Source organism: Solenopsis invicta, chromosome 3 (assembly GCF_016802725.1).
Source record: "Solenopsis invicta isolate M01_SB chromosome 3, UNIL_Sinv_3.0, whole genome shotgun sequence".
NCBI classification, from domain to species: domain Eukaryota; kingdom Metazoa; phylum Arthropoda; class Insecta; order Hymenoptera; family Formicidae; genus Solenopsis; species Solenopsis invicta.
In genome coordinates, this window is record NC_052666.1 from 9,869,908 (window position 1) to 9,941,996 (window position 72,089).

General features: G+C 39.5%; 4 protein-coding genes across 4 annotated transcripts; 2 read left to right on the forward strand and 2 right to left on the reverse strand.

The window, feature by feature from the left end:
- Positions 1-8,963: 8,963 nt before the first annotated feature.
- Positions 8,964-10,242, reverse strand: LOC105204407 (ATP-dependent RNA helicase vasa). The gene is made up of 3 exons (XM_026140487.2): positions 9,575-10,242; positions 9,342-9,470; positions 8,964-9,246 (listed from the first exon to the last, which is right to left on the reverse strand). Exons 2-3 carry the CDS (start codon positions 9,449-9,451, stop codon positions 8,973-8,975), a joined length of 384 nt encoding a protein of 127 aa, XP_025996272.2. The 5' UTR covers positions 9,452-9,470; positions 9,575-10,242; the 3' UTR covers positions 8,964-8,972.
- A 3,942-nt stretch (positions 10,243-14,184) lies between these two features.
- Positions 14,185-15,327, reverse strand: LOC120357260. Its single transcript, XM_039447369.1, has 2 exons — positions 14,865-15,327; positions 14,185-14,782 (listed from the first exon to the last, which is right to left on the reverse strand). The coding sequence occupies exons 1-2, from the start codon at positions 14,909-14,911 to the stop codon at positions 14,203-14,205; spliced, it is 627 nt and encodes a 208-aa protein (XP_039303303.1). The 5' UTR covers positions 14,912-15,327; the 3' UTR covers positions 14,185-14,202.
- Positions 15,328-31,273: 15,946 nt separating this feature from the next.
- LOC120357357 (lysine-rich arabinogalactan protein 19-like) lies at positions 31,274-32,254 on the forward strand. Its single transcript, XM_039447536.1, has one exon. It carries the CDS (start codon positions 31,274-31,276, stop codon positions 32,252-32,254), a length of 981 nt encoding a protein of 326 aa, XP_039303470.1.
- Positions 32,255-55,589: 23,335 nt separating this feature from the next.
- On the forward strand, positions 55,590-56,789 carry LOC120357358. Its single transcript, XM_039447537.1, has one exon. It carries the CDS (start codon positions 55,590-55,592, stop codon positions 56,787-56,789), a length of 1,200 nt encoding a protein of 399 aa, XP_039303471.1.
- The last annotated feature ends 15,300 nt before the right edge of the window (positions 56,790-72,089 follow it).

Consider the following 72,089-nt stretch of genomic DNA (forward strand, 5'->3'; position numbering starts at 1 on the left):
TTGAAAAAAATGAAGCGTCTATATATGTATAGACAGGAATATATAGATAGAACAGAAATTGTAAAATAAAAAATTGAAGTGTCTGTATTTAAATGAAAGTAATAAAATAAAAAAAGCATTTACATAAACGGAAGTAAAGTAAAATAAAAATTTAAATTGTCAGTTTAAACGGTATTTGTACAGTTGTAAATAATTATTTATCATAAAAGATGTAATAATACATTTTTTTTTATTATTATAATATAAATGTTTTTTTCAGGCGAGAGTTACAAAGGCAACAGCAAGACAATACAAAGAATACTGACAACAAATCTTGTCGAAGGTTGGTAAAATGTGTGACCATCCCGGACGTCATTCGGAATGTAGTATTTCTGGACAATGCGTAAGTACAATTAAAAAAGATACTTGCGAAAGCGTAATTGACGATGTAGTCGACGATACGCTTTTTATTGGTAATACAGGCAAATTGAATATAGATCGTATCTTAGAGAATTTGCCTAAAGATTGCTTCATTATAGACCTATCTTTCTTTCTGACAGAATTCTATAGGACGTATATAGGTAGATCATAAGCAAGGAATTGATTGCCAATTGAACGATTACCCATAAAATTCCTTTACCGTAGATTAAAGATGCAATTGTTTTTTAAGTGCCAAAGGTGCAATTATGAAACAAGTATTTGGTCAGAACCACCAGAATCTGATCAATTAGATATAAACACAGTAGCCGTAGCTACAACAATTACAGCCGAAATTGATTATTCCACGCTAAAAGAGGTGTGCTCGGGAATGAATATACATTGCATGACCGAGGTGACCTATATAAATAAGCGCAAAAAATTAGTTGAAAATTTTGAAAAAACTGCCATGGAACAAATGATAAAGGCAGGCGAGCTAGAAAGACAACTCGCATTAGGAAGAAATGATGTAATTAATGGAATTGTGTGTATACCAGTTGTAACAGATGGCAGCTGGTTAAAGAAATCGTATGGGAGAAATTTCGATTGCCGGTATTGGCGCAATTATTGGTTTCCAAACAAAACAAGTTCTTTTTGTTGGAATCCGGAACAAATATTGTACGATATGCAATGTAGCTGAGCGAAGAAATTGTGAAGCAAGAGCTCATAAAAGCTACAAAAATTTTGATAATAATGCAAGCTCTACAATGATGGAAAGTGACGCTATTACAGAAGGCCTCAAAAGTAGCCTCGACATGCATCAATTGATGTACAATAAACTTATCGCCGATGGCGATTGTAGTGTTTTTAACTCTATTAAGAACAATAATCCATATCGCAAACTGCAGATAATGGTGAAAAAAGTAGAATGCACCAATTATATGCATCATAATCTGTGTAAAAAGCTGACAGCTGTAGCTGAAACGACTCAGCCAAAAACGCAGAGAAAACGTGGTTTTATTGAAGCACGAAATATTGTAAAAAAAAAAAAAAAAACATTAAGACAGTTATGAAAGAGATAAAAAATGCAGCGTCAATACGACGAGAAGAAAAACAACCAAAGCATTACAAGGCTAGAGAATTACGAAAAGATATACTGAATATTCCTAGCCACGTTTTTGGTGAACATAAACGGTGTAAAGAACACGGTCGTAATTGCGAAGATAACGGTGAAATAAAGAAAAATTACATACCATATCTGAAACTGTACGGTTTCTATGAAAAAATAGAGAGTGCTATTGCGTACATAGCCGCTCACTCTGAAAACTTGCTAGAAAATGTAACAAATAATGCTACAGAAGTTTTTTATTCGGTAGTAAGCAAATTTATATTCGGAAAGCGTGTAGATTTGTGCAAACAAGACTCTTACAATGCTAGAGTTGCAAGAACAGTTGTACAATATAATACACAGCAAGTCCATAAATTACGGAAATCCACAAAAGCATGAGTAAAACTGTTCCTCCTATTGTCGAAAATCTAGAGAAGCGACGGCAAATAAAAATTGCTAGAGCTGCAGAATATCGGCACATACACGGAAGATGAAAGAAATTCAAGAAAGATCGAGGAACATCTTCATTATGGTCCGCAATCGCAACAACCAGATATTCCAAATCATATACTCAAACAACTAAAGCAAAATCACATAGAGAAGTTGTTAGAAAATGGAAAAAAATTGGAAGCAAATTGAACGAGATACGAGAGAGCAAAATGAATCCGGGCTATGGTTGGCACTTAAAAAAGAAATGTTGACAGCGTCCAATTTTGTTTGGATACGTATGTCGTCTAAGACCGACAACGTCTTGTGCAACGACAGTCAAAAATATTTTGTATCCTCTACCTGTCAATACCGTAGCCATGTAGTATGGTCTCGATCAAGAAGAAATAGCGAGACAAGACTTAGCCGCAAAACTCAATAAAAATATAAAACGTTGCGGATTATTTATAAAGAAAACACATGCCTAGGTGCTTCCCTTGACGGACTTGTAGACGATGATGATCTGGTCGAGATTAAATGTCCTCTATCCGCTGAAAATTTAACAGCGGAAGAGGCCATACAAAAATTGCCCGCCTTAAAGGGTATTTTTGATAAAAGCAATCCAGATAAAATAAATAAAAATCATAGTTTCTTTTATCAAATTCAGGGTTAATTAAATATAACGCAACGACAATATTGTAAATTTGTTCTATAGACACCAAAAAGCATGAAAGTAGTCAATGTAGATACAGACGATGCCTTTTGGAAAAATAAAATGCTGTCTAAACTAATACGCTTCTATTATGAATTCTGGACAGTTATCATAATAGACATATGCCAATGAGGAATCTGACATATATTATAGAAGCAAAGAAAGAGGCAGCTAAAAAAATTAGTATTTCGAAAAACAGTCGACGAAAATAAAAAGACAGCAAAAATGTGAGCGAAGAAAATAAACGAATAAAATTAGACGATTCGCAAAAAGATACAATTATGTCTGTCGTGAGTGGTGTAGATATGGATCAAGACGTTGATTGTGTCATAGTAAGTTACACAAACAATCCAGATAAAAATGAAGAGAACAGGGCAAGATGGAAAGTCTTTCTTGAAGAAAATATTCCTGATACTTTTCAAGTGAAAGATAATGTCTTGCCTACAAGCAGCAGATTAAACGACAAATCATTAGATCGATTTTTACGCGTTGTAAGAGAAACTTCTTCTTTTGAAACGCAAAATATGCTGTATATAGCGTTTCCTCATATGATCGAAGCTAGTTGTAGCGACAAAAGCCTCCAAATAATTGGAGGAAATTATACCAATCACTGGCGATGTTTATTTTTTGATAGCAGTAAACTTCGCATATATGATAGTTTACCTGGTTGTGCATACGATAATTTAGCAGCCAAAGAAAAAAATTACATAAAATACCGATATCCAAAAATAAGTCAAAATAATATAATTTATGAACAAGTGGATGCTCAACCTGATGGGACAAGTGGTGGAATTTATGCTGCAGCTTTTGCCACAACTGTTGCCTTAGGAGGTAATCCTTGCAACGGAAGATATTCAAAAAATGTAAAATACATGAGACAAAACTTTATAAAAATTATAGAAGGCAATAAGCCGCTACCTTTTCCAAGCAGATAGAAGCAATGTAAAATACTGTGTAAAAAATGTAATACAATTTAAAATAATATTATTTAAAAAATATTAGAAAATATATGTTCAACATTAACCTTCAAATAAAATGCACGACAAAATAATAATTAAAATTGTCAATTGATATTAGAATAATAAAAAACATGCGTCTATTATAATTATAAAGGTAATAATAAAATCATAAGCGTTCGTTTTAGAGATACTTAAAAAATAGATGGCATAAAAGTATATTTTGAATCTGATACTGATTGTAATAAAAATCCGAAACGTTTGTTCTAACGCTATAAGTTATTACAAATAAAATTAAACGTAAATTATAATTAAAAAGACAAAAAAAATTGATTGCGTTCTCAGCGGAATGGGCAATAAAGAGGCCCATTTTATATCTTATTATGTACGAATTACAACATTTTATGTATATAGTTTTAGTACGCTTGTGAAAAAAAATGTACTGTAAATAACTTTGTATAAAATTACAAATATATAACAGTATAGAAGGTGTATTTGTATTACATTTGTGCATTATTGATTCTTGATGAAATTATTTCATATAAAGACAGGTAATAATACGAAAGAATATCGCAAGCAGCATCACATCCTATTATGCTTCCTATGTTTATTGTGCGTTTCGCGGTAACAATAAAATGGGATTATTTTCCACTACTTTTTCCGTTCACTTCTCGATCTCCTTCGCGCTTTTAAACTCACGGATGTGCTTCGTGTGTACGTTTAGCACCGTGCTAAAAGATATCATTCTTGTAGGTAAATGCAAGAACGATAGTAGAGCAAAATAAAAAGAACTCTTATACACACGTCAGATTAATGATTCGCAAATTTGTTAATTTTACGGTAAACAGTTGTAAAAAACCGCCTTCGCGCGACCTCCCCCCAACGGACCAGTCATCGTCCGCCAAACGTCGGCCGAACATCCGCCGAGCGGCGAACAAGGCGCTACGCGCCGATAAACAATTCCAAACGCGCCAATGCGTGCAGCGAGGCATCCGCACGTCGCGGTGATCGCGCCGCGCACGCGCACCGGCCCAAACCGGCACGCGCTAACGACGTGCTCGCTCGCCTCCGTCCGCCCACCACGCAACCGATCTCGAGCGGCGGGGACGCTGGCTCCGACGCGAACCGAACCGCCACCGAGCGTTCCCGACGTCTCGAGATGTGGGTATAAAAGCGCCGGAGCAGCGAGATGCTGGGCTTCTCCGCCGACCGGTCTCCGAAGAAGTCTCCCGAGGTAGTCCTGGGGTCAAGTGTCTTGGCCTCTGCCGAGCGTTCTCGGCGGCTACCGCTCTCACACCCGTCTCTCTTCGCCGAAGCTGGGCTCAAGCGTCTTGGGCTCAGGCAAGCGTACTTGCCCGACCGGCTTTTCTCGAAACCGATCCGATCCTACCGCGGCGGCTACAGAAAAACGGGGTAAAGCGTCTTTGCTTCCGTCGAGCGTACTCGACGTAGCCGTCGCATCCTGCCTACGAGCAATACCGCGGTATACCAGCAGCGGATTTAAAAGGACGCTCAGCCGAGCGCCGCCCCGCGCTCCGCTACCGCTCAGACGACCGCGAAAGCCGTGCACGCGACCTTGCAAGGCCGATAAACACGAGGCCGCTCGGCGCGCCGAAAAGAACGCCGACAACGTAAACAACGCACCTGTCGTGCGAATAACGGCAACCGCGCCGACGATGTTCCACGCGCCGAAGCCGGTACCCACCGGTATTCGCGATTGCCGCGACCGAGATAACCGTCACCCCCCGCGCGATACGGCCGACAACGTATCAGCGGTGACGCTCGCGTAACCTCTGTAAATAATAGCGACATTTGTATTTCGTCCGTGTACTTTACTAAATAAAACCTGTGTATATTTTACACATCAAAACCACGAGTCTAATTCTCTCTTAACCCGGATCGTGCCCTGGAATTCCCGACGAGCTACGTCCGTGCGCGATATCTAATCAAGAAACACGGGTTGTTACACAGTTTATGTTAAAATGAAAATTTAAAGCATCTGTGTGTGTGTGTGTGTGTGTGTGTGTGTGTGTGTGTGTGTGCGCGCGCGCGCGCGCGCGCGTATAAATAAACGGAACTAGTAAAATAAAAGCTTGAAATGTCTATTTAGACAGAACTGGTATACAAATAATTTGATGCATCTATATTTAGACGGGACTAGAGTATATATTTATAATTTTTTAAATAAAAATTAGAAGCGTCTGCAGATGAAACTGAAAAAATAAATTTAATTAAAATAGAAATTGTAATTTATTTTAATTTATTTGAACTCACTCTTTTGTTCCTGCTATTAAAATTAATTAAAATAAATTGATATCTGAGAGTATGAAATAGTTTCTGTTCATAAACTTAAACAGAAAATTTCTGTAAATAGTTATTTCATTTATTAAAATTTTTATTCTTTTTTTATTTTAATAAAATGATAAATTATGATTTCTTTTTTATAAATTGAATAGAGAAAAAGAATTTTATAATGGATTTTTTATTTACTTTAATCAAAACAGGAATATTTTATTCAATATTATATTCGTCCAAGGAGTACAAAGTTATGAAAAAGTTTACAACTCCGTGAAATGTTAATACGTTTTACATACTGGAAAATATGACTAAAAGATTAATATTGATTATATAACTATTATTATATAACTATTTGCATTATTTATAACATCTATACGGCTCTGTACAAATTAGTCGTTACATGATATATTTGTTTCAAAATTTTTTCACTGCTGTACATCATTAAATGTCAGTTTTGCGATATAAATGCTTTTGTTTACAATGTTTTGAAACATATTTATATGATTCCGTATACATTAATCTCTCTAAATTCTACGCTGCAATTTTAGATGTGCTGAGTGATGATGAATGATCTTTTACCGTTTCTCGCAAGTGCTTAATTTATAAGACCGGCTATCAGAACCACACAAAATGCTTCTGCGATAGATATACGTGCGATTAGTATATATGAAAACAATAATAGCAATAAAAATATGCATGAAAGGCGAAATGCCTATAAAATATTAGTTTTTAAGGCTCCTGAGTAGTCACCGCGGCCATATTGAAATCGTGACGTCAGAAGCGAGAAATTGCGTGAAACGACACGTAATTTTGTCCGACGTGCCATTTCTAAATAAAGCCAATTTCGATAAAACAAAGTAAACAGATGGCTTTAAAACATTTCTAAATATCGGTCAAGACTATCCTTTTTCCGCCTAACAGTCAGTAAATAGTCGAGAAAGGCCCGTAAAGTGAAGCCTATTTAGGCAGAAAAGCATGCAGTTTGACAGCTATTGAAAAGAAGGAGAAATATGCTTTTACGTACAAAATTCGAAGATATCTTTAGTCTTGACCGAAACTTACGAACTTCATGAGTACGAGATAAGTCACATTTTCACAATAAAGCACTTAATAACAAAATGGCACGTCGGACAAAATTTTGTCAACAACACATCGCTTTTCACGCCTATTAGTTCAGCCTTTTTCCGTGGCGAGGATGGCGAGGATGGCGAGGAGCTGCAATAGAATTTCTGCCGGTATGTCGTTTACATGTCGGTAAGATCAATATCTGACACACATGTTACCGTCGACATACAACTACTTCAATCAAATTAAATTGAAACACCAGTTTCAGAAAAAAAATTGTTACGATATTTCTAATTATAAAATACTTTGGAAAGTCATCAGGAAATATATATGTTTGAGACGTAGAAAATATGCGAAAAAAAATTCGGTAATTTGTGTATGTTTGTTGTGCGAAAGATAGATTTTTTTATATAAAACTAAAGATATTAATTTTGTGAAAAAAATCGAAATATCTACAAAATGAGATGTAGAATGTCAAGATCCGTTAATTAGAAAAATAAATATCAGAGAAAAAAACCTTTTTTTCATACGTTTTTTATTTATGGAAATTTGAACGCAAGGCTTTAAAATTATCATAAAATGCAGTCTTTGTTTTAACAAAAAAGCTAACTGAATTTTAGTCTGAAATGTTTTTTAGTTTTTGCACAAAGTTATTTTTTCACTAAAAAATTATCAACAAAAAATTAATTTTTTTATATCTTCGAATAATCTCACCTCAAGTTACAAGTGAATTTTTTTCTTCAAAAGTTGCGCTATTACGTACATTTTGTCATTTGTTTATTTATAAAGTAAAATAGATATTCACTTTTTAAACTGTTTTATAATAGTGTAATAGCAAAAATTTATTTAATTACGAAGTGTATATATGCATGGGATAGTGCAACTCTTAAAGAATAAAAATCACACCTGTAGCTTACTGTGCTACTGCTAAAACATTAAATAAATTAACTTTTCCGCAGTATCTTAATGAACAAAGTTTTCTGCAAAAATTAATAAATATTTTAGGCTAAAATTTTTTAGGAGATTTTTCGTTATAATGAAAACTACATTTTACGAAAATTTTAAAGCCTACATTTAACTATCAATGAATAGAGAACGTGGGAATTAAAAGAAAGTCGATCAAATTCGAACCGAATTTCATCGCGCTGCAATTTAGCGCTCTAATTGATAAGCCATGCTGGCTTGTCTCTGCATAATAATAGTAAATATTGTCAGGAATTTATAATTAATTTATGATAATTTACTTTATGAAGTTCATGGAATGAATAGTTTTACAAATATTTATTTTTAGAGCCTTTTCTTACATTGCTGCAAATTTCATCAAAATCGATGATAGACAAAATCGATATGTTATCAAATCCATCGAAAAAACATTAGTATAAGTCTCGGTAGAATGAGAGTTGAATAACTAAATGATTAAAGCAAAAAGGGATTGTCTCTCGTTCTACGCGTCAAAGAATCTGTGAAAAATGGAGATATTTTCTATTTCACTTGATACAATCACATAGCCGAATGTGCGTGTTTGCACGGATACATGCAATTCTCGTACGTCTATATGTGTACAATCGGCGCTGGTACTCGACTGCCGCACACACGCGAAGCCGCGCACATATGTACGTGTCTCGTGGTAGCGCAGAAATCGGGAAGCAGACAGAAAGTAATTCGGCACGCTATGATCGTGCATCCTCCTCGCTTTTGACACGCGATCGAGAGAGAAACATGACACGGCGTGATATTATGGAGAAATGCGGTGTTCTATGCTCTGCGCTATGCAAGTGGGATACTACGGGATTTCGTTGCAAGCTGATTTAATTTTTAATTGCATAGAATTACGATTCTCAGTAATACATTAAAATTATATCATCACAGCAACATAGCTTTAATTCACTATGGGACTATTACTTTATAATTAATTTATGATAATTAATTAATGTTGAGACATAATTTTAATTTATTAATAAAACTCGTAAATCTTTTTAAATAATTACTTTTTCAAACAATATATTAGAAATTAATTTTTATTTTTTATATTTTGACCTTTAATTGTAAAGAAATTAAATACTGGGCCATTATGTGGGGCTCTTCGTCCGCCTTCACCTCTTCCCCATCCGCCCGCACCTCCTCTCCATCCACCCGCACCTCCTCTCCATCCGTCCGCACCTCCTCTCCATCCGCCCGCACCTCCTCTCCATCCGCCCGCATCTCCTCTCCATCCGACCGCACCTCCTCTCCACTCTCTCTGTCTCATCCACTTTCCTCTCGCCCTTGCTCTTGATGAATAATATCTATACAAAGAACGCAAAAAAAAAAACAAATCATTAGTCTATAAGATAAATATAATGTAGGATCTTTATAATTATTATTTACAATTTCAACTTACCTCTGGTTTCTTTCTTTTAAATTTCTTCCTCCTCTTTTCTTTTTTATCATTTCTTCCTCCTTCTCTTCCTCCTCCTCCTCTTCTGTATCCTCAACCTCGCTAGTTATCATACTCTCTGCATTTTGCGATCTATAAAGTTATTCGTACCATATGTTATGATATATTTTGTTACAGTAGATTTAAAACATCTAACGCTATTTTTCATACTTTAAGATATTAAAGTATGTACAAACCTTTTCTTTTTCTTGTCTCTTTCTTCCTCTTTTTTTTCATCTTTTCATTTTCTTTCTCCTTTTCTTCAAACCTTTGATTATTTTTCTTTCCTCCATCTTTCGTTCCATCTTTCATCCTCTCTACATTCCTCTTCCTATTTTCCATGTTTCTCCTCTCTCCACTTCTTCTCTCTCTACTTCTTTCTCCACTTCTCCTTCTCTCTTTACTTCTCTCTCTACTTCTTTCTCTACTTCTTTCTCTACTTTTGCTCATCTTTTTTGGCATGTCCATCTGCTTTGTGCAATGTAACACAATATATATGTAATTATATTTATATAGAAAACATACAAATATGTATATGTTTATGTTTTTGAAGTAACGCCCGTACATCATAGAGCGTTTTCATAAAAAATTAAGTTAAACAATTTTAAACCATTTTTTGAATGCTGAATAAAGTAATTATTGAGTACATCTAATCAGTGCTTTTTTTAGACGACCGCATTAAAGGTGTTTTAAACTTTCCGTCTAAATACTGATTTGATTATTTGTACTTAATAATTATTATTTTATTGAGCATTATAGAACTTTTTAACTGTATTTTTATAAAAACCAATATTTTAAACAATAAAAAAAATAGAAAATATGGCTAGTAAGAATACAGCACGGGTATAGATAAGCAATCACAATTATTAATATTATTATAAATATTTATTTATTTTAAATGACACATGCGAACGTTTCGACCGAGGGGAAATTCACAGCCGGCATTGGTGTACAAAATTTCGGCAGTGGACTGCCGAAAAAAGTAAGCAGTGACCTATAATATTGACGGCATTGTCGTCAGTGGTTGGGGAGTGGTGAGCTCACTTCAGAGTCGGTTTTTCGATCATGGGGTTGAGCACAAAAATTTTTTCTTGCATATTCCGAAAGTACATAAATAAAAGAATATTTTAAGCCTATAATCAATTTCATAATTGCTTTCTTTCTGGTAGTTTACTCTTGTACCTGAACGGTGGGGTGCTCACTTCAGGGGCGGTTTTTCGATCACGTGGTTGAGCACAAAAATCTGGTCTTGCATATTTCGAAAGCACATAAATAGGAGAATATTTTAAGCCTATAATCAGTTTCAGAATTGCTTTCTTTCTGGTACTTTACTCTTGTACCGTTAATGTGTATTCGTACTTTCGGGACGATTTTCTGGTCGAAGAGATTGAGTACGAACATTTATTTATATATCGTTGGAAAGCACATAAAAAGCACTTAATTCTAGTGTATTTATTTTTTTATTTTATTAATTATTTATATGAGTTGGTGCAGGCTTAACGTTAAGCTGGCACCCCCACCTTCAATCTCATTTTCCTGCTAAACCGCTCGAGCACAAAAATTTCAAATAGGGTACATAATTAGCACATAAAAAGCACTTAATTTTGGCATAAGTGGCGTTTCGATTTTTTGTGGTGGGGGTGCTAACTTAACAGACATTGTTATTTTTAATATTCTATTGTTTGAAGTTAGGTATACCTATGCATAAGACATCACATAATAATGTGCAGTAAAATGTATAGAATTTTTAAAGAAGAATGTTTAAAATTTATTTTGATTACAAACAAATACAATATCAAGGTCATTATTTTGATTATTTTTATTATTATTTTTAGTGTTCCATTGTTTGAAGTTATATGCATAAGACAGCACATAATAATGTGCAATTACATTAAAATGTATAGATACAGTTCGTAAATAAAATTTTTGGAAGTTTTTTGTATAATTGTGTAGAATACTTCGGGAAAGCTTTAGAATTCTTGTGCAGGCATTGGCGTATGATAATGGGCACGCGGTAGTGTTCATAATTGCATGGCATTGCCTTAATTTTAATATAGGATTGACGGCATTGTAGGCATTGACTAACAATAAGCATTGTCGGCAGTGTACAAAAATGTCGGCAGTGTTTTACAGCAATGCCAAAAATCGGCATTGGTGTAGAAAATTTTGGGTTGTGAATTCCTCCTCGGTTTCGACTGACTTTGAAGTCATCCTCTCAGCGTATGCGATAATAAAATCTTGAAAAAATGTTTGACAATTATAAGTCACAATGCAAGGAACGGTTGAGTCACCAACAGTTTGCCAAATCTGGAATGGCATTATTACTCGCATTTCTTGCTTTGTGGACTGATGAGTGCTACACATTTTTTTCAAGATTTTATTATCGAATATGCTGAAGGTGACTTCAAAGTCAGTCGAAACGTTTACATGCAGTGTCATTTAAAATAAATAAACATTTATAGTAATAATAATTATAATTGCACATCTATACGCACGCTGTACTCTCACTAACACTATTTTCTATTTATTATTGTAAAAATTTCAAGATTCCCAATTTAATTACATATTATTTCTTTCAATTATATTTGATAATTTATGGACGGTATTAAAAGAACACACACATACACACGCATGCTTACAAACAGAAAAATACTGTTTTTTCTGTACACACTTCGTCATGTATAGCTTTCTTAGATTGAAAACTTTACGATTTTTATTGAAATAACTCGAGCTTTATTTATACATATACCAAGTAATATACCAAGAAAATGTTAATTCGTTACAACATTCTTACTATGAAAACGGCTCATATGTTATGTGAACAACAATCTTCGATATAATATCCCGGGAAAACCTTTTTTATATATAATTACATTATATATAATAATCAATAAAATATTTTTCATAATTACATGTAACTGTATGTAATAATTTTTTAAAATATACAACATATATTATATTGATAAATGTGTAATGTAGATTATATATAGACAGAATTTATACATATATAATTATTGTGTTCGCGGTTACTCCGCGCCGTAACACGGTCCACCGTCTCTCTCGGTGACAACGGCACGCGGTGAAGAAAAGGTGATGTCTTGTTGTCTAATTCAAACCTTCTCCTCACCGCGCGCCATGCGTCGCCTATAGCCAGCGGCACGCGTCACGTTCATGGGCGATTACCGCTAAATAGTCTACGTGAGTCCAACCAACTTTAGCATGCAAGATAATAATTTTAACAAAATTCACAACAGAGAAAAATATATCGTATCTGCCTAACTTTAGCGCTACTGCTTTATATATATATATATATATATATATATATATATATATATATATATAAAGCAGTAGCGCTAAAGCATACGTAGATAGAAGAATAAAGCATACGTAACGTTGTGTGTACTAAGAATTGTATAATTACATATATTAATATACTTACTCGTATCAAACTGATAGCAGCTACAACAGTCGAATGTCCACTGTTGCACTAACTTGGATCGCAACTATAAACTGCACAAGATATTTGAACTGCACATCACGTTTCATACTTTGAAACGTTTGGTTCAATCGGAACAAAGAGTTTTAAAAATTGACCAATCAAAACGTTCTTGGCGTTGAGTGAACCAAGAAGTGGGCGGTTCAGATAGAAAAGGACGTACAATTTAAAGAATCGACAATCGCTAATAGTAAAACATTGTGTTATGCTTTCTCTCTCCATCGTGCGTCAAGCGAGAAAGATGCATGATTGAAGCTCGTCTCTATTTTCCTTTCCGTTCTCGGAACTCCTCTGCGCTACCAAGAGAAATATATGTATGCAGCTTTGCTACGTAAGGCATTTATATCGGTTACAAGTAGATATAAGGGGCCGGTTCTAACCCAATTTGGGGTGGGGGAAGTCACGTGACACGGGAGGAAGAGTGGGATGGGGAAGGGAGCCCCCCCCCTTATTAATTAAATTAATTAAATTTATATTAATTTTATATCAAACTATTAATTAAATTAATTATATTTATATTAATTTTATATCAAACTAATAATTAAAATAATTTTTATATCAGATTATTATTTAAAATAATTTTTTATATCAAACTAATAATTAAAATAATTTTTTTCCAAATTGTTATTTGTTAAACTAATTTTTAATAAATTAATATAAATTTTTATTATGTTTATATTAGGTTAATATTAACCTAATATCAATTTAATATAAATTTTATATTAATTTATTAAAAAATTAGTTTAGTAAATAACATAATTTGGGAATAAACGTATCACTCTCTCTCTCCCTTTCCCCTGCGCGTTCTCGCTCGCATTAAATTTATATTAATTTTATATCAAACTATTAATTAAATTAATTATATGTATATTAATTTTATATCAAACTATTAATTAAAATAATTTTTATTTTCGATTATTAATTAAAATAATTTTTTATATCAAACTAATAATTAAAATAATTTTTTTTCCAAATTGTTATTTGCTAAACTAATTTTTAATAAATTAATATAAATTTTTATTATGTTTATATTAGGTTAATATTAACCTAATATCAATTTAATATAAATTTTATATTAATTTATTAAAAAATTAGTTTAGTAAATAACATAATTTGGGAATAAACGTATCACTCTCTCTCTCCCTTTCCCCTGCGCGTTCTCACTCGCACACGTTACAGCTATTGTACATGGTTTTCTTTTTCTCTCGCCCGCACACATTGTTCTCGCTTGAATATGGTGTGACTAATGCTTTATCTTTTAAGGGACAATAGTTGAATAGGAAAGATAATATTGAAGACATCGTTACAATATTTCAATTTTTTTCTTATTTATTTGTCATGTAATGCATCATGTACAATATTATCTAAAGCGTAAGCTAACATTTCACATTCTAAAAGCGAAGTTTTATCATATTTTTCTCGCAAGAGTTTTGCCGCATCGCATTTATTATTAACATAATTTTGGCGTAAAAGGGTTACAAAATGTTTATATTTTTCGCTCACTGTATATGTATATTGATATAAAGAGTAATATATATGCTCGACGCATTGTTCGAGCTCAAACAGAAAAAGTACAGTTTTTGGTTTCAAATACATGCAAGTATCGCGTAATGTTAATTTAACAATATTTTCATTACGCAGTTTAATGAGTTGTACAATAAGATCTTGAATCGATAATGCTGAGGAAGGAGAAGTCGACTGCACGAGTCGTTCAATGTCTGCACGTTTCTGGAACAGTGCTGTCCACGTTGCATGAGCCAGAATTATTTGATTGCCTCGATTGTCACCAATAAGTATCTCCACAAACGATGTTGGTCCTACGCTGATTCTAATGTCGAGATATTTATACGCTGTGGACGTCAATGCCAATCTCCTCCCCAAAATGTGAGGCGTATACCGTGGCAATGTTCTGTAAATAAAAAAATATGGATAAGTTAGTTGCAAAAACGGAACCAAAATATAAAAAATGTATAAAAATTATAAATACTTACACTTTTTCACACATTTCGTCCTGTTGAAGCGGCACGTAGTAGTCCATCTTCTTCTCGTATATATTTTTTTCTGAAAGTTTTCAACTGTTCACTGAGCGACTGATGCGGTAGAGTTTTTCTTGCTTCCTTTTTATTATATAATCCCCTCCTTTATTTTATAATCCCCTCTTCTACTTTGTAATCCCCTCCATATATTTAATAAAATAAATTTTTTACGACACTTCTTCGTATTTAGTACAGATTATCATAATGAAGGTCCACTGATGAAGTTTCATTATGTCAGAAAGCTTGCCATGAATCACATGGTTGCGTGTATAAAGCTTTGAGATTGTATCATGATCACAGTTACTATTATAATTTGATATGTCTATAAATGTATGATAATTGTATCTACCATGTAGGGAACAGCAAAACAATCTATTCTCATCTTCGCTGTAGTCTCAGTATTCCTAATTTATAGAGCTAGCAATATCACATCGTACATTCTGGAAAATTCTTAAAGTGATATCATTCAAACGTAGAAATTTCTCATAGATATTACTTTGTTACGTCCTGCGGAGTAACAATTCTTTTCTTTCGAAGTCGATGCAGCCAAGCAACCGAAAAATTGCGAAAAGATGGCCTATCTTAATCGCGCGGATACGCTAAAATTGTCCGGTCGAGTCAATACGGTTGGTCTACCCTTGACACGTGCCGATTTTGGGCGGAAGCAAGCGTTGAAACGCGGATGATTGACCTCACCGACTCGAAACACTTGTCGCGCAATTAATAGGTAGGGCGTGGGCAATAATAAGAGACGGTACACCTGCGGATTAAAATCCCATAGGAACCATAGGCAGAATCAGGTATAAAAGGAAGGAGCTTCGGAGCTCGCGAGCACTTACTTACTTTCTTACAATCATTTACAGTCACTTACGGGCACATACCGCACCTTTTTCATTCTGATCAATCGCTCATTTTTCGCTTCGCGATTCACTCTAGTTCGATCCGGCGCACATTCCGTGACATTATATGTCCGAGTTTGTGACGTTCGGATTCGTATTCATCGTACTTAAATTCGACGCGGCATTGTGAGATCCGAACACTCTGAGTGCCAACCGTCGACCAACCGTCCGCCGTTGTAAGCTGAATCCGCTCTGCCAACCACTAAATCGTTCGCACCTTCAAAACTTCACCCAACAGTAAGTCTCAGCCGTCCATTATTTTTATTTTTTTATTTTTACTCTTCATAAGACTACCTTCTCTCTCTCATAAGATATTTGTTATATTTTTCAAAACACTCATATATTCAGTATTATCGCACTACCCTTCCTTTTCTCCCTCTATTACTCTCAGTCTCTTTATTTCCCGCAGGATACAGTCGAGCTCTTTCGATTGGGTCCGCGACTCTTTTTATTTCCCGTAGGATACTATCGAGCTCTTTCGATTGGGTCCACGACTCTCTTTATTTCCCGCAGGATACAGTCGAGCTCTTTCGATTGGGTCCACGACTCTCTTTATTTCCCGCAGGATACAATCGAGCTCTTTCGATTGGGTCCACGACTCTCTTTATTTCCCGCAGGATACAGTCGAGCTCTTTCGATTGGGTCCGCGACTCTTTATTTCCCGCAGGATACAGTCGAGCTCTTTCGATTGGGTCCGCGACTCTTTTTATTTCCCGTAGGATACAATCGAGCTCTTTCGATTGGGTCCACGACTCTCTTTATTTCCCGTAGGATACAATCGAGCTCTTTCGATTGGGTCCACGACTCTCTTTATTTCCCGCAGGATACAGTCGAGCTCTTTCGATTGGGTCCGCGACTCTTTATTTCCCGCAGGATACAGTCGAGCTCTTTCGATTGGCTCCGCGACTCTTTTTATTTCCCGTAGGATACAATCGAGCTCTTTCGATTGGGTCCATGACTCTCTTTATTTCCCGCAGGATACAGTCGAGCTCTTTCGATTGGGTCCACGACTCTCTTTATTTCCCGCAGGATACAATCGAGCTCTTTCGATTGGGTCCACGACTCTCTTTATTTCCCGCAGGATACAGTCGAGCTCTTTCGATTGGGTCCGCGACTCTTTTTATTTCCCGCAGGATACAGTCGAGCTCTTTCGATTGGGTCCGCGACTCTTTTTATTTCCCGTAGGATACAATCGAGCTCTTTCGATTGGGTCCACGACTCTCTTTATTTCCCGCAGGATACAGTCGAGCTCTTTCGATTGGGTCCGCGACTCTTTTATTTCCCGTAGGATACAATCGAGCTTTCGCGATTGGGTCCGCGACTCTCCTTATTCCCTGCTGGATACAATCGAACTCTCGTTCGATTGAATTCGCAATTTTCTTTGCTTCCAGCGGAAACGAAGAATTCCGTTCCTTTTATTAATTCAAACTTTTTCCTTTTGCTTTTCTTTTTTCTTCTTTCAAGAAGTTATAATATAAATTTTATTTCCCTTTATAAGAAAGAGAGAACGTAGCCTTAATTCTCAAATTCATTTTAGTGCGTAAGCGAGTCCCTGACCATAAAACTCGAAGAGCCATTAAGAACTGTCGGAGTCGCCGAAATAAGAAGCTCCGGAGGCTTGGCGCATCGTTATCGCTCTGCGGAAAATTACGCAATCAGCGAGCAAAAATTTCTGTTTTGCCTAACGCTCTAATTAATTTGAGTACTTCCGACGAACCGACCGACTCATCTCCGCCAGTCTCAAATCCGTCCCCCGAAGCACACTCTCTTTCCCCCTGTCGTTATCCTTCCCCCTCTTACTCTCCTGGATCTCATGTAGAACCAGATTTTAAACAACCACCAGGGTCACCGTCTTCTACCTTCGATCCTTTTGCAGAGCCCTTAGCATCTCCTCGGGATTCAACCTTTTCTCCTACAGATTTTCCTCCTACACCTTCCCCCGATTTTTTTTATCGTAATTCCGATTCACCTGTTCGAAGACCTCCGGAAGATCCATATTCCCCCGCGCTAGAGTTTCCCCAAGAAAACCCGCATTCCGATTCATTATTTACTCCCGAACAGGTAGAGAATATAGTAAATGAAAATATCGAAGCGAATCGAAGAGTACTCAATGAATTTGAAGAAATCTTCGACTCGCTCCAAAGCCTACCTGGATAACTAAAAATCCCTTGATCATAAAATACACCTACACATGCACACTTATATTCCGTTAAGCACAAATGTAACCAATTAGAATTTAAGTTTTTTTTTAAGAACATAAAGTTTTTCTTCTTTTTATTATACATGTTCTCTATTAACAAAAATGTCATTTGCAAATTAATAATTATTATTTTAGTCATCACCTATCATTGTAATTGGTTATTTCTTTTATTATGTTAAAATAAATTGTAATTCTTAGTTTCAATCATTTTTCTTTACTTCAATCACCTCTAATTCCCGCTCCGATAAAATTGCACTTCGTCCGATCCCGCGTAAAAGCGATTCGATTCGTTTACGCAAAATAAGGACTACACGAATGCAAGAGTCTGAATGAGAGTCATAGGTCGTCATTCTCGACACCTGACCTACATTCTGACTCACCTGACGCATTCGACTCGTCGCACTCGCCCGGAGACATGTGTGCGAGAGATTAGGCCTGTTCCGTCCTTCCTACCTCGCTCGAATTATTTCTCTAAGTCTCTACCTGCCAACCGACCCGAGAGACTTATTTCGAGAATTCTGGACGTAACAGACCATTTGAGTAATTTTGAGGGCTCGTCCGGGATGAAAAGTGCAATTTTTAAGAGCAGGAATGACTACGAGGTCCGGATCAAATAAAGAAGAAATCGATAACATTTATAAATCTGCTGTTGAAAACCAGGGTATACCTGGACGTAAACCAGTCACGATTACACAGACATCAACTCCCACCACATCCTTTAAAAAAATTCCTAGATTATTTGATCTTACTTTGCATGATTCGGAGAGTTCGTTGGGAGGTGGCGACAAGATGCTAATACCTGGTTTCGACGACTCCGACGTTGCGGGAGACGATACAGTAAAAAGAATAGAGGGACCCGAACCTATCGTTAAAGCTAAACCACCCGGAATGGCTCACTCAAATCCGTTCGCTTCTTTGAAGTACGCGGTAGAAGCCGTCCCTTTCTTTGATGGACAAAATATTCCGTTATCTTATTTTATTGAAGGATGCGAGGAAGCTAAGTCCATGCTACCCGCCGAGGCGGAGCTTCAATTTGCTCGCATAATTAAAACACGAATCGTCGGCGAAGCGCGCCGTACAATTCAGGATCAAAATTTCGATACCGTCGCTCAATTAACCGCATATTTAAAACAAGTATACGGGGCATCTAAGACCGTATATCAATTGCAAGGGGAATTAGGGTGCATTTATCAAAAAAATGAAGAAGATGTAATTACTTATGCAAATAGAGTAAAATTGTTAGGAAAACAAATCTTAGAAGCATATAAAGCATGGGGAAATGGCCCACCCGATCATAATGTAAAAATATCACTGGAAAAAGACATGTGCAAATGTTTCATTAGAGGATTGAAACCGGAAATTGAGCAAAGAATCGCGAGAGATTTAAATGTTCACGAAACCGTATCCGATGCATTAAGAATAGAGCGCGAACTACGCTCAATGACCGACTTGCGACAAGGCAAAGGTAGCGCTGCCGACCGAGAAACAATTATTAGTCGGCCGCGCGAAACGTGTCAAATTTGTTACAAGGAGGGACATTCAGCTTCAAAATGCAGAAAATTGACTCAGACAATTCAGCTGGGTCATATCGGATCCGATTTAGGAACTGAAATTTTAATATGTCAAATTTGCAAAAAACGTGGGCACAGTGTCGACAAATGTCGGTTACGCGATCCTCAAACTCGACAGTCTGTTAGAATGATACGGGAAAATAACGTCATTTGTCAATTATGCTCTAAATCCGGGCATGACGCTAAGTCATGTAGAAATAATAAAATTAATATTCAAAATAAGCCCTCTCTAGTTTGCCAGTGGTGTGATCGGCTAGGGCATACGGCCAATAATTGTTGGAAAAAACAAAATGAGCAACGCGGCGAGGTGAACAAATTAAAAATCACCTGTCAAATTTGCAATAATTTCAGGCATATCGCAAAAAATTGTCGATCAAATCCAAAGGTAGATGCGGTACCTAAAGATTTGGTAGTTTGTCGATATTGCAAAGAGCAGGGGCACCTCCTCGAGAATTGCGAACTGCGAATTGCAAGCAACAATCGTAGAAAAGCAAACAATTCGGGAAACGCGGATGGACCCTCGACGTCGGGTGTGCAGCAGGGGTCCGGAAGGATCTCACACCCGTCGCCAGCCAAAGAAACCAAGTAAATAAGCATGTGTTGACCGCCCGCCAAGTGACCATAAATCTTGACAAGCATAGTCGCGTGCCTACCGTTCAGGTAAATTTTTGTGAAACGATTCCGCAAACTACCTTTTTATTGGATACTGGGTCAGGACCGAATATAATTAAAGAACATTTTATACCCTCGGACATAGTTATCAATTACAATAATATTTTGAAGTTAAGCGGAATAAACGAATACCCGGTTTATACTCTCGGAGAAATCGTTCTTCCTCTTTTCGGGAAAGAAGTAACATTCCATATCGTGTCAAGTAATTTTCCTATATCACAATCCGGTATATTAGGTAACGATTTCTTTCAACAAACATTTTCCAAAATCGACTATGCTAATGGTTATTTAAACGTAGCAGGCACTAACGTTTCTTTCTTTTCTCCAGAAATTATTACCGCAGCTCCATGGTCCGAATCATTATTTTATGTGAGAGTAGGGAACCCTGATATAAAAATCGGGTACATACCTAAATTAAAAATTGCCCATGGAATTTATTCAAAGGAAACTATAGCAGAAAACGTTGACGGAAAAGCCTACCTGAATGTTATAAGTACTTTGGATGAGGAAGTAGAAGTTCAAGTACCGACTCTGTATCTCAAGCCTTTGAATGATATACTCGACGATCACGAGGATAAAATCGAGATGCCAAATGAACTAGAAGAAATTATGGAAATAAAATGCAAGACTAACAAAGAAGAAGTAAACGAAAAAATTAATAATGAAGGTGGAAATAATACACATTACGAGAAGGTAAATTTAATTGATGGAAAAATTGAGAAATTAAGTAATCAAATAAAAATGAAAAATCTCGAAGAAAAGGAAAATAGAAGAATGAATATAAAGAAAAATCAATTTAAAAATGAGGCAAAAATAAAAGAGAAAACTGAAGATAAAATCTTAAAGGAAAATGAAGAATTGAATAACAATTTTAATTTCAAAAATCCAGATCTCCAAAACTTTGGAGGAAGAGGCTTCCAAATCTCTCCTGAATTGCCCAGAGATTCAAAAATTCAAGGAAACGGAAATCACCAAACCTGCCTTGGATTGTCCAGTAATCTTAAAATTCTTAGGGAGAGAGAATTCCCAATTCCTCCTAAATTATCTAGCGATTCACAAATCCAAACGGAAGTAAGCTACCAAACTTCTAATGGATTATCCAAGAATCTAAAAATTATTAGTGAGGGATGTTTCCAAACCCCTCCCTCAGAGCACTTCATTCCTGCCGATCGTGAAGAGGGAAGTTACCAAATCTCGTCAAGCGATGCGGTTTTATTTTTAAGGGAACCGAAGGAAAAGAGTTCCTCTATTTCCCAAGAAAAAATAAAATCTCTTAGAAACAAAACGATCATAAGAAACGATGACATCTCTCATTCAATTACAAAAATACCTTCAAAAGAGAACAGAACCGAGACCCCCGAAATAAGTAAGTTATATTATTCTAAAGAGAATGAATCTCTTGCAGAAAATGTTGCCCCAACTCAACAAATGAGTGAAAATTTTAAAAGTAAACAAATTCAACCAGAAGAAGAGAAGCGAGATTTGCAAAATAAAATACCTCGCGAATGTTTTCAAATTTCTGAAAATTTGGAGCAGAATAGGCTCGCAGAAATTATGGAGTTATTACGTCTCGATCATTTAAATATCCAAGAAAGAGATAACGTAATAAGTCTTATATCCGGCAGCCAGGATAGATTCCACATACCCGGAGAAAAATTAACAGCGACTCACGTATTGCAACATCAAATACCGACAACAGACGACCGACCCCTCAATACTAGACAATATCGATTTCCTCAAATTCATAAAGAAGAAATAAATAAACAAGTTGAAGAATTGTTAGATGGAGGCGTAGTAAAATTATCTCAGTCACCTTACAATACGCCCATATGGATAGTGCCTAAGAAGGAAGATTCAAAGGGAAACAAACGCTGGAGAATGGTTTTGGATTTCCGCGCTTTAAATGAAAAAACCATTGGCGACGCTTATCCATTACCTAACATTGTTGACATCCTGGATCAATTAGGAGGAGCGGAATATTTCTCCGTATGCGATCTAGCTTCTGGTTTCCATCAAATAAAAATGGACCCCGTCGACGGTCACAAAACGGCATTTACTACTCCCTTCGGGCATTATGAATTCGAACGAATGCCATTCGGATTAAAAAATGCACCTGCGACTTTCCAACGTTTAATGGATTTAGTATTATCCGGATTGCAAGGCAAGGAATTATTCGTCTATATGGACGATATAGTTATTTATGCTACTTCACTGGAAGAGCATGAAAGAAAATATAAACTATTAATGGATCGACTCCGCAAAGCAAATTAAAAATTACAACCTGATAAATGTGAATTTCTGAAGACTGAAGTGACATACCTTGGGCATATAATAGGTAGAAACGGTGTTAAGCCCGATCCGAAAAAATTAGAAGCCGTAAGACAATTTCCTCGACCAAAAACTCCGAAAAATATTAAACAGTTTCTTGGACTAGCGGGATATTACAGGCGATTTATACCAAATTTTTCTGCACTAGCCAAACCACTGTCTAACTTGCTAAAAAACGACGTTCGCTTCGAATGGGCATCCGCTCAAGAGGATTCTTTCGAAGCATTGAAAGAGAAATTATGCGAAGAACCAGTATTGCAATATCCTGATTTTTCTAAACCATTTATTTTGACTACCGACGCATCTGGAATAGCCGTGGGAGGCATTTTGTCACAAGGAGAAATAAATAAAGATCGACCAGTAGCATACGCATCTCGAACACTAACCGATAATGAAATAAAATATGACACCTACGAAAAGGAAGCATTAGCAATAATATACTGCGTCAAACATTTTCGTCCATACTTATACGGACGCAAATTTACGCTAGTCACAGACCATAAACCCCTACTCTGGTTCAAAAATGCACAAGATGCCAACATGCGTATACTTCGCTGGAGACTTAAATTAGCAGAATACGATTACGATGTAGTATATAAAGCCGGCAAAACTAATGTAAATGCCGACGCTTTATCTAGAAATCCAGTAGATTGCAATGAAAGAATCTGTAATGTAGTTAAGCATAATAAAATCTTAAATCCTAATGACCCGAAAGACGCAGAAATTATAGCCGGTTTATTAGAGGAAACAGACGAAGAAGACGAAGACTTTGAATTGTATCTCTCAGACCAGGAGGAATTTGAGAGTCCGCCGTCGGACAATGATCTGTATAGTAACCATATGGATTCCACGCAGCCTGTGTCTACAATGAAAAAGAAAGTAACTCAAGACTTTCCTACACGCGACAAAATACAAACGAGAAGCCAGACAGCGAAGATTAAAGACACTGCTCATAATTATTCAATAGACGAAACCGAATCATCGAAGATTAGAAACGGACCGACAGCAAGAGAAGCCGATAATACTGACGACGAGACAATGGAAAACCAAGACGAGGAAACAGAGGACGAAGAAGAAGAAAACGACGAGACAAGAAATAGAAATGATCCACCGGATAAAGAAAGCGATAGTGAAAACGACGCAAATAAAATTAGCGAAATAAATAAACGACGAAAAGCAAAGCCTACTATTATTAAAGATCAAATAATTAAAAGCAACGTTTTCGATTCTCGAGAATTATTATTCTTGCGGAAGGATAACGTGGCATATTTCGTAGATACTACAGGAAAGCCTTTAGATTCAGGCTCTCAAAAATTATTCGAAAGAAATGAGCTTCCCAACTTGGAAGATCTTACCTTAGGCAGGGTTAAGGCTATAAAATATAAAAAACGTTACCATATGGGGTTGCCCATTAGCGAGGGACAGCGCGAGGGTCCAACGATGACATTAACTCAGGTAACAGCCGTGCTAAAAGATCTCTGTGTTATGGTCGAAAAATTAAAACTAGAAACTCTTAGTATTGCAAAAACGGATATTGTTAACAATGTACCATGGAATAACATTAAACCACTATTGCAATTAACGTTTATCAACTCCACGACTAAACTAATTATTTGCAACGGATTAGTTAAATACCCTCCAAGAGATCTTCGACCTATTATAATCGGAGAAACACATTGCTTGCCTACTGGAGGACATCGTGGCGTTACAAAAACTTATAACAGAATCAAACATAATTACTATTGGGAAAATTTAAAGACAGATGTCCAGCATTATATACAGCAATGTTTGCAGTGTCAGTTGAAAAAATTAGTTAGGGTAAAAACTAAACAACCCATGATGATAACTGACACACCAGGATCTTCTTTCGACAAAGTTGCTATGGATATAGTGGGGCCGTTACCTAAAACCATGAGAGGAAATGAATACATTCTAACCCTGCAGGATCAGCTGACAAAATTCTGTATGGGGATTCCTTTACCTGACCAGACTTCCGAAACAATAGCGGAAGCCTTTGTAGATAAATTTATTTGTGTATTAGGAGCGCCCAAAGCCATATTGACCGATCAAGGAAGAAATTTCATTAGTGAATTAATGAAGAAAATAGCAAAGCTGTTCCGAATTCGCAAATTTCGCACAACGGCTTTCCACCCTCAATCGAACGGCTCATTAGAAAGATCGCATCATGCATTAGGGGAATATTTAAAGCAGTATGCTAATGAACAAAAGCAATGGGATAGATGGATCGGACTCGCAATATTTAATTACAATACCAGCGTCCACGAAGCCACGAAGCACACGCCATATGAATTAGTATTCAGCAAAATAGCAAGAATTCCGACTAACGAACTCTTAGGCCCAGAAGATAAATTAGCAAGTTACGATGACTATTTGATAAATTTAGTTACGCAACTTCACGGCATCCAAACCAACGCCCGCGAAAATGTTATTAATGCGAAAATTAAGTCGAAAAAACACTACGACAAGAAAATTAACCCACAGACGTTTAAGCCTGGAGATTACGTATTCTTATTAAAAGGGCCTAAACCCGGTAAATTCGGAGACCATTATACTGGCCCTCACGAAATTCTCGAAATAATAAATAGAAAGAACGTTAAAATAAGAATAAAGAAAAATAGCCGAATTGTACATCCCAATCGATTGAGAGTTTCCCATATAAAACCCACCCTTAACCATTAAAATAAATAGTAACAACAATCAAAATTTCAGATGGATCCCCGGGTTATAGCTATAATACTAATAATAGCATGGGCCCGCGAAACAGCCGGAATAATAGGCTACGATTGCGGATCACCGATGGCAAATATAACAACAATGTCCTTGCTTAATACAGAAGAATGCGATATACCTCTTCAACGTGTGAACCAGACCAAAAAATATATACAACTCTTACAGATCAATGAATTTAAAACAGTAAAAGTTATTCAATGCAAAGTTGAGATCGATAGGATAGTAAAAACATGCGGAATGTTCTCTCACACCGATGACGTGCTTAATGGCAAATACTCATACATAGAAGAAACCTCCCGTGAAACTTGCATGAAAATGCAATGGATCGGAACCTATCGTCACGGAAATACTGTTGTAACGATACGCCCCTCCACCGTCCGTGCGCCTCCGTTCCGTCCACCGAACACCGAACGCCGAGTGCAGTCGAGGGCCACGTGCGCGCACAACCGAACTTCGCCTTGCGACCACGCGGCGACACGCGCGCCGACCGTGGCGTTCCGTAACGCTCCCACTCCGGCTCAACCGACCGAACGCGCGGATTGGCTTGCTCAGCCGCGCGTTCGGATATATAAGCCGGCAGTGGGAACGCACAGATCAGATCGGTCCGACTATCCGACCCGTCCACAGACCGAGCATTCTCGATCGCTCCTTAAAGACGAGCATTCTCGTCGCACTCCGATATCCTCGACGGGCATTCCCGTCGCTATCCTCGGCCGAGTATCCTCGACCAGTCATCTCAGATATCCTCGACGAGCATTCTCGTCATCATCACCGGCCGAGCATTCTCGACCAATCACGTCCGAGATCCTCGACGAGCATTCTCGTCATCATCACCGGCCGAGCATTCTCGACCAATCACGTCCGAGATCCTCGACGAGCATTCTCGTCATCATCACCGGCCGAGCATTCTCGACCAATCACCGTCGTCCTCGAATACCGTTACCGTCGAACCGACAAACTTCGTAACCCATATCGGCAGGGCACAAGCAACCTGTCGATCAAGCGCCCCACTTGCACGGGGCGCGCTCGGGCGAATCGCGGCGGCGACCGCGCCGGCAACGACCCGCACTTGCGCACACGCTTATACGACCGCGTTAGCCAATCCCGCCGCGCCCCGCGACTCCCCGACCGTACGGGCAAGCTGCCCGCATAACTTCCTAGCTTAGCCGAAAAACTTTGTACATAGATAGTTCTAGCCTTAGGTATAAACCGCGCCGCGTAGCTGGTAAGCCGAGTACCAGCCATATTGCAATCCGTATACTACTGTTATCTCTAGCATTGTCTCTCTTGCGATCTCTATGTTATGAGCGCGATCATTATCTTTTATTTTGATATTTCTCTATTATGTTTATTTCCGTTCCTGTTCATTCTGTCAACTCTTTTTGCAACTGTTATTATCAATAAAGCATCCACTGTCTTTTGCTACGTAAAACACTGGGTATAGTCATTGCGGACACCTGACCAACCGACGAGCCTTATCCGGTCCGATCCCGAAGTTCCCGCACCGCACCGAAACCGCGTACCGTTACATGGCGCCCGAACAGGGACCGTTTTAAACGACCGACTGATTATACCCAGATACGACAATGCCGTTGACAGAATGGATAGATCGCTTACCGAGAGAGCAACTCGAAGTCTTGGCCCAATCGTATCAAATTGAGGCCTCCGGTACCACCGAGGAACTCCGCCACCGCGTGAAAAATCATTTTGTCGCAATGCCCAGTCCCTCCGTACCACCACCGGGCCCCGAATTAACAAACGCGACCGACCACGGTTCCCATAGCAAGGTGATGAACCAAATGAGAAAGTGGGGTTGCCACTTTGACGGCCGGGACCCGCTGTCCTTCCTGGAGCGGATAGCCGAACTCCAAGAGGAGTACCGATATACCGACGGCCAAATGAAGGCTGGCCTACCCGAACTTCTGAAGGGCGACGCGCTGGCCTGGTACCGGAACGAGCGTGACAGCTGGGACACCTGGTCCGATTTTACGCACGCGCTCAGACGGCAATACCTGCCCCGACGATACCAGGCCAAGCTCGCCCGAGAAATCCAGGAGCGCAGGCAACAACCGAAGGAGCCTTACGCCAAATACGCGACCGCCCTGCAAACCATGATGCGGCGCGCAGGCGGGTTCACACAGGCCGAGAAGGTCGACCGGTTATATGAGAACCTAAGGGCCGAATATAAACTTTACGTGCGCCTCACCGACGCTACCGACCTCGCCGACCTGGCAGAGCAGGCCGCCGAGTTCGAGGAGATCACCAAGGCGCAGGAGAGCGAGAACCGGGCAGAGAAACGTAAAGTCATCACGGCCGCCGCCACCACCACTGAGCCTTACGACCGAAACACCGCCTGTTGGCGGTGTAAGCAGCGCGGCCATAGCCGCTTCGACTGCAAGCGACCGGCCCGAAAGTTCTGCTCGCAGTGCGGCAAGGATGGAGTCCTGACTAGGGAGTGCCATCCCCGAGCGGGAAACGCGCCACCGGCCGAGGACGCGTCCGCCCCTCGGCCCGCATCCGGATAAAATACCAGCCGCGACCACACATCACGGTGCGCGTCGGACCGCGCCGATTCTCGGCCCTGCTGGACACCGGGGCCGAGATCTCAATGATTAACCGCCGGGTCGCCGAACACGCCAAGACCTTGCGCATTTGGCCGGAGGTCCAGAACGAGACCATCCACCTGGCCGACGGGACCACCGCTACCACTCCGGGTCGAGTCCGTCTCCCGCTACACGTTGCCGGGCGGGAGCTGGAGCACACGTTCCAGCTCCTCCCGTCCCTGGAGAGCGACCTGCTGATTGGGACGGATTTGTGGTCTAAGCTTGGTCTCACCATCCCACCACCGCCGCCCCCTCAAACCCAACGACGCCGAGAGCCTCGACCCACGCATGGGGTCACCGCCGGGATGATCGAACGCACACCGCAGGAAGAGCGGGAACTACAGGCGTTTCTAGCCACCGAGCTTGCTAAGTTCGAACACGTTCGAGGACCCACCGACCAGGCCGTGCACCATATCCGGGTAAAGACCGAACACCCCATTAAACAAAGGTATCGGTCACGGAACCCCGCAATGCAACGGATCATCGACGAGGAAGTCCACGCAATGGAGGCCGCCGGGGTAATCGAGCCTTCCAATAGCGCGTGGAGCTCCCCGGTGGTCATCGTCAGAAAGAAGGACGGCCGACACCGCTTCTGCATAGACTTCAGGAAGGTCAACGAGGTGACCGAGCGGGACGCCTACCCCTTGCCGCATATCACACCCACGCTGGACAAATTGCGAGGAGCCAAGTACCTCTCGACCCTCGATCTAGAGAAGGGGTACTGGCAAATCCCCCTAACGCCGGAGAGCCGTCCCATCACGGCATTCACCGTACCGGGTCGCGGCCTGATGCAATTCACGGTGATGCCGTTCGGCTTGCACTCGGCCCCGGCCACCTTCCAACGACTTCTCGACCGGATTTTGGGGCCCGAACTCGAGCCGCACGTATTTGTGTACTTGGACGATGTTATCATCGCCAGTCCGACCTTTGCCGATCACCTAAAACACCTAGAGGAGGTGTTCCGCCGCCTGCGCGAGGCACGCCTGAAGCTAAACCCAGAGAAATGCCACTTTTGCCGCACCGAACTAAAGTACCTCGGGCACATCGTGGACCGACGAGGTATCCGCACCGATCCGGACAAGGTCCGGGCCGTCACCGAGTGGCCAACTCCCACTAACATCCGCCAGATCCGCCAGTTTGTGGGGCTGGCCTCGTGGTATCGACGGTTTACACCGAACTTCGCCACCATCGCGGCACCCCTTACCCAACTCACGCGGAAGAACGCTCGGTGGCGTTGGGGTCCGGGGGAGGAGCGCGCCTTCCAAAGCTTGAAAGAGGCGCTAACCACCGCACCCACCCTCGCGTGTCCGGATTTCTCGCGACGATTCCTGCTGCAGACGGATGCCAGCCAGCACGGGCTAGGCGCCGTCCTGTCACAATTCTTCGAAGACGGCGAACGCGTCATTGCTTACGCAAGCCGCTCATTGAACGGAGCCGAGAAAAATTATAGCGCGACCGAGCTCGAGTGCCTGGCCGTAGTGTGGGGAATCCGACACATGCGGGGCTACTTGGAGGGCTACGAATTCACGGTCATCACCGACCACCAGGCCCTCCAGTGGCTACGCCGCATGGATTCTCCCACCGGACGACTCGGGCGTTGGGCACTCGAGCTCCAACAATACTCGTTTGACGTACGGTACCGAGCCGGGAAGCTCAACCGCGTGGCCGACGCGCTTTCCCGTCTGCCCTCCGTATGTTGCAACCGAACACCGCCCGCATGTGCCTGGTACCGCCGACAGTTCCGCCACGTGCGTGGGCGCCCGGAAAACTTCCCCGACTATGAGATTCGGGGGGGCCGACTTTACCGTCGTATCCTTCACTCGACCGATTTCAAAGACGAGCCGGCCGAGGCTCAGTGGAAGCGGTGCATCCCGCGACCGGAACGACCGACTATCCTGACCCAGGTGCACGATGTCCCCACCGCCGGGCACCTGGGAATCGCGAAAACTATTGCCCGAGCCGCGCGGCGCTACTATTGGCCGGGGATGTTCGCCGACATCGCCCGGTACGTCCGGAACTGTCGGAGCTGCCTGCGGCACAAACACGCGCAGACACGGCCAGCCGGACTCTTACACACATCCCATGTCGACGCGCCGTGGGCGCAAGTCACGATGGACTTGGTGGGACCCCTCCCGCGGTCCACTAGTGGCCATACGTGGCTACTAGTGATGCAAGACCGTTTCACGAAGTGGGTCGAGTTAAGCCCACTCCGGCGAGCAACCGCGGCGACCATTGCGCAACACGTCGCCGACCGCATCATCTACCGGCACGGATGTCCCCGACAGGTCATCTCGGACAACGGTAGGCCGTTCATAGGGCGACCAATGAAAGCCCTGTTGCAGGAACTAGGGGTAGAGCATCGTACCACACCGGCCTACGCCCCTCACTGCAACCCCGTTGAACGAACGAACCGGACGATCAAGACGATGGTAGCACAGTTCGTGGGGAACAACCACCGCCTATGGGACCAGCAACTAGGCGCATTACAGTTCGCCTATAATACGGCTCCGCACGACGCCACCGGATACTCGCCCGCCTATTTAAACCACGGGCGCGAATTGGAAGAACCGACCGGACTCCGCGATCGACGGCCCGTACCGGCAGCGGCACCAACCGCCAATCAACAGCGATTGAGGGAGGCCTACGAGGTCGTGCGAACCAACCTGGCACGTGCCTTCAACCGGCAAGAGCGGCACTACAATCTACGTAGGCGCGCATGGAAACCGGCACTAGGGGACACCGTATGGAAGCGGGAACATCTGCTATCCAATAAGGGCCAGGGGTTTAACGCCAAGTTGGCCCCTAAGTACGCCGGACCGTTCGAAGTCCGAAAAATACACTCGCCCGTGATCGTGGACATCCGAGACCCGCAGGGCAAATGGCACCGTCGAGTCCACGTGCAAGACCTTAAGCCAGGCACACGAGAAGCCGTTGCCGAACAGACCGATGCAGAGGATACCGAAGACGAACAACACGATCACACCGGAGCAGACGACGACCGAGCAGACGACGACCGAACAGACGACGACCGAGCAGACGACGACCGTGCGGACGACGACCGGGCAGATGACGACCGAGCAGACGAGACCCACGGCAACCATGAGACAGCAGAATCCGATGCCGATGACCCTGCCAGGAGATGAACACGTGAAAATCACGTCCAGGAGCCATGCCATCCCGAGGGAAGGAGCACCCTCTCCCAAACCCGGAGAGGTATATAAGGCAGACCAACCGACCCGGAAACCGCAGAAAGTTACCTCTAGCGATGGAGCAACTAGACGCATTACTATCGGCACCAGCTGACGACGACGAGGAGTTCGAGAAACTGTGGGCACAAGCCATGGCCACGGCTACGCAACAGCCGGACTTATTCCCGCCGACCCCCCACCACCGGGCGTCCAGAGCCGCACCGCTGCCGACCGCCAGCACACACGGAGTACCCGTACGGTCATCTGGGGCAGCTCCAATTCAAAGGCGCAGGAAACCCGTCGCTAGCGTCCGAGCGCCGCCGCATGCCCTCATCGAGGCAGCCAGGAAACCGGTGCCCCGTCCGCAGCCGGCCCAACTAGCCTATCACCGATCAAAAAGCGCACCGGTCGTCGGAGTACGAGTGCAGCGATCCTCCGCTGTCAACGCGAGGAAGCTGGCGGCACTCTTGACCGAGCCACCGTCACCGCTAAACCGACCCCGCGCACCAACGACCGGAAAAGCGACACCGGCAGCCATCTCAACCACGCCGGCCGACGATCCCGACGGGAAGGTGCAGTCCTCTGGGGATACCGCGCCGAAAGACCGGGGCCGGCCGAAGAAGCCGATACCACCTCCACACCACCCGACGGCACGACAAAAGGCTAGGGCAACCCTACTGGCCGTATTCGGCGGGACCCTTTCCGACCTGGAAGAAGAGGACCACGCACCCGTCCCCGCCTCCATCACCACGCAACCAGACAGCGACACGATACCGGTGACCACCGAACGAGCGATTCCGCCATCCGCCCCGTCAACCCAGCCAGCCGCCGCTGCCGACACCAACGAGGAAGGGTCACGAACACCAGCCACTCCAAAGGACGCGCCAACATCCACGATCCGTACTCCCGTGGCCACCACACCGCGATCCCTTCCGTCCGTACCGGTACGCGTCAGCGACGATCTGATTATACATGTGCCGTACCACGCCGCGAGAGTGTCGCGAGTGTATAAGGTGCGGTTGGCGACCCGCCGCTACACGTTGCGGTTCGATCGCACCGGGCGTTGCCACTACGTACGGGAATTCCCGGATCTGAGGGTCCAGGGTTCGAGTCCCTGTTCGGGCGCCATGTAACGGTACGCGGTTTCGGTCGGTTCGGTGCGGTGCGGGAACTTCGGGATCGGACCGGATAAGGCTCGTCGGTTGGTCAGGTGTCCGCAATGACTATACCCAGTGTTTTACGTAGCAAAAGACAGTGGATGCTTTATTGATAATATCAGTTGCCAAAAAGAGTTGACAGAATGAACAGGAACATAACTAACGAAATAGAGAGATATAAAAATAAAAGATAATGATCGCGCTCATAACATAGAGATCGCAAGAGAGACAATGCTAGAGATAACAGTAGTATACAGATTGCAATATGGCTGGTACTCGGTTTACCAGCTACGCGGCGCGGTTTATATCTAATGCTAGAACTATCTACGTACAAAGTTTTTCGGCTAAACTAGGAAGTTATGCGGGCGGCTTGCCCGTACGGTCGGGGAATCGCGGGGCGCGGCGGGATTGGCTAACGCGGTCGCATAAGCGTGTGCGCAAGTGCGGGTCGTTGCCGGCGCGGTCGCCGCCGCGATTCGCCCGAGCGCGCCCCGTGCAAGTGGGGCGCTCGATCGACAGGTTGCTTGTGCCCTGCCGATATGGGTTACGAAGTTTGTCGGTTCGACGGTAACGGTATTCGAGGACGACGGTGATTGGTCGAGATTGCTCGGCCGGTGATGATGACGAGAATGCTCGTCGAGGATCTCGGACGTGATTTGTCGAGAATGCTCGGCCGGTGATGATGACGAGAATGCTCGTCGAGGATCTCGGACGTGATTGGTCGAGAATGCTCGGCCGGTGATGATGACGAGAATGCTCGTCGAGGATATCTGAGATGACTGGTCGAGGATACTCGGCCGAGGATAGCGACGGGAATGCCCGTCGAGGATATCGGAGTGCGACGAGAATGCTCGTCTTTAAGGAGCGATCGAGAATGCTCGGTCTGTGGACGGGTCGGATAGTCGGACCGATCTGACTTGTGCGTTCCCACTGCCGGCTTATATATCCGAACGCGCGGCTGAGCAAGCCAATCCGCGCGTTCGGTCGGTTGAGCCGGAGTGGGAGCGTTACGGAACGCCACGGTCGGCGCGCGTGTCGCCGCGTGGTCGCACGGCGAAGTTCGGTCGTGCGAGCACGTGGCCCTCGACTGCACTCGGCGTTCGGTGGTCGGTGGTCGGAACGGAGGCGCATGGACGGTGGAGGGGCGTATCGTTACACTGTGATATCCGATTTAAAGGCAAATCAATCAGTCTCACGACCAGTAACCTTGGCAGGGCACATAGATAACGCAGGAACGTGCCACGGGACTAGTTATTCCGATTCTTTTGGGAGTTGGCCCAACGTGATTGTGCTCGCAACTGTAAAAATCACACTCCAAGATTATGAGGCCACGGTCCAACTCAACTCAAATCGAATAGTGCTCCGGTCCGGAGTGACCTGCGATTTCAAGTCCACCCAATGCGTAGATCTAGAAGGAGGAAACACCTACTGGGACCCATTCCCCCCGAGTCAATGTGCACTTTCTAATTTCGGGTCACTTTATGATGGATTCGCGGATGTACTAGTAGATGATACCGGCAAAGAATCACAGGTAGTTTACTCTTTAAATTCTCAAGAAACGACCTTCGCACTGACAATGAGAGGACAATATACACACTGTGGATACACGCTCATAAGAACCGAACACCCGAAATTATTGATCTATGAAACAACCTTCGGGAGTTCAATATTCGGTAAGGAATATCGCCCGCAAAACCTCGATATTTTTGCCTACATAAACTCCAAGTTTTTGTATGTGGAAAAACACGTACGCACTCAGGTAAACGAATTATATAGAAATGTCCTCCAACAGCAATGCACCCTCGAACAAAAGGTACTAAAAAACGCATTGGCTCTCGCCACTCACGCCCCAGACGCTTTCGCCTACCACATAATGCAAGGGCCAGGATATATGGCTTTGTTAGCCGGAGAAGTGATACATATAGTGAAATGCGTACCTGTCGAGGTGAAACTTGCTCACACTGGAAAATGCTATGATCAGCTACCAGTACTACGAAATAACGAGAGTCTATTTTTAACCCCACAAACTCATATTTTATTGCGTCAAGGGACGAAGGTTACTTGTAACTCACTCGCACCCGCCATGTATCTTCTCGGAGACTCATGGTATAAATTCACACCCAAACCAGTCGAGACGCTACCTCCGATAATTATGAAGCCCATGACTAAACCAACATGGAAATATATTAGTCCCGGCTCGCTTGCCACAAGCGGAATATATACAGAAAACGAACTCGAAACGCTTAGGGATCATATAATGTTTCCTGCCGAACGACCAGCTCTGCTTAACACGGTAGCCCGAGGAATGATGGGGCAATCGGGGTCCATAAATGGAGGATCTATCTCTAACCTTTTGGACGAAGCCTCCATAGAGAAAATAGCTACATCTGCATGGGAAAAATTCTGGAATCGATTTCTAATCTTTGGGAATGTCAGCGCGGGGATAATCGGAATATACATGTCAGTAAGAGTTGTAAAACTAATAATAGATACTTTTGTGCACGGATATGCCCTGCACACCGTGTACGGGTGGTCACTATATTTAGTAGGAGCAATATGGGACTCAATCACCCAACTCTTGTTACACCTAGGAAAAGACCGTTGTAAATTAAGGAATCCATCTCCCTCAGCACCTGACGAGTCAGGATCGCAAGCAATAAGATTCTCAGAACTACAAGAGGATCCTAAAAAAAAAAAAAAAAAAAAAAAAAAATAAAAAAAAAATCTCTTCCATTCTTATCCCTCTATCTCTAATGTAAACAATACCATACATTTGCACCAATGAGTCCGTGGTTCTCTTATAGATGACTACTGCTATCGGCCACATAAATACGGGAACTTTGACTCGAAGCCCTCTGAAAGTAAAAATAATAAGGGTAGACTCGCCCACCTTGATTTGGGTTCATCTACAAAATTCTACAGACGATTTCGAAGAAATGTTAGAGGAGCTCCAACGCCGGATGACGCGACGAGGGCGACTGCTGCATCACCGACCCGACGACATTAAAGCAGATGAAATTGTCGCCGTTCACGATAGACGGAGATGGCAACGTGGCGTTATTCTTAGTGCCTATGAGGATGGGACAGCCACTATTTTTCTAAAAGATTGGGCCCGTATTATCGAGCGGCCCTATTGCGAAATCTATCAACTCGAAGACAGATTCCGTGATTTTGAATGGCGGGCAATCCCTTGCGCATTAGCATATACAGAACCTTGTCCAGTAAAAAGAATATGGCCCCGACGGGCCAGAGATCTTTTAAAATTTTTAATTGAACAACGGGAAGGATGGATCAGCATTGTCGGGGACGTAGAAGAAGAAGCGGCGCTCGTGAAGATGGAGATAAGAAACGAATGTGGGAGCGGAATACTTGACGTCAAGGACATCCTCGTAAAACTAGGCCACGCTCAAGACTCCGAAAGAATCCTAGCATATGCATACCCTTCGGTTTAACAAAAAGGCGTATAAATAATAACATTAGTATTAGTAACTATTATTCATCAAGTAGGATAATTAACGTTAAGCATTGAGCGCGACACACGTCGAAGAAAGGGACTCCCCGGTTAGGAAATTCATCGAGTAATAAAAATTTTTTTTTACATAAAAATGGAAGGCCATAAGTATTACAAACACATAAATATATATATATATATATATATATGTATACCTAAAGCGATGAATTTCCTATTGCAGCAAATACATATAGAATGAGGGAGGCTCTCTGTCGCGATTGGCCAGAACTAGAAAGGGAATGTCGCGAATTATTCTGGGAAGACTTTGTGTACCTGAGCAACCTTCGGTGCGTTACCAGCTTAGGAAACTCGAGGATATTTCAACATTCCGAGAATTGTTCAAAAATTTGTCACCATTGTTACTTAACATTGTCTTCTGCTACACGACTTAAATATGAACGCCTCTATAAACATCATTTAGTCCACATAAACGCGGTACGCAATCAGACTTACTGTGCTATCTGCTACAGGATAACTGTAACAGTCAAAGCAGTCGAACGATGTGAAGGCTGTCTCCAAAAATTTGAGCAAGCCGATAGAGCGTTTCTAAATGCCGGAAACGGAATACCGGTAGTAGCGACTCTAAGCGAAATCCGAGATCTGTGCGACCGTAGTATTACGTATGTGACGAGAGGTGCATAAAATTAAATTAAGAACAAAATTGAAATCCGATCTCTCGAACATACCGAACTAATTCAAGAAAACAAGGGAAGAGAGCTCTTCCTCCCTTGTACTAAAGGTTTCAATAATCACTACTTGATCGTCGATTGCAGTACACAAGGATGTCGGTCATTTTCAACTCCTGTTGGCCAAGAAGAAAGCGAGAAGAAGAAACAAAAGAGGTTTTGCGCGCCCTGAATACTGCTAGACTTATAATGGGTCTCAAATGCGTCACCACGATAAGCGGACGCCCGATGTATCAACGATTCGGCAACCATTGCAAGATTTGCGAAAATTGCTATATAACAATGTCAAACGAAATGCAAAAGGAACACGTGGCCGTGGCGCCACACCTCCTGATTCATATGAATTTTCTCTATAATCAAGAAAAATGCGCTATTTGTCGAAAAGAGATGGTAAGGTATAACGACGCCGAGGAATGTCAGGACTGCCTTAACACATTTGAGCATGCAGACATCATACGCCTGAAACTCGGGTGGGGTTACCCATGTATTAAACCAAATAAATGCCAGAGAGCCGGCCAAACCAACCGAAGTGTGACCGCCGTTCGCTGTTAACAATGCTTAAGTAGTCTTGTAAATACAAAAAAAAAACAGAAAAAAAAACACAAAAGAAGAAACGATGAAAAAATAATTGATCTACGCAGAAAAAAAATATATATATTCAATAAACAAAAGAAAAGACCTATTATATTGAAAAAAAAAAATATATATATAAATAAATAAATAAATAAATAAATAAATTTATATGTAAATAATAAAAAAATTTTTATACAAAAAAATATATATATCTTTGTAAGAATATCTATTTAGCAAGTATAAAAAGGGGGCCACATTATAATATATTACTTAATATTTAGAGGCGATATTTGAGAATATTTACAACAAGCATATCTATTTAGCAAAAAAAAAAAAAAAATATATATATATTATAAACAATGTTTAATAGGTAACAGAATATTTAGAAATGTTTACTGTAGACATATATGGTGTGGAGATTGCATCTCGATAAAATAGCTTGCTCTAATCCTAGCACAATTATTCACAGTTCATGAGATGCCATATCCGCACAATATATCTTTCGCCAAATAGTTAATAAACAAACGAATAAATAGATAAATAAGTAAGCATAAAGAATATGTACACAAACATACGATACGTACATCGCCGAAAAATCATTTTTAATGTGCTATTTTAATTCCACCAGCGTGTCTTCATAGTTAAGTAAATAATAACAAATAAATGAATAATTAGAAACACGAGAGAAACATAGAAAGGGGATTCGATGATTACCCTTTTTCTTTCCTGTTTTCACCCGAACAAAATGTATGTATATAGCGAAGAAAAGTATATAGATAAACAATTATAAGAGAATGATACTAATGATAAACGGGGAAAAAGCAGTACGCATTTGATTATCATTAATATATATATATAAATATATGAATAAACTCCCTTCTCACCAAAGAATTACTCTCTAACAAAGAGAGCAACGCAGAGCTTCACAAGCGTACCTGAATAGTCGAGTAATTAGCAACAAAGGAATAAGCCATTGACAATCACAAAAGAAACCGAAAGGGAGGGCCAAAGGCCGTTTTTCTTTTTCTAATTCATTCATAAATATATATAAAGAAAAAAACCCATAGATAAGTATGTTTAAACTAATGATACAGCGAATAAGTTATATAGAAACAAATAATATAAGAAGTTTTCCTCCTATAAAAATAATGATAATAATAATAATGGGGGACATGTACGCCACCATATGAAAAAAAAACGTATCTGTATACTTGACCTCGCCAAAACAATGTAGAAACTCTGTAAGCGTCTTAAATATTGTAAAGTAATTAACCACCAATAAATAAGTAACCAGGAACACGAAAGAAAAAAGGAAGGGGATTTGGTGGTCGCCTTTTTCTTTCCTGTTTCTATATAAAACAGATATACCTATCTACACGAGTAAATAGGTAAACTAAATCGTAGAGATCGCTAAGATAAGCTTAAGAACAGCAAAAATTTGTTATACCTAATATCGCGAGCAATAAGCACAATTGTTAAGTACCTATGAATAACGATTAAACAATTGTAATATTAACTATCGCCCAGAACGCATAACTTCAGCAAATTTTTCTCTCGAAAGGTAATGATTTTTTATACGAAAAAAAAAATAGGTCTTTTAGCGAGAATTATTAGTAAGATGATGGTTACGTAAATCACAATACCTTGATTTAAATAATCCTTTGATGGCACAATCACTTCACTGATAAAAAGTATATACATATACATATAATTTGAACTAGTAGAGACTTTCTCCTTCTTGCAACAAAAATCATTCGAGATTTTCTAATAGGGGGATTTCTTTCCATTGCTGTCACTCTCCCTTACATTCCATGCGAGGTAAGAAACCTCGCAAATCCATACATTAAGTAAAATTAGTTGAACCACTTTTATCCGCGTCAACCAGCCAATCAATCCCGCACTCGTCACTCATATTTAACGAAAAAGGAAAACTCGACGAGGTACACTGCGATGCCCACGCTGGCAAACTGACGCTAAACTGCATCGAAAACGGCATCCGTGGGCCTGCAAACACGGAGTAAGACCCTTAGGGTAGGGGAAGCCACAGATGCTTCGCCGAGGTAAAGACCAGAAGGTGTGAAAAAACGGAGAGATAAAAAAGGGATGTAAGGATTAGACAGTAAAACCCCGGAACATACACGTGTTCCGATATTCGAACTTATAGTACAATAATATCATTTCTGAAGTAAGAGGAAGTCTCATATTATTATATTAATTAACCGACTGTCACATCAGTAATTGTGATTTATCAAACTATCAACGTATACATACATGTATTCTTATACACACGACAAAAAAAAAAAAAAAATAATAATGACATACATATATATATATCCATATATATATATATATATATATATATATATATATATATATATATACATAAATAATAAGCAAGCAAAATAAGGAGACTAACTTCTTGTAAGAGAAGAAACTTTTAAAGAATTATCACTCGAGTCCCAAAGCAAGAGGAGTTTGCAAACGAGGCAGCTGTATCACCGAATTAATTAACCACCTAAGAAGACAGCTGACGACAGATGGGCACCACATTTGTCATATATATATAAGACGGAAGCGTATCTGTCGTTTTAAGAGATTGAGGACGCATAATCCAAAAAATCCACATGCAGAGTGTATCATCTCAAAGAATGCTTCCGCAATTTAGAAGGCAACGTCATGCGCATTATCTTATGCGGAGTTAAACTCGATGACGCTCACCTGGCCAAAAAGATAAGCCGACTACCAACGGAAGGATAACGGGCGGGTAACCGTCATCAGGGCGATGTAAAACTGGAGCCAAAGAACAAATATAGCGAGAAGTCCGAAAATCTATAGAATGCGCTCACCTCAGTGAGAACATATGGAAAACGTAATCCCTCAAGCTACTCCGTACACCCAGAATGAAAAACAGATCAAAATATTGAGGATAAGAGGGAAAAGGAGAGAGAGCATCAGAAAAGAGTATAAATACTCAAGGAAGTCAGGGAAACCGTCACTTTAAATCTTTCTTGCAACCAAGGTCTAAGGTCTGCCAAGGAAGACTACCAAAGAGCTGAACAGTCGAGAATGGAAGCCGTCATCAAGAATATCGACATAGCGAAATTGAGCCGTGGACGACATGAAGTCCAAATTATCCGGACTGAATCGCCCTTGCTCTTCTGGGTACGGCTCAAGACTGGAGAAGCGGCTCTAACGGATTTGATCATCGACCTTATGATATACATGGGCCGACGAGAACGACAAATGAGCCTCTGGCCCAACCAAATCACCACAGGGGAGGCAGTGGCAACCAGGGACGACCGGGGCGAATGGCAGCGCGGCGAGATCCTGAAGGTAGACCGGACTCGCAGAAGAGCCATGGTCGCGCTGGCCGATTGGGGCCGTACCACCTGGAGACCCTTCCGAGAACTTTATCAGCCCGAAGAAAGATTCCGGAAGCTCCCTTGGCAAGCCATTGCATGCGGGTTAGCGCATGTGGCTCCGCCAACATCCACGGACACATGGCCCGGAAGGACAAGGGCCCTATTACGCATTCTGGCGGAAGGAAAAAGAGGGTGGATACGCTTCCAGTACCCACTCAGGCCGGGAGCAGCACTAGTAACTGCCACCATCCTCGGACCCAGGAGCGGCCATGCATTAAGGAAAACCATCCACCTGAGGGAGGCCCTGATACTCCTAGGGCACGTACAAGGGGAGGAGAATCGCGTCACAGAAAACACCTTCCCCGCTGCTTAACAAAAAAAAAAAAAAAAAAAAAAATAATAAACATACATATACAATTATTGTAAAAGGAAAAAAAATAACAATAAAAAATTTTTTTTTAAATTTTTTTTTTCAATAAAAACCTTTTTTTTATCTACTATTAAGTATCCCATGCAACCTTCTCCTTTCAAAGAAATTATATAAAAAATAAATAAGTAAAATAAATAAATAGATAATATACGTATATACATATAAGAGAGCAAAATATATATAAAAATAAGAAATGAAGGGAATAATAATAAAAAGTATATATACATATATATATATATATACATAATTTATATACATACATATATAAATAACTATTAAACTTAGAAAGCGTCCAACGACGAATTTTAGATAACTTAAAATTAAGATAACTATAAGTTAATTCTGTATCAAAACGAGAGTTTATATTTCTTTCTCTTTATTTTCTGGATAGTGATCGAACTTTTAACTAAATTTAAAGACCCACCGTAAAAGAAAAACGGTAGCGTAAAGAAAATGCGCATGCCGACAGGTGGACCCACGCAGGTCGACGAGTAAATAAAGCTTGAACAAAACACTATCTCGAAAGACGGGTTCAGGTAAAAACACCTTGAAAAAAGAGAAAGAAATACTTTAATAATCCGCATACGTATAAGAAAACTATATATATATTTATATAGATATATATAAATATATACTATAATAAGAAAAAAATGAGAAAGAAATTTATATTGTAAAAAAAGTACGAAGGGATTAAGAGAAAGCTGTATATTTTTCCCTTCCTGCTCTTTCCTTAGAACCTCAGGACGCACATCTAAGAGAAATCTTACATGTGGGTCCTCCCTTGAAAAGGAAATTTCCCGCGAAAGAAAAGAATTATCCTTCTTACTCTGCAAATGTTGTGTACCCCCAACATTTGTCTAAGGCGGGGGGTGTTACGTCCTGCGGAGTAACAATTCTTTTCTTTCGAAGTCGATGCAGCCAAGCAACCGAAAAATTGCGAAAAGATGGCCTATCTTAATCGCGCGGATACGCTAAAATTGTCCGGTCGAGTCAATACGGTTGGTCTACCCTTGACACGTGCCGATTTTGGGCGGAAGCAAGCGTTGAAACGCGGATGATTGACCTCACCGACTCGAAACACTTGTCGCGCAATTAATAGGTAGGGCGTGGGCAATAATAAGAGACGGTACACCTGCGGATTAAAATCCCATAGGAACCATAGGCAGAATCAGGTATAAAAGGAAGGAGCTTCGGAGCTCGCGAGCACTTACTTACTTTCTTACAATCATTTACAGTCACTTACGGGCACATACCGCACCTTTTTCATTCTGATCAATCGCTCATTTTTCGCTTCGCGATTCACTCTAGTTCGATCCGGCGCACATTCCGTGACATTATATGTCCGAGTTTGTGACGTTCGGATTCGTATTCATCGTACTTAAATTCGACGCGGCATTGTGAGATCCGAACACTCTGAGTGCCAACCGTCGACCAACCGTCCGCCGTTGTAAGCTGAATCCGCTCTGCCAACCACTAAATCGTTCGCACCTTCAAAACTTCACCCAACAGTAAGTCTCAGCCGTCCATTATTTTTATATTTTTATTTTTACTCTTTATAAGACTACCTTCTCTCTCTCATAAGATATTTGTTATATTTTTCAAAACACTCATATATTCAGTATTATCGCACTACCCTTCCTTTTCTCCCTCTATTACTCTCAGTCTCTTTATTTCCCGCAGGATACAGTCGAGCTCTTTCGATTGGGTCCGCGACTCTTTTATTTCCCGTAGGATACTATCGAGCTCTTTCGATTGGGTCCACGACTCTCTTTATTTCCCGCAGGATACAGTCGAGCTCTTTCGATTGGGTCCACGACTCTCTTTATTTCCCGCAGGATACAATCGAGCTCTTTCGATTGGGTCCACGACTCTCTTTATTTCCCGCAGGATACAGTCGAGCTCTTTCGATTGGGTCCGCGACTCTTTATTTCCCGCAGGATACAGTCGAGCTCTTTCGATTGGGTCCGCGACTCTTTTATTTCCCGTAGGATACAATCGAGCTCTTTCGATTGGGTCCACGACTCTCTTTATTTCCCGTAGGATACAATCGAGCTCTTTCGATTGGGTCCACGACTCTCTTTATTTCCCGCAGGATACAGTCGAGCTCTTTCGATTGGGTCCGCGACTCTTTATTTCCCGCAGGATACAGTCGAGCTCTTTCGATTGGCTCCGCGACTCTTTTTATTTCCCGTAGGATACAATCGAGCTCTTTCGATTGGGTCCATGACTCTCTTTATTTCCCGCAGGATACAGTCGAGCTCTTTCGATTGGGTCCACGACTCTCTTTATTTCCCGCAGGATACAATCGAGCTCTTTCGATTGGGTCCACGACTCTCTTTATTTCCCGCAGGATACAGTCGAGCTCTTTCGATTGGGTCCGCGACTCTTTTTATTTCCCGCAGGATACAGTCGAGCTCTTTCGATTGGGTCCGCGACTCTTTTTATTTCCCGTAGGATACAATCGAGCTCTTTCGATTGGGTCCACGACTCTCTTTATTTCCCGCAGGATACAGTCGAGCTCTTTCGATTGGGTCCGCGACTCTTTTATTTCCCGTAGGATACAATCGAGCTTTCGCGATTGGGTCCGCGACTCTCCTTATTCCCTGCTGGATACAATCGAACTCTCGTTCGATTGAATTCGCAATTTTCTTTGCTTCCAGCGGAAACGAAGAATTCCGTTCCTTTTATTAATTCAAACTTTTTCCTTTTGCTTTTCTTTTTTCTTCTTTCAAGAAGTTATAATATAAATTTTATTTCCCTTTATAAGAAAGAGAGAACGTAGCCTTAATTCTCAAATTCATTTTAGTGCGTAAGCGAGTCCCTGACCATAAAACTCGAAGAGCCATTAAGAACTGTCGGAGTCGCCGAAATAAGAAGCTCCGGAGGCTTGGCGCATCGTTATCGCTCTGCGGAAAATTACGCAATCAGCGAGCAAAAATTTCTGTTTTGCCTAACGCTCTAATTAATTTGAGTACTTCCGACGAACCGACCGACTCATCTCCGCCAGTCTCAAATCCGTCCCCCGAAGCACACTCTCTTTCCCCCTGTCGTTATCCTTCCCCCTCTTACTCTCCTGGATCTCATGTAGAACCAGATTTTAAACAACCACCAGGGTCACCGTCTTCTACCTTCGATCCTTTTGCAGAGCCCTTAGCATCTCCTCGGGATTCAACCTTTTCTCCTACAGATTTTCCTCCTACACCTTCCCCCGATTTTTTTTATCGTAATTCCGATTCACCTGTTCGAAGACCTCCGGAAGATCCATATTCCCCCGCGCTAGAGTTTCCCCAAGAAAACCCGCATTCCGATTCATTATTTACTCCCGAACAGGTAGAGAATATAGTAAATGAAAATATCGAAGCGAATCGAAGAGTACTCAATGAATTTGAAGAAATCTTCGACTCGCTCCAAAGCCTACCTGGATAACTAAAAATCCCTTGATCATAAAATACACCTACACATGCACACTTATATTCCGTTAAGCACAAATGTAACCAATTAGAATTTAAGTTTTTTTTTAAGAACATAAAGTTTTTCTTCTTTTTATTATACATGTTCTCTATTAACAAAAATGTCATTTGCAAATTAATAATTATTATTTTAGTCATCACCTATCATTGTAATTGGTTATTTCTTTTATTATGTTAAAATAAATTGTAATTCTTAGTTTCAATCATTTTTCTTTACTTCAATCACCTCTAATTCCCGCTCCGATAAAATTGCACTTCGTCCGATCCCGCGTAAAAGCGATTCGATTCGTTTACGCAAAATAAGGACTACACGAATGCAAGAGTCTGAATGAGAGTCATAGGTCGTCATTCTCGACACCTGACCTACATTCTGACTCACCTGACGCATTCGACTCGTCGCACTCGCCCGGAGACATGTGTGCGAGAGATTAGGCCTGTTCCGTCCTTCCTACCTCGCTCGAATTATTTCTCTATGTCTCTACCTGCCAACCGACCCGAGAGACTTATTTCGAGAATTCTGGACGTAACAACTTATTGAAAAGAAAATCTCCAAAGAAGTTTTATTCAACTTAGTCATAGGAAGAAAAAATAATGGAAAATCTATTGTACCATTTTATCTTCAGATAAGAAATCAGCTCTTTTTAAAATTGATATGATTTATCTTTATGGGGTGCTTTTCAATGCAGACCCCCACAAAACATGAAAGGGCATGTGAATATCTGCTTTTAAAAGAAAATTTTGATAAAATTGTAAAATGCAAGATAATATACTATTGCAATGGTTTTTAAAATAATATTGTATTATATCATTTTATCTTGAGATAAGAAATCAGCTCAGATTAACATAACTTATTTTTATGGGTTACTTTTCTATGCAGGCCCTACTATAAAACATAAAATTATAATGATATATGACTATCTCTTAAAATTAATAAAAGCTGAAAAAGATTTGTTCCATGTCGAATGTTATCTTTCTGAAAAACATTGAACTTATTTTATCTTGACAACGTCAAGATGAGTCATACATTTTTTCAAAAATGTGTACTTTAATTGTCCTAACTCAGTATAAAACCGAGAAGTCTGAGTTACTCTCGGTCAGTTTTGAGTTGAAAGTTTAATGAAAAATTCAGCAAGAAGTTTCATCAGAAGATCAGTAAGAAGTTTTATGAGAAGTTCTATAAGAAAAAGATTTCAAATGTTAGTTTTTCTTTTTTTCTCACGAAGATGGAACAAGAAGAAAATATAGTGCTGCAAGAGGAAATAGAAGATGAATTAATGGATGATTTTGATGATTTTGATGAAGATTTTGACGAAGATTTTGAAGTAGAAGAAGAAGAAGAAGATTTCGACCACGTTCTTTCTGACGATTCCAATTATGAAAGTGATACTGATGAAGAAACGTTTGACAAACAGCTTCAAGGAGGAAAGTTTCAAGATTTCAAACAGACAGAGATAAACACCTTTGATGACTCTAAAAAAATGTGCGTGATATATATTTTTTTCATCGAGAGAGACTACCCACATCATAAATACTGCTCCAAATGTGTAGTAAGTTTGCGTGCAGAATTTGAAGGTGCCTGTGCTGTTCGTAGACACAGGATTCGCAAAGTTGCAGATATTCACAAGAGATATTGTACAGAATGTGACACTCCGTTGTACCAAATTATGCCATGTAATTTGTGCTACATTTGTACAAATTGAACTATTTAAAAATTATATATTTATCAGTGTTTATTTTTTTTGTGTGTTTTTTTTTCTCCGATTTATTCAAAAATGGAGCATCTCGAACAAATGGAACTTCAATTATTGGAGCAGTGCCGTGCTATTACTACCTTGGTGCAGTGTTTCGCGTGGCTGCAACGATGTGAAGAGTGCATCGAGCAGCTCGAAGAACTTAGTCGCGCTAAGCGTCCTCGGCTCACCGTTGGATATAGACAATCTGTGGTAGCGAGGATCGCGCGACTCGCGGGTGAAAAGACTCTGTTAGAGAGACGTTTTGTGCACGTTGGTGGTGATTACGCGGGCACTAGTGATAACGCGGAAAGACTCGTTTGGCGAGAAATTGATACCGCGTTTAAGAATCGTGTTCTGATCGGTGCGGTAATTAATTCTAAACACATTGAACCGCGCCAGTTTTTTGAAGATGCGCGGGAAATTGTGATCAAGCGAGTTGGGGATGCTATACGAGAACATAATAGTGTAAAAGTGAACACCGTGTTCAATGGTGAGTTTACGAATATTTGTGGTGAACGTGACAATAAAAATGTTGCCACTAAAAACTGTGAACTTTATCACACTTCAAATCTACACGAGTGGTACGAGCAACGCGTCATTGAAGTCACGTTAGCGATGATCGATGAGTTCCAGGAACGTGATAGCGGATGGAAATTGTTGCGAATCTTAAATTTGACGGTGAACATTAACAAACATAATCCCTTGCACGCGGGGTGTAACATCACATTACCACGTGAAATAATGCTGAAACGAGCAGTGATCAACGTGAAATCTAAAGACAATGCGTGTTTTGCGTGGTCAGTCGTGGCTGCTCTGCATCCAGTCGAACGTCATACGGACCGAACATCTTCTTATCCACATTACGCCACAGTACTTCACTTCAACGGTATAGAGTTTCCAGTGGCGCTAAAAGACATTGCAAAATTTGAACGTCTGAACAGTGTCTCGATCAACGTGTACAGTGTCGAAAAGGAAGGAAAGAGTTTAAGCGTTCTTCCGATACGGCTCACCAGCGACAAAAAAGAGAGGCATATCAACTTGCTGTACGTACAAGATTCACGAAACGATAATCTTGGCCACTATGCGTGGATCAAAAATCTGTCACGCCTCGTGGGCTCACAATTAAGCAAGAAACAGCATAAAAAATACATTTGCAATCGGTAAGTATAATCATAAGAAGAAACGCATATTTTTTATGTACAAAAAAATATTTTAAAAGTATTTAAAAATTGTTTCTTTATTTTTTTCACAGATGTCTGCACTACTTTAGTTTCTGTGAAAAATTGGAGGCTCACACAGTGGACTGCAAAAAAATGAATGACTGCGCCATCCGACTGCCGAACGAGGAGGACAAGTGGCTTGAATTTAGTAACTATCGCAACAAGGAGCGCCTACCATTCATCGTGTACGCGGATTTGGAGTGTGTTCTGCGTAAGATGGATCCAGATAGAGAGGCATCGTATCAGCATCATGAGGTATTCAGTGTAGCATATTACGTAAAATGCTCGTATGACGATGCGTTATCATTTTATCGGTTTCGTCGTGGTAATGTTTGCGTTCCATGGTTCATTAATGAATTAAAAAACTTAGCACATAATGTAAATAATATTTTATCGACTAATGTCCCCATGGAATTAACACGAGACGATTGGGCAAAACATAACAGCACCACGCACTGTCATGTTTGCGAAAAACCGTTTGCGCTGAACGACACGCGGGTACGCGATCATTGTCACCTTACCGGTCGTTACCGTGGCCCTGCCCATTCAAACTGTAACTTAAATTATAAAAATTCACATTGCATTCCCGTAGTTTTTCACAATTTAGCTGGTTACGATACTCATTTTATTATTAAAGAAATTGCTACCGCGTTCGAAGGCGAGATCGATTTGCTGCCTATAACAAAGGAAAAATATATTTCTTTTACTAAACATTTTAAAAGCACCGAGAATAAAAAAAATAAGACAGGCATAAAATTAAGATTTATTGATTCATACAAATTTCTCGCTTCTAGTCTTGATAAATTAGCATCATTTCTAAACAAAAATAAACTACGGATAATGCAACGTGAATATTATAATTTATCCACAGCAAATTTTGATTTGCTAACGCGAAAAGGCGTCTTCTCATATGAATACGTTGATTGTTTGGAAAAATTAGAGGAGACCGAGTTACCACCGCGCGATTCATTTTTCAGTACATTAACAGGCGAAACGGTGTCGAAAAACGATTATGCACACGCCGTTAACGTGTGGCAGCGGTTCTCCATCCAAACGCTCGGAGACTATAGCGATTTATATTTGAAAACCGATATATTGTTATTGGCCGATATTTTTGAGAACTTTCGCGACAGTTGCGTTATCAGTTACGGACTCGATCCCGTATATTATTACACATTGCCCGGTTATACGTGGGATGCAATGTTGAAATATACACAAATAAAATTTGAACTACTGACGGACATTGATATGGTATTATTTATCGAGCGCGGTATACGTGGTGGTCTAAGTCAATGTTCCAATAGATACGCACAGGCCAATAACAAGTACATGTGTTCGTATGACCTATCGAAACCGTCGTCGTATCTAATGTACTATGATGTTAATAATTTGTATGGTTGGGCAATGTGTCAACCATTGCCCTACGGTGAATTTCGATGGATCAAAGACGCTGAGAACTTTGACGCGAGCGCAATCGCTCCGGATTCGCCTATGGGTTATATTCTCGAGGTGGACTTGGAGTATCCGCAACATCTCCATGACATGCACGCCGATCTACCGTTCTGTCCGACGCGCGATAAGCCGCTCGGAAAGCGGCAGGATAAACTTCTAGCGACGGTTTATGACAAAAAGCGTTATGTCATCCATTACCGCAACTTGCAGCAGTGCATGCGCCACGGTCTTCGTGTAACAAAAATTCACCGCGTACTACAATTTGCGCAATCTCCATGGCTTCGTAATTACATTCAGCTAAAAACAGATTTTAGAACTCATGCAAATAATGAATTTGAGAAAAATTTGTATAAATTAATGAATAATGCGGTATTCGGTAAAACTATGGAGAATGTGCGTAACCACGTCAATGTAAAATTATTAACTAAATGGGATGGACGGTACGGTGCGGAGGCAATGATTGCGAAACCGAATTTTCACAGTCGTAGCGTCTTTTCGGAGAATCTGGTCGCGATCGAATTGCGTAAACTCGAGGTGAAGTTCAACAAGCCAATTTATGTGGGTATGTGTATACTCGACGTATCCAAGACATGCTTGTATGAATTTCATCATGAATACATGGCACCATTGTTTCGCGAGAAATGTAAAATTATGTATACCGATACGGATAGTTTAATATATAACATTGAATGTGATGACGTATATGAAATTATGAAGCGTGATATTAATAAATTCGACATGAGCGATTACGCAGTTGATAATGTGTATGGTATTCCGCTCGCTAATAAAAAAGTGCCGGGGCTAATGAAAGATGAAAATAATGTCTGATTATGACTAAATTCATAGGGCTTAGAGCAAAGATGTATGCCTTGCGCGTTGATGGTAAAAAAGATACAAAGAAAGTCAAGGGAGTTAAGAGTAACGTTGTAGCAAAATCGATAACTTTCCATGATTATACGCGATGCTTGCAGGATGAAATTGAAATGACGCGACAACAGTCATGCATAAGATCTAAATTACATGAAGTATATACCGTGCTTGAAACTAAGATTGCTCTAAGTCCATACGACGATAAGCGATATATTGTACCCGGTTCTACTAACACTCTCCCATGGGGGCATTATAAAATACCTCAATAAAACACTTAATTTGTATATTGTATATATTGCAAACATTATAAATAAAATACTGAATTTTTTTTTAATATGTATGTATATATGCGAACTTTACAAATAAAACACTAATTTTTGTAAATATTGCAAATATTATAAATAAAACATTTTTTTTATAACATGTTTTAGAAATAAGCAACTCATTTTGTATTTTATATCTTTATATATTTTAATAAATGTAAGCACAAAATGCTTTATAATGTAATAATATGTTTATATATAATTTATTTACAACACACTATCCTTATGTATCCAAGAATTATGTGATTCATCGAATCCCAGCCATTTCACATAAACCTCATTTCCACTTTTGCGCAACACTTTTTCAACAAGATACACATCAGGATTAGCGACACGATGCAACTCGTATTCGTAGAATCCTCCGGCAACAGGTTTTCCACGGTAGTCTTCCAGGAGATACGTCACAGGATTTGTTTTCTGCACTTTGATGATTCTAAACACCTCCGTCGTCCAATTTGGTGTGTAACCTTTCTCAAAAGTTGTTTTGAATTTACTCACACGTACCGAATCACCCACTTTGAATCGCGCTGATTTGGCAATCTTAGGGTGGTTGTACACCATGGTTAAGAGTTTTTCAGCATTTGTGGGAGTAACATCGATGGGTCGCATACCAATAGTTCGGTGCTTTCTCATATTGTACTCCGATAAGAGACGTGGCAACAAATCGATCCATTTATAGCTTCCATTGAGTGTAAACTGTTTCCACATGTTGTTCTTCAACGTACGGTTGAACCGTTCGACCACCGACGCCTTCATTACAGAGTATGTAGAATAGTGATTAATGTTATGTTTTTTCAAAAGTTCTTGCACGTTTACGTTGTAAAATTCTTTTCCCATGTCGGTTTGCAAATTTTTTGGACATCTTCCATCGCCTCGAATTATCTTTGCCATCGCTGTAGCCATCTCAGTTCCACTCTTAGTTTTCAACGGCAAGGCCCATGCATACTTGCTCAGCACATCGATAACGGTGAGAATGTAATGGTAACCTTTGTTAAATCGCGTATAAGGACGCATCTCGACCACATCTGCCTGCCACAGATCATCGTATCCGTAAACTATGACATGTCTTCGCGGGAAATTTTTTCTTGCAGGGGAATGCAGTTCTTCCATCAGCCGTTGTTTCTCGGAACTTTTCTTCTTAGACATGTTTGATCACGATGTATGACACACGAATGACGCAGAGATATGATGTTTACTCTCTCTTCTATTTTGTCTTATCAGAAAAAAGCGTCATTATTTCAGGCTTATGTAGCGCAGTTTGTATGTTATTTTGGAACTCTATCATCCTCTTCTCGAATTCTTCCTGTCGATTTATCAAAATTTGTATGCTTTGTTGCACGTATCGTTTGTTTGCAGCATCATCATCGTCCACAGGTAGAGCTACACGTCGAATCTTGCGCGATCTTGCATCAAAGTCGGTTGCGACCACGCAAAGAGCATTGTCACGCACGTAATTTCTGAGTGATCCATTCCATTGGTAGTATGGTTCCGCTCCACTTTTTCCGAGTGATATTCCAAACTTGTTTATTTCGACGTTGACTAAATGATTTTGTATCGTGCGGTTTTAATTTATAATAAGGCCGACCTCGCAAAGTTCTTCGATTATTGACAGAATCTCATTATCATGAGCGTTGTTGCCAGCTCGACGAGAAGCGTCGAGCAATCGAAGGCGGTCCACTAGTTCGTTAGGATCGTCCCAATGAACGTAATCGATCTTGTTATCAGTCAACCTCATGGTGGATGATATCACGCCTTTACCCTTTTTTGTACCCATAAGCGGAGCGATGATTTGCTTATATTTGTATCCCTTGTTACCCATGATGGGATTATCGGCGCTCCAACTACGTCTATGAGCATTCGTTTTTAACAGTATATTTTTATACGTTTGTTTGTCATCCTCGGTAATAATAGCTTTATCGGGAAGTCTCTTGAAAATCAACTCGTATAATCCTGGTGTACCATTGTACTTTACTTTACCTATGATTAATTTGTCATCTTTGTTGATGTCAAATCGTTTGTCTCCGAGCCTCATACCATCTTTCCCGAAAAATACACCGTACACATAATCAACCTCGTTTTGTTTGTCGTTAGCAAAGAGCAGGTCCACGTACTTTCGTCCCAATGGTCCCAGCTGACTATACAACACATCACGCTCTTCTGGTAGTTGCAAAACCTCTCTGACAGACGTTTCAAATGTAGATTTCATTTTGACATCTTCTTCCTCCGGTATGAATGGTAGTAGTGGTGGGTTTTGCGGTTTTATCGGTGTAGATTCAAACGTTTGTTCAAAACTAAACGTTGATGAATCCAAGGTGTCCTTGTCGTCGCCATAGTCATCATTCAATTGTATCTTGCGTTGCTTTCTTGGTGGTGGTGTTAATTCAAACAATCTATCACTATTACCGCTAAACTCATGTTTTCTTTTAATGATTTTTTTCGCAACATTAGCTTCTTCCTTAACATCTTTCACGACATTGACTTCTTTCTTAATTTTTCTTTTCACAGCATCAATGACTTTTCTTTTAATCGGCCGAAAGTTCTCGGTGTCTTTAACAAAATTGACATTGTTCTTAATTGGTTGAGATTTCTCAGTATTTTCAACAATCTGTTTTAGAGGTTCGACGATGGGTTTAAACTGTTTCTCCAACGCTATATCTTCCTCTATTTTACCAGTTTTCAAAGAATGATATTTTTTACGAATCAAATCGCTCGTTTTTGCAATCTGCTTTGCTATTCTCTCACGATCCTCGATACTGTTGTTGTTGTTCATGTTGGAGGAGAAACGTTGCTTACTTAACGTATCGTCAACAACTAACCACGTTACGGTACCGCATAATCGTTAAATCCTTTTCTGTATCGCCCGTTGTTAAGCGCACTATCCTTGTCTATTACTAGGAATCCATACTTTTGTTGCCAACAAGTACTACACAATTCACAAAAATCTTCGTACGACATGTCGGTGTTTACATGATCGTTGTATACATGTTTGAGGTTGGTACCATCTTGTTTGAATAAGATTAACAAATTCGCATTGTCACGTATAAGATGTTTCGGTATCTTTGCATACGTCTGACAGAGATAGAAGCTGTCAACATCCATGTGACGACCCATTGTAAAGTACTCTTTTATAACATCTTGCTTGTCACATGCCACGTCATCAAAGATAAAAATGGAATTTGGAAGCGCCTCGTTCGGTGGAACGACGTCGTTGTTGTTGGAAAATGTAAAATAACCAATTTCATCTATCGGTGTCAATAAGTTCTCCAAGTATTGATATTTTGGTTGTTGCAGTGATTTTGAGTACACATACACGTTCTCGAAGCGCACACCATGTGGACTTTCCATTAAGCTTATCAACACGTTTGTCTTGCCACAGTTTGATGGACCACAGATGATACCGCGTATAGAAATCGGTAACATGTTTCCATGCTTACGCATCTTTTTCTCAGACATTAACTGTATTTTATCATCAAAATTTATCACTTCAATCACCTGCAACTGTCGCACGAACCGCATATTTGTTCTCTCTCTTACACTCTTTCTCTCTATAACGATAAAAAAGAAAATGAAAAACGATACCGAAAGCTGGCCTATTTATAGAAGCGCGTTGAGCGAAAGAGCTTAGTATACAAAATGTTTTGTGTTGGATAATTGCTACAGACTCAGTTTAACGATTGATAAAAAAATTGTGTTGAATGTCGAAGAAACGTAAGGGTTGTGGCTTATTGAACAGCGCGATAAATGCACATCCTTTCGAATTGCATATCCCCGGATGTCAGTTTTGCGGTCCGGGAACGCATTTAGAAAAGCGATTGACTAGAGGCGACCGAGGCATTAATCCGTTGGACACGGCGTGTTGTGAGCACGATATAGCCTATTCGCAAAGCAAAGATCTCGCTAAACGACACGTGGCCGACGATATACTCGCAACAAAAGCGCGAAAACGCATTACTGCAAAAGATTCGACTCTCGGGGAGAGAGCTGCTGCTGCAACCGTTTGGGCAGCTATGAAGGCTAAGACAAAACTCGGCATGGGTTTGAAAAAAAAAATGAAGAAGAAAAAGAAGGCAACGACGAAAAAACGAATACTTCCGGTGGCGAAACGCGGTGGTTTCCTACCAATTCTACCGTTGTTGGGAGTCCTTGGTTCAGTTGCTGGTGGAGCGGCGGGAATCGCAAAAGTGGTTAACGATAATAAAGCGGCACAGCGTCAACTGGAAGAACTGAAACGCCATAATCGTGTCATAGAAGGTGGTGGAGTTTATCTTGCTCCATACAAGCACGGACGAGGAATCTCGAGAAAAAGAAACGTCAAAAAAGAAGCATTAAAAATGCCAAAGGGTGCGACTACCAACGTACAACTGCAACAACTGGCAAACCGTATACGCATTCCATATTTCAGAGGTGTTTTCATGCGTACCACCTTACCAACAGATAGAGTATATAGAAACGAGAGCGGTATCGTGAATTTGGACAATGCTAAGGGACCTGGCACTCATTGGGTGGCGTATGCAAAGACAGGGAATCGCGTTATATATTTCGACAGTTTTGGTAACCTTCGTCCACCGAGAGAATTGGTGCGATATCTAAACGTCACACAAATTGAATACAATCGCATGGCTTATCAACGTTACAATCAAAACAATTGTGGACAACTTTGTTTGCAATTTTTACAAACCGTTGAAGATCAGTTTAAAAATTGACATTGCAATGCTTGAAACTCAGTACTCGCTCAGACATGTCATTGACGTTTACACTGACAGGCAAAAGTAGCATCTTCGCGGTAAGCTACTTTCCAGCCGTAGATTTGAGCGACGATGATTACGAGCTCGGCTTGACAGACTTTGAAACCTACTACACAATACCTAATGTAAACTCATCAAATAATAAATTTTACTATGACAAGGATGATAAGGAAATTATCATTCCCGAAGGATCGTATGAACTGCGTGACATAAGCAAGTATCTGAAACGTGCAATTTTACAATCTCATCATCTTGATGTCGATGGTATTTCAATTGCAACGCCGGTTGTCCGCGGTGATATGGTGTTCGATGACGGTGAGAAAGGAGAGTTCCCGATAATGATCCGCGCGAATAACAATACGATGAAGAGTGAGGTCAACTGTGCCCATCAAATAAATTTTACCAAACCCAATAACATTGGCTCGCTGCTAGGATTTTCATCGAGTCGTATACTAGAGCCTCAACAGTGGCATGAATCAGATGCACCGATAAATATTATCAACGTAAATATTATTCGCATAGAATGCAATGTAACCACGGGGGCGTACAGCAACGATAAGTGCGTGCACACGATACACGAGTTTTCACCGAGGGTACCACCAGGATATAAGATATCGGAAACGCCATCACAGATCATTTACCTTCCAGTCATCGCACGGAGCATTTCAGACTTAACGATTCGCATTGTGGATCAAGACGGTCGATTGCTCGATTTTCGCGGAGAGGAAATCACTGTTAGACTGCACGTACGGAGACAGAGACGATAACGTGACATGCTCGTGTTCAACGAGCAGGCAAAACAATCAAGAAACACAAGTTATAACAAAGAGACGACAACGACGACGACGCCAATCAAGAATATTCAATTGTCTGGCAAAAGAAAACTCATCACATCAAACATACAATTTTTGAAATCATTGGGATTCACTGTACGAAATGGTTGATATCTTGAACGTTAAAGGTGAACCGATCTTTGACGATCGCATCATCAAGATGGAGACTCACACGTATAATCCGTATGCCAACACGACATTTGGGAATAGCGATGAGATAAGGATACCAATACAGCAGCAAGATTTATATACGTTACCGTGTGAAAGTTTTCTCTACATCGAAGGAAGATTGACGACAAAGAATGCAAATGCTAATACGCCAGTGCTTGGTTTTAATTGTGTAGGGTACATGTTTGATGAAATTCGATATGAACTCAACGGTGTGGAGATTGATCGCTCTAGAAACGTTGGAATGACTAGTATGATGAAAACTTATGTATCAATGTCGGAGTTAAACATAAGAAATCTATTACATGCTGGATTTCCATATGGGGATAGAATAGAAACATTTGATGGATATTTTAATTTTTGTGTACCGCTTAACGTGCTATTGGGATTTTGTGAAGATTACAAACATGTAATAGTTAATGCTCGTCATGAGTTAATTTTGATACGAGCGCGCAATGATAACAATTGTCTTGTGGGAGATCCAGCGATGGAACCGAAACTTGAATTATTCAAAGTGCAATGGCGTATGCCTCATGTTATGTTAAATGAAGTCAACAAACTATCCATGTTGCGAACCTTGCAGAGCGGGCGATACCTGAGTGTGAGTTTCCGTTCATGGGATCTATATGAGTATCCCTTATTGCCAAGTACGACGAAGCATTCCTGGGCAGTTAAGACTGCAACTCAGCTAGAAAAACCACGATATGTCATTTTTGTTCTGCAAACTAATAGAAAAATTATGAGAGCTGACAAGAGATACCTCGATACCAGTAAAATAACCAATGTAAAACTTTATCTAAACTCTGAATTTTATCCTTACGATGATCTGAATCTAGACTTTGGTAAAGGCAAATATGCTCTCTTGTATGACATGTATGCACGTTTTCGTCCGTCTTATTATCAACATAAATGTTTGGAACCGATGTTTGACGTAGCAGCATTTAGATCTTATGCTATGGCTGTCATTGACTGCTCGCGACAAAACGAGTCTATTAAGAGCGCTACAGTTGATGTGAGATTGGAATTTGAATTGAAAGAGAATGCACCGGCAAATACTAGCGCCTACTGTCTCATTATACACGATCGCGTGATTGAATATTCCCCATTGACCAACGTAGTGCGCAAAATCATGTAAAAATACTGCCATATAAAAATCAAGATGTTTTGTAATAAGAAGCAGTCTCGAAAAATTACTCGTTATGGTCGTGCCAACATTTGTAGACCTGCAAGGTTTTATTGTTAGAAGAAGATTTGTCGTGAAGGAAGTGGCGGTATTGAGACAGAAGAACGTTCTCTCACATTACATTTTTACAAATTCTATACCATGGGACGCATTGCTAAAATCCGAAAAGTCTTGCGTTTCTTGGTTGACTGCTTATCATCATGGATTGCAATGGCACGATGGGATGGTCCCGTATTGGATGGCGAAAGATCTGATTACGAGAGCTGTGTATGGAATGATAAAGAATGATGACATTGATGGTGACGACGGCGATGACGACAATGAAGATCTTGTATATGTTAAGGGATATGAAAAACAAGAGTGGTTGAAAGATATGCTGGATGCTGATGCGAGAGATAATGTAGTCATCAAGACCATGGATGCTGATTATGAAGACATAGAATCTTTGAATAAATTATATGCTACTAACACTATGCAATGTGGAAAACATGTTAAGAATTGCGCATTACAAAATGTATTTAAAATGTATAATTGGTGGTCACAACGCCAAAAGAAAAATAGTAATATTTGAAAAAATAAAAATATAAAATACATAAATATATATATTTTTTTTCTTTCCCTATCCCGATAGTTAAGAATCAATAGTGGTATAATAATGATTCAATAGTAGTACGATTATGGAACAACGCGGTTCGATAGACGTTCGATCATGGAACAATGTGGTTTGATAGACGTTCAATTGATGTTCAATTATTGATCAATGTGGTTCAATAGACGTTCGATCATAGAACAACGCGGATCAATAGACGTTCGATCATGGAACAATGTGGTTCGATAGACGTTCGATCATAGAACAACGCGGTTCGATAGACGTTCGATCATGGAACAATGTGGTTCGATAGACGTTCAATTGATGTTCAATTATTGATCAATGTGGTTCAATAGACGTTCGATCATAGAACAACGTGGTTTAATTGATGTTCAATTAATGTTTAATCATTGTTTGAGTATATATTATTGCCATAGAAGATAAAGCGTTAGTCATACTATGCGAGCGAGAACAATGTGTGTGGGCGAGAGAGAGAGAAAACCATGTACAATAGCCATAACTTGTGCGAGCGAGAGCGCACAGGAGGGAGGGAGACAGAGAGAGACAGAGAGAGAGAGAGAGAGAGAGAAAGAGAAAGAGAGAGAGTGATAGAGAGAGAGGGAGGGAGAGAGAAAACAATACGTTTATTCCCAAATAACTGTTATTTGCTAAACTAATTTTTTAATAAATTAATATAAAATTTATATTAAATTGATATTAGGTTAATATTAACCTAATATAAACATAATAAAAATTTATATTAATTTATTAAAAATTAGTTTAGCAAATAACAATTTGGAAAAAAAAATTATTTTAATTATTAGTTTGATATAAAAAATTATTTTAATTAATAATCGAAAATAAAAATTATTTTAATTAATAGTTTGATATAAAATTAATATACATATAATTAATTTAATTAATAGTTTGATATAAAATTAATATAAATTTAATGCGAGCGAGAACGCGCAGGGGAAAGGGAGAGAGAGAGTGATACGTTTATTCCCAAATTATGTTATTTACTAAACTAATTTTTTAATAAATTAATATAAAATTTATATTAAATTGATATTAGGTTAATATTAACCTAATATATACATAATAAAATTTTATATTAATTTATTAAAAATTAGTTTAACAAATAACAATTTGGAAAAAAATTATTTTAATTATTAGTTTGATATAAAAAATTATTTTAAATAATAATCTGATATAAAAATTATTTTAATTATTAGTTTGATATAAAATTAATATAAATATAATTAATTTAATTAATAGTTTGATATAAAATTAATATAAATTTAATTAATTTAATTAATAAGGGGGGGGGCTCCCTTCCCCATCCCACTCTTCCTCCCGTGTCACGTGACTTCCCCCACCCCAAATTGGGTTAGAACCGGCCCCTTATATCTACTGTTAAACAATACTTTTTTTTCTTAGCTTTATCCCCACTTCTCAAAAATCAGGGAATCGCACAGTATATATATTATCTTTGAGACTGTTCACGCGATGCTACAATGTTTTGTTTTTTGCTTGTCACACGTACAGCACACACATACGACATCTAACGTCGTATGTTTATTATTTAACTCGAAATGCCATGAGTTTGGTCAACTTCAGAACAAAAAGAATTACGGCTCAGTGCGTTATACTTTTTCGTAATACTTGAACAAAAGATACTTAAAGAGTAATACAATTGTTCTATCATTATGGATATGCATAATAGTGACATTCCATCAACTTCCGATCCTGTTGTGGATGTCGTGCACGTAATTAAACCGACAAACAGTAGGATGAGTAAGATAAATCATGAAAAACGTCGTAATACAAAACATTACCAAACAGCAGGCAAGCGGTTAAGCAGGCGAAAATCGAGAGTTATTAAAAGGTAATGTAATAATAAGAAATTGACACACTGCATCAAAATTTGCCTACAAATGTTATAAAAAGATTATAACATTTTAATGTTTGTAATTGATTTGTGTTTAATTCAATCTATGTGTAAGAAGATGATTTACATAATAATAAAGTATATTGACAGAAATAGATAGATAGATAGATAGACAGATAGATAGATAGATAGATAGATAGATAGATAGATAGATAGATAGATAGATAGATAGATAGATAGATAGATAGATAGATAGATAGATAGATAGATAGAGAGAGAGAGAGAGAGAGAGAGAGAGAGAGTGTGTGTGTGTGTGTGTGTGTGTGTGTGTGTGTGTGTGTGTGTGTGTGTGTGTGTGTGTGTGTGTGTGTGTGTGTGTGTGTGTGTGACGTAGATGTATCAGATTTTGTTTTAATTTGGATATAAATATTAATGCAATAATTGTCCCCTATAATATATTAATGTTGACTTAATATCTCATAAGGGAAGGATCAGGTGAGTCACCCTGGGATTTCGATCACAATTTTTTTACTTATTCTACAGACGAAAAAAAGTTTACGTCTCCCGGCATTTGATCTAATAGGCCTTAGTTTTGAAATAATAAATTTGTGAAAATTGGCCATACCGCGGCGTGCCATATGAGCCTTCCCGGTAAGTGTTCTTCCAACTAATGCAGTCGGCTCCGTGCGTTAGATGCTTGCTTCACAATCGTACGAACCGGGTTCGCTCCCGGATATGTGCAATATTTTTATTTTTAATAAGTGTATTTATCTTGATGATATTGATATGGTATGCAAATTTCTAAAATAGAAAATTTAATTTAATATCACTTTCTAAACATAAATTTAAATTTAATTTGAAGGGAATTTGAATTCAAGTAATAATATTTGAAATAATAAATAGGTAATAATAATAATAATATATAAGTTATTTGAAATGGATAACATAGGTAACGTATCTAAATTTTCAAATTGTTTAAATTTAACACTGGTATTTTTCTTCTACAATTAATTTTTTTAAAAACTAGAATTTTAAAATACTGTTAATATTATTTCCAATTAAATTTTAAATTAAACAATTTGAAAATTTAGATACATTACCTTTATATGTTATCCATTTCAAAGAACTTATATATTACTATTATTATTATTACCTATTTATTATTTCAAATATTATTACTTGAATTCAAATTCCCTTCAAATTAAATTTAAATTAATGTTTAGAAAGTGATATTAAAATAAATTTTCTATTTTAGAAATTTGCATACTATATCAATATCATCAAGATAAATACACTTATTAAAAAAAAAAATATTGTACATATCCGGAAGCGAAACCGGTTCGTACGATTATAAAGCAAGTACGTAACGCACGGAGCCGACTGCACTGATTGGGAGAACACTTATCGGGAAGGCTCATATGGCGCGCCGCGGTATGGCTAATTTTCACAAATTTATTATTTCGAAACTAAAGCCTATTAGATCAAACTCCGGAAGACGTAAACTTTTTTTCGTCTCTAGAATAAGTAAAAAAATTGGGATCAAAATCCGAGGGTGATTCACCTGATCCTCCCCTTGTCAGCAAAATTACAAATTGTAAATTCAATTTTGCGAAATATTGATTTAACGTTCACAGAAATCTGTAGAATCTTTTACATGTTGTAATTCAACATTGATTCTACATTTATTTAACGTATAAACAATCTAGATTTTATATATATTATAAACGTTATATATTTTTAAATAATTAAATAAAAGAAATATATAAAACTTGTTATTCACATTGTTAAAAAAATTAAATTTAAAAAAATTTTACAATGTACTAACTTTACACATTTATTTTAGCTATTTTTTTATAATATAAAAGTAATTCCTATAAATCTTCATAAAATTTATGAACACTATAATTTTTTATAATTGTTTACTGATATTAATAAATGTTTATTATTTTTATTAAACAATTAAAAATTTTTTATAAAATTGTGTTTTATTATTTATTATATGCATATTGCAGAAAATTCTAATTAATTTTATTCTATTTACATGACTTTCTTTTCTTTTTTATTTTCATGACTTTATTTTTATTTCCCTTTTGTAAAACTTGTTTAACAAAATTACAGTAAAATGTAAATATAATATCAACAGATTTTTATTATAAATACAGACGTAAAAGTTCTAATTTATTTCAAACGCAATTAAATATCAAGGACACTAAGTAAGAAAAGATATCGATAATAATTTATTTAATGTTAATTAATAATTTCAACGTTGCAGCACATTAACAATCAATATAGAAAAAGCAATTTATATTGTAGAAACATTGGAAAAACACTAGCAAAGTATACTTGAATGCTTCAATTTTGCTGAAAATTGTTCCAAAAGGTGGAACAATTTAATATTTTTAGTCTTATTTTATTTAATTTTTTGATAACGTTTTTCCATTAGGGAGAAAAAGGCTATTTATAATGTTGACATAAAAATATTACTTTTGTTGTATATGTATTGTACAATGCGTTTTGTTGGTGATATTTAAGAGATAACATTCAAGCAATATTATTAAAGTAATACTATTAAAATATGTTCGTCTTAATGCATAAACAATTTTTTATAGGCAACAGGAAAGATTGAAATCTGTAGAAAATCTTATAAAAAAAGAAATTATAACGGATATTGCAAATGATGAAGTAGTAGAAGAAAACAATGCATATACAAATGACAATATAATGCAGATTGATAAAGACGAGCGAGCTTGTGAAAATGAAATTATGCACAAACAATTAGCACGTATGGGTCTTGAAGTAGATAATGACACAGAAAAAATACAAATGACAATACAATGCAGGTTGATAAAGATGAGCGAGCTTGTGAGAGTGTAATTATGTACGGACAATTAGCTTTTATGGGTCTTGAAGTAGATAGTGACGAAGAAAGAAATATATGTACATTACAGGAAAACGAATTGCAAAAGATGTTAAAAAATGACAGTGAGTCTGAAGAAGAAGAAAATTTAATCACAGATGGTAATGTTGACGCATTTCGTGTGAAGAAAGGTAGTATGCCTGGAAAATGTGTGGTAGACATGGTTTATATCTTTGAACGTTTACATGAAAAGTTTGATGAGCATTGTCAAGGGATTGAATGTAATTTTCGGGATTTAATATTTATAGGTTCTTGTGCATACGGTTTAAAGAACAAATTTTTTTTTAAATGTCGAATGTGCAATTTTGAAAGTTATGTGTGGAGTGAATCACCTTCAAACGAAAGTTTAGATATAAACACAGGAGCAGTGGCTGGCTGTATTTTAACTAGTACAGGATATACACAATTAGAAGAAAGCTTAGCTGCAATGAACATTCCATGTATGTCCAAAAAAAACATACGAAAATGTGCATGAAACCATTACAGAAGCATTAATAACAGCTGCTGAAGAAAGCATGAATGTTGCAGCCAAAGAAGAACGTGAAATGGCATTACAACGCAATGAAGTAATAAATGAAATACCGCATATATGTTAGCTGTAATAGGTGATGGAAGCTGGATGAAAAGGTCATAGAGAACAGGAAAATATGATTCTTTATCTGGTGTAGGCACAATATGTGGTGTAAGAACGGGTAAAATACTGCACATGGCTGTAAGAAATAAATATTGTTCGATATGTGTAAAAGCAGAAAAACTGAAAAAAGAACCCAGTACTCATAAATGTTATAAAAATTGGGGCCAAAACTGCAGTTCTACAAGCATGGAAGCAGATGCAATTGTAGAAGGATTTAAAACTAGCAAAGAAAAACGCAAATTAATTTATTCGACATATATAGCAGATGGAGACAGCAGCGTATACAAAAAAATAATACAGGCAAATCCATACTCCAATACATTTATAGAAAAGATTGAATGTCGCAATCATTTACTGCGCAATATGTCGACAAAAATAAAAGAAGTAGCGAAAACAAAAGGACGTTTGGGAAAATTAAGATATATTATTGAAAATCGTATACTACGAATTAGAACAGCTGTGACAAAAGCTGTAAAACATCGTTTGGAAGAGCAGAGCAGTATGCAAGAAAAGATTGTGTCTTTAAAAATAGATCTTAATAATATAATGAGTCATGTTTTTGGCGAACACAATGAATGTGCAAAAATTGGATACTTTTGCGATGGATCGCAGAAAGAAAATGAAGAAAATTATGTTCCACAACTAAAAAAATTTGGATTGTATGAAAAACTACAAAATGTAATAAAATATTTAGGTTGGAATGCCAAAAGTTTATTGCTGGATAAAGACAGCAACAGAGTTGAAACTTTCAATTCTGTAATAGCAAAATGTACTGGTGGAAAAAGAATAAATTTCGGTCTAAGAGGATCATACGAAGCGCGTTGTAATGCTGCTGCTGTTGCATTTAATACTGGTGAACCAATAAGTCGCCTAAGTTATACTCTGGGAATGAAACCAGGGAAAGTAGCTGAGACATTTGAAAAAAAAAGAAAAAAAAGAAAATGCAAAAATCGCACCTATTACAAAGAGAAAATCGGTGAAATTAAAACGTTCTGCGACAGACAAGGATTATGGTCCGCAGGCTGAAAAACCTGATGCTACACCAGAAGAAATAGAATTGAGAAAAGCACAACATATGCATATGTTACGAGATTGGCAGATGAAGCGATCAGCAATAGAAGAAGAAACGAAGGAACAAACAGCAAGCGGAATATGGCAATATTATCAAAAATGATAACCGCTTCTCATTTCGGCCATATATGTAAAATGAGAGAAAGTACCTCTTGCGCATCCAGAGTAAAATTAATAATACACCCACGAGAACTTAATGTGGAATCTGTTAAATATGGAGCTCATCACGAAGAAATTGCACGTAAAAGCCTAGAAAATACATTGAACGTTATAATTAAGCGTTGCGGTTTATTTATAGATTCCGAAATACCATTTTTAGGCGCTTCACCAGATGGATTAATAGAAGAAGACGGAATTGTCGAGATCAAATGTCCTTACGCAGCACGATTCCTAACACCAGAAGATGCAATTGCAAAAAATGTTTCTAATCTGCGATCATTGTATAAGAATATAAACGATGAAAAAATGAATCGCAGTCACATATATTATTATCAAATACAAGGACAATTACACATAACGCAGCGACAATATTGTATATTCGCGTTATGGACACCATTAGGATTAAAAATGGAAAAAATTGTAAAAGATGATGCCTTCTGGATAGAAAAAATGGTTAATAAACTAATCCAATTTTATGAACACTGCATACTACCAGAATTACTTGATCCAAGACAGGAGAGAAATTTGCCTATTCGTGATCCGAAATATATTATTGAAGCAAAAAGAAGAAAAATGATTGAAAAAGAAAAGACATAAACAAACATAGAAATAATGAACAAACATTTTAACGAAATGATGAAACCGTTTCTGCTCATCTGCATAGTGAGTAATACCAAAAAAATGCATTCTGCACTCTACGCAGCAAATTATAAAATGCATTCTGCGCTCTGCGCAGCAAATAATATTAATATGCATTCTGCACTCTACGCAGCAAATTATAAAATGCATTCTGCGCTCTGCGCAGCAAATAATATTAAAATGCATTCTGCACTCTACGCAGCAAATTATAAAATGCATTCTGCGCTCTGCGCAGCAAATAACAAAATGCATTCTGCGCTGTACGCAGTAACTATTACTAAAATGTGTCTTACACTTTGCAAAATAAGTAATGGAAATGCATTCTGCATTTTTTTGCAGTAAACCAGAACAAATGCATTCAGCGATTTGCGCTGTTGATGATGTAGAAATGTATGCTCGGCTCACTAACCTGTATTCTGCATTTTGTGCAGTAAACGTTATTACATTAAAGAATGTATTATAAAATGTTTATGTAAAAAATATGTTGGTTCAAAGTATTTATGTGTACAATAGACACATCTAAAGTCCCATGCAGGTATAAGTGTCTACTCAAGTGTGTGCATGGGCGCATTTATATCTTACCATTACAGTAGAAAATTAGTAAATTTAGGGGGAGAGTGGTGGAGACTAATAGGAGTATATGTAATAGAGATTTGGAGGGAAAAATGGGAAGGCTAAGAGAGTGGATGGAGGACAGAGAAGAAGGGGTGACGGTGTTAATAGGAGGGGATTTCAATGCTAGGACGGGGAGAGAGGGGGGAAGAATAGGTGAGGATGAAGAGGGAGGGGCAGAACAGGGAAAGAGGAGCTCGAAGGATGAAAAGATGAATAGAGAGGGAAAAAAGCTATGTGGTTATACAGGGTGTTACAGACCACCCGTACACCCCTTTTCTCTTTGCAGGATTAGGACCAATCAAAAATATGTTCAGACGAAAGTTGTAGGGTTTCAAAAGATCTATTCAATGATCTTATCAGTTTGACCTTGGATGGCGTCGCCAAGGTCAGATCGAAATCACATTAAGTTTTTTAAATGGAACACCCTATTTTTGATTCCAGAATCTAATAGCTGGTGTCAAGACCTTTCCAAAACACTATAAGAATGTTTATTTTCGTTGACTACTTTCCGAGTTGTGCGGCTTGAAAGTTACACTACCGCCAGCATCAGCATTACTCAAGATGTACCATGTGGTGGTTACGTAGTCGGATTTAATCTTGTGTGTGGGTGTGTGCATACGTGCATGCGTATGTGTATGGGGGAGGAAAAGGGGAGTCAAAGTTTTATGTACTCTGCTTTTGTTTATTAACTGGATTGATTATGTTTGATGATCAATCATGTCCAGATTGACTGTATGCATTTTCCCGTGCTTAGCATTATCCAGAATGAACGACGTGGACGTGACGAGAATTTCATCCCATTGGGGTGCTTGATTCACGTGAGTCCCCTTGCCTCTCACGTTTGTGGTGCTTGATTCACGTGAGTCCCCTTGCCTCTCACGTTTGGGGTGCTTGATTCACGTGAGTCCCCTTGCCTCTCACGTTCGGGAATGAATGAGTGTATGTTTTGTTAAGCGACTAAATGTTCAAAGTGAGCACCATTCTCTGCGATGCAAGCATCAACTCTATTTTGAAAATCATTGATTGCTCGAAGAATTTCCTCGGCACGTAAGGATCGAATTGCTTCACTTATTCTACGAATCATATTATCCCTCGTAGTCGGACGTTCATGATAGACCAAGTTTTTTATCCTTCCCCAGAAATAATAATCAAGGACGGTGAGATCTGGTGATCGGGGTGGATAATTGATTGGACCGTATTTGCCTATCCACTTGTCGGGGAACATAGTATTTAATGCCGCACGAGCAACTCTCGATGTATGAGACGGACATGCATCTTGTTGGAACCACATGTTCAGGCGCAATTGCAGAGGAATATTTTCTAGTAAGACAGGAAGATCTGTCATTATCAAGGCGGAATATCTATCACCGTTTAGATTTTCGTCAAAGAAAACAGGACCTATGATTTGACTTCCAATAATTCCACACCAAACATTGACTTTCCAAATGGTTTGATGATCTACTTCTCTCAACCAGTGAGGATTATTTTGTGCCCAATAACGAGAGTTCCAAGTATTAACAGATCCATCACTTTTAAGTGTACATTCGTCAGAAAATAAAATTTTCAAGTGGAAATCAAGTGGTTGCTGTCTTATAAAGTTGCAAAATACAAGTCTCTGTCTAATATCGTTATAATTCAACGCTTGATGAACAGACATTCTGTAAGGGTGAAATTTGTTATTTTTTAGAATGCGCCAAACACTGATTTTACTAACACCAGAATCTTGTTCTCGTCGTCTTAAAGAATCATAAGGGTTCAATTCTGTCGATGCAAGAATTTCCACTGTTCTTTCATCCATAATCGGACGACGAATTTGTGTACCTTTGTTATGTTGAGGCTGAACGACACCTTTAATTTTGATTCGTTTAGCCAAACGTGAAAAAACATTTCGCGAGTGAGGAGTCCGATCAGGATAACGTTCCCGCCACAATCTTTCCGCTGCAATGAATGTACCTCGACACTCACCTAAAATTAGCAGCATATCATATGCTTCTTCATTGGAATAGGACATGGCTAAATAAACCTAGACTAATAAAGAGGGTCGGATTTTTGTTGCGCGATTGATACTGATATGACGGTTATTGAAGACGTAGGTGACAAGTTTGAGAGAGTTATTGTCACTCGTGTTGAGTTGAGTCACAATAGCGTTGTGGTGAATACATCTCTACTACATCCTATGCAAATAACAATATGTATAAAATCATGAGTTAGACATCGTTACGCAGAAAGCCGCGCTCGTTATTGCTCGTGTGCTACCGTTAAAGTAATAATGTAATTACATAATATTATGACATACATATGTATGTGACTATCTACGGTCGCGACAGCTAACTTTCACGATTTTTCATGATCTGTTTTTGTTGGCCCGGCTCGCGTGTTTACTTTCTTTGTGTCGGCTGCACGGCTTTCTGCGTAACGCGTGATTTTATATTGTTATTTACATGGTGTTGGCGGTAATGTAACTTTCAAGCCGCACAACTCGGAAAGTAATCAACGAAAATAAACTTTCTTGTAGTGTTTTGGAAAGGTCTTGACACCAGCTATTAGATTCTGGAATCAAATATAGGGTGTTTCATTTAAAAAACTTAATGTGATTTCGATCTGACCTTGGCGACGTCATCCAAGGTCAAACTGATAAGATCATTGAATAGATCTTTTGAAACCCTACAACTTTCGTCTGAACATATTTTTGATTGGTCCTAATCCTGCGAAGAGAAAAGGGGTGTACGGGTGGTCTGAAACACCCTGTATAGGAGAATTGGGATGGTCAATATTGAATGGAAGCGTAAAGGGGGATGAGGAGGGGGAATGGACGTATACAGGAGGGAAGGGAGGGACCGTAATAGATTATGTGATCGGGAATGAGGAGACAAGAAGGAAGGTGGAAAAGATGAAGGTGGAGGATTGGGTAGACTCCGATCATCAGCCGATAACGGTATGGGTGGAGGGACGAGGCCGGAGGGAAGAGAGGACCGGGAAAAGGAAAGGGAGAGGAAGAAGGGGGGTTTGGACGGAGAAGGGAAAAAAGAAATTTGAGGAATACTTGGGAAGAGGGATAGTGAGGGTGAGGTGGTAGGGGAGGTTTGGAGGAAAATGAAGAGAAAAGTAGAAGTGGCATTAGAGAGAGTAGAGAAGGAAGAGAAGAAGGAACGGAGAGGATGGTGGGTTGAGGAATGTAGGGATAGAAAAAGAGAGGTTATGGAGGAGTTAAAATGGTGGAGGAAGAGAGGGGGAGAAGGGAAAAAATATAAAGAAATGAGAAAGAGGTACAGGGAACATTGTGAGGAGAAGAAGAAAAAGGAGAGGGAAAGATGGGAGAGGGATATAGAAGGAATAAGATCCGATAAGGACGTGTGGAAGGTAGTGAATAAAGGAAGGAGGAAGAGAAAGAGAGTCAGAGAAGGGATTGAAATGGGGGAGTGGGAAAAACACTTTAGAGGGGTGCTGGGGGGAGTAGAGTGGAGGATAAGAGGGGAGGTAATGGGGAGAGGGGTAGAGGAGGAAGAAGAGATTAGTAGAGAGGAAATTGGTAGGGCGATAAGGAGATTGAGGGACGGAAAAGCGGCAGGAGGGGATGGGATTACGAATGAAGTATGGAAATATGGGGGAAAAGAAATAAGGGAATGGCTGTGGGAGATATGTAATAGAGTGTGGAAGGGAGAGGGATGGCCGGAAGATTGGAGAGAAGGGATAGTGGTACCGATAGTGAAAAAGGGGGAGGGGGAAAAGGTAGAAGACTATAGGGGGGTGACGCTCACGCAAACGGCGTATAAAGTGTACGCGGCGGTTTTGGCGGAGAGATTGAGGGAAGAAGTAGAAAATAAAGGGATATTACCACCGAGTCAAACGGGGTTTAGGAGAGGGGTAGGAACGATAGATCACATATACGTACTAATTATTTAATAAATAAAAAAATAGCGGAAGCAAAAGGCAAAATAGTAGTTATGTTCGTGGATATGAAAGCAGCGTTTGACTCGGTGGATAGGGAGATACTGGTACAGACAATGAGGAGGAAAGGAGTGAGAGAGAGAGTCTGGTGGTGAGGTGTGAGGAAGTTTTGGAGGAAACAATAAGTAGAGTAAGTGTGGGGGAAAGAGAGGGGGGGAAACTTTTGGACAAATAGAGGAGTGAGACAGGGATGTCCGTTGAGCCCATGCATGTTCACACTACTACTAGCGGATTTGGATGAGGAATTGGAGAAGGAGGGATGGGGGGGGAGTAAAGGTGAAAGGAAGAAGAATTTATTCCCTGGCGTACGCGGATGATGTGGCGGTGGTGGCAGAGGATGAAGCAGGGATGAAAGGGTTAATAAAAACATTAGAAGAATATGTAGAACAGAAAAGATTAGAAGTAAATGTGGAGAAGACAAAAGTGTTGAGGTGTAGAAGAGGGGGTGGGAGACAGAAAAAGATAATATGGAAATGGAAAGGAAATGAAATAGAGGAAGTGAAAAGGTATAAATATTTGGGCTACATGATGATGGCAAATGGGGGACAGAAAGAACATATAGAGGAGAGAGTCAAAAAAGGAGCGGTGGTGATGAGAGAAGTATGGGGAATAGGAAAAAGGAAATTTGGAAAGAACTGGGCTAGAAGGATGTGGTTATTTGATAGGTTGGTATGGACGGTGGTTAGCTATGGGGCAGAAATTTGGGGGTGGAAAGAAAGGGAAAAGGTAGAGAGGATACAGGACAGGTACTTGAAATGGGTAATAGGGGTGGGAAGGTACACACCGGGGTTCATGGTAAGGGAAGAGATGCAGAGGGAAAAATTAAAGGGAAGGGCAGGAATGAGGGCATTGAGTTATGAAAAGAAACTGGGAGAAGGAGGAGGGGGGGAGTTGGCAAGGTTGTGTTGGGAGGAGATAAGAGGTAGAGCGAAGGAGGGAAAGGTGATGGGAAAATGGGAGGAAGAAAAAAGAAGTTTCTATGAAGAAAAGAGCTGGAACATCAAGGAGATAGAAAAGTTGAGTGAAGAGGGAGGGTTAAGGGGGGAAGAGGTGGTGGCAAGAGAGAGGAGGCGGCAGGAAGAGGAAAGGTGGGAAAAAATTAGGAGCTCGAAGTTCAACAGATGGTACAGCAGAGTGAAGGGAAAGGGAGTGCCGGAGTACTTGAAGAGGGATTGAAAAGAGGAAAGATGGAAAAGGATTGCGATGTTTAGGTTAGGAGATGGTATGAGAGGAGGTAGATACTGGGAAGAGAAAGAGAAAAGAAAGTGTAGGATATGTGGATGGGGAGAGGAAACGTGGGAGCATATATGGGAGAAATGCACGGATTGGGGGACGGAGAAGGGATGGCAGGAGATGGTAGGAGAGGTTTTAGGTGAGAGGGGGGAGGGAGAAGTTTGGATGAGAAAATTGGAGGAGATGCGGGAGGGAGGAGGGTGGCTGGGTATAAATGAGAGTGTAGAAGGAAGAGAGGAAAGGGTGGAAGAAAGCGGCGGAAACGGAGGTCCAAAGAATGAGTGTGGAGGTGTGGATGGATGAGTGATTTTTTTCTTTCTCTCTCGTGCGTTGTAAAAGAAGCAATGAATAAAAAGGTTGAAACTATGTAAGCGGAGCGGAAGTCCGCAATGTACTCCGCAAGGAATAAAGTACTACTACTACATTACAGTAGAAAATTCATATTCTGTAATGGATAAATGTAATTGCAGTCCGTGTGTACAATAACTGAGTAATAACTATTTGGAAATATTAATGTATAATTCTCAAAGGCTTTTATACCTCTATACCGCAGACATTGGCCTAGTTAACACTTGATACGCGTACTAATTTGTAACTTTCTATTAAATTATCTTAATTTCGATGATGCGTGTAAATATGATACATATATTTAATTATTTCGATTTATAATTTACCAGCTTAATATCTTATTTTTTTAATTCATTGCCGAAATTAAGATAATTACATAGAAAATTACTAATTAGTACGCGTATCAAGTGCTCGTAAACTAGGCCATAATCAACTTAAATAATTTTTCTGAGATATTCTTTATAAATTTATAATACCTCAGAAATAATATTTAAATTTATCATATTCAGAGGATTACAATTAGCAATACTTCAGCAAAATTTAAGATTTTTTAAATAACTTTTTAGCAATATTTTGACCAGGATGTAAATGTAAGAATCGCGAACGTTTTGTTACCCAGCTACATCTCTGAAACGTTCCAGACATATTTTGAAACTTTTCTAAAATTTTTATTTTTTTAATTAAAATATTTTTGAAACATTTCTAAAAAATTGCAGTACTGTGTGGGCATGTATAAACTCATTACATTATTATATCTTTTATGTTGCATGGCTTGTAATCAAGGTAAAGTGGTCTTTTATCATTTAATACATTATTATTATATGAAACATACTTATTTTGTATCAGCAAATTATATAATTATTTATTTACTTTGCTATTGGCAAATGGCAATAAGTAGCATTTAGTAGTACTTATAAAAGCGTATGGGACTTTGTTAAGAACAAAATATTATTTTTTACTTTTCTTTTAATTTTTATGTGATCCCTGGGCTATTACTTAAGAGTCCAACTTACGCAGTTACAACGACATTCTTCTTTTAAATTGAAACAAAACTGCATGAAATTTTTAACAATATAATCACATATATACATATTACGGAATAAATAATATTGAACAACTTTATTAATTTTTATTTTTTTAATCATTTTTCATAATAAAGTATATTATACTTATATAATATCATTTTTGTTATATATTGCTTACTTCGT

Coding starts and splice junctions, on each gene's coding strand:
- LOC105204407 (XM_026140487.2), bottom strand. CDS start 9,451: ATGATAACTAGCGAGGTTGAGGATACAGAAGAGGAGGAGGAGGAAGAG. Junction 9,247..9,341: donor TTAAAAGAAAGAAACCAGAG/GTAAGTTGAAAT, acceptor TTCTTTGTATAG/ATATTATTCATCAAGAGCAA.
- LOC120357260 (XM_039447369.1), bottom strand. CDS start 14,911: ATGGACTACTACGTGCCGCTTCAACAGGACGAAATGTGTGAAAAAGT. Junction 14,783..14,864: donor GACGAAATGTGTGAAAAAGT/GTAAGTATTTAT, acceptor TTTTATTTACAG/AACATTGCCACGGTATACGC.
- LOC120357357 (XM_039447536.1), top strand. CDS start 31,274: ATGGCCACGGCTACGCAACAGCCGGACTTATTCCCGCCGACCCCCCAC.
- LOC120357358 (XM_039447537.1), top strand. CDS start 55,590: ATGGTTGATATCTTGAACGTTAAAGGTGAACCGATCTTTGACGATCGC.